This window comes from Schistocerca serialis, chromosome 11, assembly GCF_023864345.2.
Source record: "Schistocerca serialis cubense isolate TAMUIC-IGC-003099 chromosome 11, iqSchSeri2.2, whole genome shotgun sequence".
NCBI lineage: Eukaryota > Metazoa > Arthropoda > Insecta > Orthoptera > Acrididae > Schistocerca > Schistocerca serialis.
In genome coordinates, this window is record NC_064648.1 from 101,533,195 (window position 1) to 101,594,142 (window position 60,948).

The following is a 60,948-nucleotide window of genomic DNA, read 5'->3' on the forward strand; positions in this document are numbered from 1 at the left end:
GAAAGAGATATACATTTTTCCAAAAATATGAGGGACCGTACTGGGTACAAACGGCGATCCATCCTAAGATGTTATTTTTAGTAGATCCCATAACTGGATTAGAGAAGGGGAAATACAATGTAAAAGATGTAAAATTGTATATCCCCCAGGGTCATTAACATTCTGAGTTAACGAGCAGAGTAATGACAATCGGATCCCAAGTTGTATTTGGTGTTTCTTCCAAAATAGTTTTCCTGTACCGAATTCCTAGAACTATCCTGTAATACTATTGCTTAGAAAACTGGATACGACTATAAAATAGAGAACTTAAGAGAATCAAAGAAAAAAAGTGATATCTAGATGAAATAAACTGAATAGAGTATTATATTTGTGGAAAATATAATATGATGTGACTAGCTGAACAATTGTTATACCATAGTGTATAGATTTTCTATTTTGTATAGAGTATTTTATACCTTTTATGAGATGTGATATAGATGGGAGGGTTTGTATAAATTTTGAAAGGGTGGGTATTGTAGCTAAAAGCATGATTTACAAGAACAGATACATCATAATTAACACAAAACACACATCACACCTTTCAAACAAGCCTCATAAACAAGTGCGCCTGATTTTTTATCATTTGCCATATCCATAGGTTTGCTAGGATTTCCTTCGGGGATCTCAAAGGATGAAAGTGGGACAAGTCCATTCTGTAGGGGACAATTTAACATCAGACCTCCTCCAGCATCCCAATCAAGTACCTAAGAGGTAGGGATCCTAGGAAAGAGGGTTTGGAAGGGTTTCCTGTCTTTGGGGCTATCTTCTTTCTCTTCTTCGATCATAGTATCCACATCTATTTTTTTCTTTTCTTACTTCTCATTTGAGGACCTGTCTATTTTTTCCCTCTATCATATTCACAAACTTCTATCGCTGAAGTCCTTCCTTATTTCTGTGTTACTAGAAACCTAAATTTTATCTTTAGACAAGAAGGCCGAAAATCAGACTACACAAACACATATCCAAATAGACACAAATATACACTTCTACACAAACATTAATTTACATAAGACGAAGTTCATCATGATATGAGAACCGCCAGGTGTTGTAGGGGAAAATATGTGTACACATGGAAATATACATACATATATAGAAAGCTATGACGGTTCTACATTGAATGTACATAGGAAGAGGTACACATAAACAAAGAACAGTGACAGTTCTAAACAGAGATTAGAATAGGCACAATGAACTCATGTGCAAAGAAAGACAAAAGCATATAAGTTTATGGAACAAAAATACTACATAATGAACAACTATAAAGTAGTAATGAGTAATGAAAGAGGCATGAGCAAAGAAAGAAAACGAAAGTAGGAGAGGAATTAGTCATGTTGATCATTAAGAAACATCAGTGTAATAAATACTCTGATAAATTGAAGGATGGTGGGATGTAAATAGTATATGTAGACATAGTATCTACTGAAAATATAGAATTTAATAAGTAGAGATGGACTCTAGGGAGTAAATGATATATTAAACAATGAATGTGAAGTTTAAGATAGATTTATATCATCACCAGAAGATACTTAATTATGGTATACATAGAAATGTATACTAGGGTAATGAACCATGTGGCCTACTCAGAAAGGATAAGGGGGGCATACCCAGCATTCACTAAATATAAAGGGCAGGCATACCTACATGGAGATAGGACGATCTGTGGCCTAAAAAATAAGGATGTTTTGTAAGGGGCGTACCTACCAGAATGGAAAGAGTAAGATCTCTCATAAGGTCAACCCACAAGCAAGGAATAGGTGTTGATCCTAGAAGAAGGGGACAGTATCGTGACAAAAGTCACAAATTTTATAAGGATTATCCTGGGAAGTGTGAATTCTATGAACGACTAGCATTATGATGTTTTGTGGAAATAAATGAGTGCCACAACAACACTTTCATTGAGTTCCTCCAACCTACAAATAATGAAAATAGTACATACTAGGAAAAAGGTAGTACAAAAGATAAGAATAGAAAATAGATTACTCATGTGTCATAAACACATGAAGTTTACAATTGGCAAAAAAAGAAAAAAAGGAAATAAAGGAAAGAAAAAGAGTACTCAAAATTCCTAAATATTAGTAAAGCTGGCTAAAACCACGAGTGAATGCTCATGTCTTAATAACAAAGTAAAATAAAAAAAGGGTAAGAGAAACAATAAGTGAAAGATTGTTCAAGAGAGGACAGAGAATTGTTATTGAAAGGAAAGATATGTATATAAACATATGTAATAAATGTATACTGTTAAGATATGAAATGTTATTATGTTATGAGTGATATTATTTGCATAATGATTATGTATAAAATATCACGTGTTCGATCTGAGGGGGGGGAATGGATATGTAGTGATTCAAGAATTTGTGTGTAAATTCTAGAACCGTTCAGCCTTCTACGATCTCGAACACACAATATTCTCGATACAAGTGTGGGATGGTAGAATCCTGCCAACTGCGCATCACATGTTTGTGTGTACAGGTTTAAAATCAATCACAGGAAGAAAGTAGATGTGGCGGACAAATGGCGCCGGCAAGTACCTGTCTGGCAATCCACAGATGTTTTAGGGGGTGTGTAAGGAAGAACCATGGAGTTTATATGCAGCTCTGTGCTTATTGGGCCATTGACTATTGTTATTAAAACAAAGACAGTTGAAAAAGCACTCCTGAAAACTCTTGACATAACCTTGCTATAGGCAAGACTTATTTTCTAATTTATGTTAAGAACAGTTATGGTATCAAAGCCAACTTTCTTTTGACTGTAATTTAATTTGTTTCTGATGTTTGACTGTATGAGGGACTTATTGGAAGTTATATATTTATGTTGAAAGTGAGAGTAATCGTTAACTGACAAAAAGCAAAGTTTGTATGTCTACTTATTTCATAAGTAGAAAGAGTCTAAAAATTCCTATACCTAGTGTTATTCGACGGAGAAGAAGTCAAGAGTGTTTTCAGCAGCTGGCTATCCAGTAAAGAAGAGTGGCTGCAAAATCCAAGTAAATCACCTCGTAAAGAAGTGGAAGGTGGTTTGGGCGAATAAACCGAAATAACCCAGATTCACACTCACACTTTAAGTTGGAAACGTTAGAAGTTACAGATGTCAACAAATGGCCTATAAGGGGAACACATTTCTTCAAGATATAGTCAGGGATATTGTCAGTACCGAAGGAGAATTAGGGCTTCAGTTCTTTGATTATAGCAAGTATTTCCTTTTCATTGATGGGGTATAGAAAAATAGATTTATTATTTATAGACATCTATATTGATTTCTGGGAGTACACTGTAAATTTTGATTTATAAGATGTTCAGCCATCTGTGTAAACTAAGTTTAAATTTATTTGCAGTTTTTGTAGGTTCAGTTCTCATAGCTGACATTTCTATTAGGCAGTTTACTTCTTTACAATATTCCATATGGCTTTCATCTTATTGATGCAATTTTTATGTATGTGACATTTGCCTTTATTTTTGCTTGTTTGATAACGTTTTTGAAGATCTTTTTATAGGTTTTTTTAATAAGTATCAAATACTGGTGACATGAGCTGTTTGGGCAATCTGTGTAGTAAACTTAGGATACCAGAATCCCAGAAGTGATCCATTTATTTTTTGTTTTCCTTGTGTATATTTTTCTCTGTGTTGGAGGGAAGCACAGTTCAAAATAGTAGGAAAAATTACTCATAAAGTTATTAAATTTTCCATCTGTGTGTTAACAGTTATAAATCTCTTTCCTGTTTCCTTTGCTCAAGAAACAGAGAAAGTGATTTATATTTTCATTACTGTATTTTGTACTGGTGGTAGTTAGGCAGTATTTTAAATTGCGGCTCAGTTTCCATACTGTTTCTACAGTAGATTTCATATTAAATGTTTGCAAGAGATTCAGTAACTCATTCTTTTCTTTGGTGTCCTCTGGAATGACAAAGTTAAAATCATCACATGTTTCTTTGTGTTAGCCTGTTACGTGAATATTCCAAACTTTTTAGGAAAGTATTCATGTCACCAGTTGAAGCTCTGTGTAAACAAATAATGGCTAGTTCAGTGTCCACTATCTCAACTCCTGGTAGCTCTACATCTTTTTCCTTCATTATTTCAAAGTGCCAAGAGGCCCAAGAGCAAATGAGGGATCTGACTCTCCCTTTCAAGATATGTGAATTAAACAAGGCTACTACAGAGAGCAAAAGTGGTATACCAAGGATCTGGCGAAAATGGAGGGTGATAGCTCTTCGAAACCTGGAAAGGAAGCAAATCATCCCAAGAATTTCAGACCAGTTAGCCTTTTGAGCCACTTTCATAAACTGTTCAAACGTATGATTCTGAATAGAATCCTGCCAGTAACAGAACCTCTTCTCATACCCAAACAAGCAGGATTTCGACCCAACAGAAGCTACCGAGGGGAACTTTTGAATCTCACGCAGTTTATAGAGGATGGCTTTGAGACCCGACAAGTAATGGGTGTGGTCTTCATGGATCTCACAGCAGCATATGATACTGTGCATCATTGGTTACTCCATGCAAAATTATCAATATGATCAAGAACGCCCACCTAGTTAGACTAATCAACACCCTCCTCCTAAACCACAGATTTTTTGTTGAATTTCAAGGACAATGCAGTCGCTGGAGAGTGCAGAAAAATGGTCTACTTCAGGGATGCGTCTTGGCTCCACATCTCTTCAACATTTATACCAATGACCGGCCATTGACCCCGGGCATGAGGAGATTCTTATATGCTGATGACCCATCCCTTGCTACGCAGAGCTCATGCTTTGAAACAGTGGAAAGAAACCTGACAACTGCACTTAGAACACTGTCAAGTTACTACAATTGGAATAAACTCAGACTAAACCCTTCGAAGGCACAAGTGTGTGCCTTTCACCTAAGGAGCAAGGAAGCTAATCATGAACTACATATTGAATGGTCAGGCATCCAATTACAGCATCATCACGCCCATAAATACTTGGGACTCACTCTCAATAGAACTCTGACATTCAAAACACACTCGAACACAAAAACGAAAATCTCCACTTGAAACAATCTAATTCGCAAACTAGCAGGGACACAGTGGGGCTCACGTCCACAACCTGTTCACTCTTCTGCAATGGCACTGCGCTTTTCTACTGCCGAATATGCTTCCCCAGTCTGGTGCAGGTCATCTCATACCAGACAAGTAGACACTGCTCTCAACAGACTCTACTACCTGGTTGGCATAGTGTCACCATGGGTACATAGAGCAGTGGCTGCCAACAAGGGGAGACTGGAAGTGGAACACGACAGCACCCATCCACTGCACAGACATAATCCATCAGAGCAGCAGCTGAGCTCGTGAAAGAGCTTCCTGAGTACATCTGAGAAGCTCACTGTTTCACCAGAGAAGGCAAGGCTGGAGTTATGGAAGAAGTCGACAACTCACCTGCACAGATGGATGCCAGAAGCTGAAGAAATACCACCTGGACACAGTGAAAGCTGGCAGGTGTGGAAATCTTTAAACAGATTACGATCAGGAGTCTGACGATCCAGAGACAAACTGAAGAGATGGGGGCTTCCTAACAGAAGACACGTCCTGTGGTTGTGGACAAGGACAATCCACAAGCCACAAATTTTTATGTTTCTGACTTGAGAATGAATAATTTTCAACAGGAAATTTTATATTTACAAAGTTTACATTATTTTTTATGATTACACAACTGCCACCATGTTTAAGAATTTTCCTATAGAAATAACCACCTAGCACAAAGTTAGGTAGGGACACAATATGTAACTTGTCCTCATCACGCGAATGTTCTGTGAGACACAATAATGAGGCAATTTTTAATTAGTTTTCTAAGCTGATTTGGATTTCACCTATTTTACTAGTTAGTGACTGCATATTTTGATGAAAAAGAGCCAAGTTCATATTTTTCCATTTTACCTGTGAGTTTAGAAAGAAGATGTTACTGTGACTTATCTGTGAGTTGGCAGGCTGATTTTTCAATTTTTTTTTTTTCCTGGTGTAGTCCAACAGCTCAAAAATTACCGTTCGGGTGGACATAGATTTTTTTAAAGCCATGTTTTTGAATGCTGATAGGTGTCTGATTATTTGTGAAATTTATGTGTCCGTCATAAAAAAGTTTTTCAGTGGTTTTTGAAAATATGCTTAATATGGACAAAGGTTAATAATTGGATTCTAAATCAGGGGAACAATTCTTTAAAAATTGTGAGACTTTAGCTATTTTGAGAGCATCTGGAAAGATACAAATTTTTAATGGATGGTAGAAGATAGTTGATAATGGCTTTACTATGAGGGGAGCACACCCTTTTAATATGAAGTCAGGTACTTCAACATAGCCACTAGAGATTTTTTTGCTCCATGATTATGTCATGTTCACAATTTCATTGTCGTGTGTTTCATAAACGAACATTGAAGTGTTAGTGTTTGACATGTTGGTGGAACTTGTAGATGGTATCTTGCAGTTAGCCTGAATGAGCTAGTGAAGTGAAATATTCATTGACGCTGTTCACAACTGTGTGTGGATATGTGACCTTAGAATCATTAAGTGATATAAAAATATTCTCTTTTTTAGATGTTGAACTACAAGTTTCTGTTTTAATAATTTCCCCCATAGCTTTCATTTTGTTTGCTGAGGTGCTTATTAAACTGTCATCCCATAAAAGTTTTGCCTGTCTAATAACTCCAAAATAGGTTTTTTTTTGTAGGTCTTAGAATTGTTAGAAAAATCTTGAGTGGCTTTGTATTTTTTGCATGAGTATTGTAAAAATCTGTTCCTCTCACTAGAAACTTTGTTTGACTTTGCATTTTTACTGCTTGAAATTTTGGTTCCAAGAGGAAATGCTGTATTAATAAAGGAAGGTGTTATTAAATCTTTAGAACATAATATCAACAGCAGTTTGCACTTAAACACTTTTCCAATTTTCCTTAGCTAACAGGAAATTAAAAATCCTAATATTGTACTCAGAAAGGTTCTTCTTTGAATTACTTTTTTGTGTCTGATTTTACTTTTTTCCCCCATATCAGTGCTCAGTAGCAGAGCATAATCGTCACTGTGTCCCATTTTCATTACTCCACCAGTGAATATGAAGCTAGTACCAGTTATGAAGAGTTGGTCAATTATTGAATCTGTGTGCTCAGTTGATCTTGTTGGAGAGTGTATTATGGGGATCATATTGAAAATTTTGCTCAAGTATATAAAAGTGTGTGTAGAATTCTGTTTTTTGAAAAATCAATGTTATAATGTTATTTTAATAATTAATAATTGGACACTATTCAGTAGAACTTCTAATTTGGTCATGAAGAGGGGTATATTACTACTTTGTGCTCTATATACATTTATAATAATATAGTTTAGTTCAGGTAGCTTAATCATAGAAAGATTGAAGCCCTTATCTACTGATAGTGCAAGATGTTTATTTAGATGTACCTCACAGAATGTTATCTGGTTTTTAACAAAGATAGCAGTACCAAGGTATGTGATGAATTGCCTAAAATAGTGGCTTGTTATCAAGTACCTTGGAATAGAGGCAGACTGAATTTCTTCTTTACACAGCCAATGTTCAGTAATATATATTACATTGTGATTTATTTGAGACTTATTTTTAAGTTGGCGAGACTGATGTCAATACTCATTAATTGTACAAAATGTGTCAGACCTATGTTCTGTTTAAGTTTGGAAGTGTGAAGTAAATAAATGTGTTACACAAAGCTTATCATTAAATTTATTCATTGACGAAAAAGACAACACTGAAACCTGAAGAAAAGTCAAGAATCTCCACCTCTAGTAGTTCTAGTAGATGGCAATTTGTTTTGTTGTAGTCCATGTTGTTTTCTAGCTCGATGTATATGTTATTAAATTATAAACTATATACATATTGTAAATAAATTACTGTGGCACACTTCATAGTATTCTTAAAATGAATGAGCTATATATTTGATGTTTTTATTTACAGTGTAAAGATTATAATTAAAGAAAGATACAAAGTTATCATTCATTAAATATTGACCAAGAATGTAAGCAGAGCAAAGATGATGCATGGGATGTGCAAAATGTAACATGTTAATAACAGAAAAATGTTTGAAATCTGAGAGTAAACTCATTATTAAAAAAACACTAGGACAAATTGGTTTTTGTAGGCATTTTTAAACTGTCAGTGGAAGTTATTGATGAAATACTTTAAAACTGACTGTTTGCACTTTATAAAGTAGACTTACATGAACACACATTTATATATACAGATATTTGATTATCATTACAGTTTATAAGTTAGTTGCAGGAAATACAAAATTAAAAAGGTGAAGAGTGGGATAGAGCAACATATTTGTTCATCACGAGAGTTTATATTTATAAAATTATATACTGGTATCTTAAACTGCAGTGGTGTGACTGTTAGGGATTCAGTTTGTGTTTGGTTTCAGTGAACAGTCCAATGAAATTATTTAGAACATGTTTATTGGCTAACTCCAGCTGCTCATTTAGAATGTATTGAGGTAAGCTGAGGGTGTGAATATATATTTCTAGTTCGTTGAAGAGGTCCATTTTCTTGCCTTTGTTAATGGTATGCAATAACTATAAGTTGTCATTAATATAAGAAACGGGGTGTCCATATTGGGTCATGTGAGTAGCTATTATAGATTTATTTAAGTTTTTTTAGCTTAAAGGCATACTTTTGTTCATGAAGTACTGATGCTTTTGCCATTCTATCCAAGACAAAAGCTTGGATAACTGTCACACATAATCTTGTAAATTGCTGATTTTTCTAGGCGTGATTTTGAAGCCAAGTATAACGTTATGTTGTTCAGTGTTATTGGTGCAGAAAGATATTTGAACTACTGTCCTTCAGAGAAATTGGCAATTTGGTATGAGATTGTGCCTGGGAAAGGATTGCACGTACATCATTCGTTTCCTGCTACTGGTTGTAAATTTACTGCACGTGATTTACTATCTTTAATTTTATAGCACAGGCACTCAACTGCTTGTGACTAACAACAATTATTTTTAGCTATAGTTCTGATAATATTAATCTCACTCTTGGCAGATGAACTGAGGGGAATTTTATTTATATGGTTAACATTGATCTGAAATAATCCATTTTGTGCTCTGTAGGGTGGCATGAAGAATTATGTATAATTCCATCTGTGGTGTATGGTTTTCTATTAATTTCAAAGGCATGCTTTTGAAGGCCAGTTCAAACTGTCCATCATGGTGCCATCATGTCACAGCACCATTACGTCAAGGTGCATTCCATCACATCATGGCACGTCAAGTCAATTCAAGTAACGTGATCTCACCTCACACTGCTGTCCTCAGCTGTTCTTTTCACGAGAACTGCGATTTTCACAAGATGATTTTCAACTGTTTTTATGCGTGAAGTGCTCATATGCAATACAGTTGCTTATACAGGGTGTACATAAAGTCCGGGAACACTTTCAATTATTTATTGCACAAGAACCAAACATTAGCAGATATCATACTTGTGTCATTTTGAAGAGAAACCCTGAAAGTTGTTTCCCCCCCCCCCCCCCCCCCACCTATGTATACCGCCACAGCGTAGTTTGGTAATTTGCTGATAGTCAGAGCTAGTCGCAAACATGGTGAGTTCAGGTGCAGAGCGAGCTGTTTCATGAAATGGCCTTCCTGATCACCAGATCTCACTCCGTGTGATTCTTTTCTGTGGGAACACATTAAAGATCTGGTGTATGTACCGCCTCTACCCTGTGATGCAGCACAGTTCTGGGAGAGAATACGGGAAGCGACTGCCACTGTCGACGATGCCATGCTGAGACAGGTACAGCAAGGATTCGATTACCGTATTGACGCCTGCCAGGTCACTTGTGGTTTGCATATCGAATGTTTGTAAAAAAAAGACTTTCAGAGTTTCTCTTCAAAATGCAGTATGTATGACATTTGTATAATGTTTAGTTCTTGTGCAATAAATAATTGAAAGTGTTCCTGCACTTTATGTACACCCTGTATATGTCGAAGCTGGAGTCTGCATTTGTATAAAAATGACATTTATTGGACTGAAATGGTTTGCAGCTTGCAGGAATAGCTTGTATATATTAGAGGAGAGAGACAGAAGTGCAAAACAAAACAAAGAAATGCATGGGTCCAAAGAAATAATGTTATGTGGTACAGAAGAGGAATTTCACATGGTGTACAATGAGCTTGAGGAAGAGGAATGAGCTTGAGGAAAGTTGAAGCATCAGTTTATTCCTTTGTTTCTTCAAATTGCACCCCAATTACCAAAAGGAACACAGTCTTATGGGCTGCCATCACCTCCCATGAAAATTTGGTTTGTTTTAAAGTTAACTTTAGTTTGAGCCCAGTCCAATTTTTGTGCAATAGTCATATCTTCCTCAATAGCTTTCCCTTCAAGATGTATAGGTTTATTTACATGTTGTATTTGGCTTTATTAGTTCAAGTCAAATATTGACTATTGATGCTTGCAAAACTTGTTTCACACACAATTCAAAGAGCTACTTAACAATAAACAGGCCTGCCAGAAATACACATTTAAACAAACAACTTGACATGTCTGAAGGTTTATTGCATTTATTTATGTAACACTACATATGCCTGACAACACACAAATAAATCCCACTAACTAATCAATTTGATTCTTCCAATAGTACTTTTTTCACTTCAAGTTGCAGCCATGTTGCAATCTATGTCATTGTAAGGTATTAAATATGGTGATAACAAACAACAAATAGCTGGTATCAGCCACAATAAACCAAAATATGGAGACCTGTGCATGGCCGTGTATCAGAGGGAAATGAGCTCTTGGGTCATGTGATCGGCAATGGACAGATGACATCAGTCATCAAAACTTCCCTCAAGAGAAACATTGATAGTGCTGTGACTTGACCTGATGTGACAGGTTGGCCAGTGCCGATGCTGCCATTTGAAATGCGTTGCAGACTGTTTTGATGAGATGGGCAGTATGAATTGCCCCATCGATTCAACATTTTTTCCTTGGTCTTACTAAAACTAATTTTACTGGCTTTAATAATAAGTTTACTCAGAGTTCAAACATTTTTCTGTTATTAAGATGTTACATTTTGCACAGCCCACACATGGTCTACGTTCTGTTTATATCCTTTGTCATATTTAATGAATTAAATCTTTGCTTAATGATAATCTTTGCTCTTAAACAAAAACAACAAGTGTATAGCACATTCATTTTAAGAATATTATGAAGTGTGCCACGGTAATTTATTTACAATGTGTGTGTTGGGACTTCAGAAACATCTACATCGACCTAGAAAACAACATGGACAACAATAAAACAAATCGCTATCTGCTGGGACTTACGTAAGTGAACACAACTATTTTGCATCATAAATAAAAAATGCAAGCACTTTAACATATTTTTATTAATGATAAAACTTAAGAAGTGCCACTGAATACTCAAATATCCATGTACAGAGTGGAGCAGACAACATGCTCTTGGCCAAAACATCTTTATAATGAAAAAATCAGCCATCTGAAGATAGGCATTGTTGCCCGAAACCAGCTATGGCACTAAAATAAAAACATTTAATATGTATTTGTGGCCAGTTGCATCATTCACTAACTTCTGTACAAATGGTGTATGCTGTTAATTGAAAGGTACTTTATGTCAGACCCCACAATACAAAGAAATGTATTTTTACTAATAATAAAACATGAAAAATTCCCAAAGTACTTAAATACTGGCACAGGTAACAACCAATTCACTTACTCTACAATAGCATTTGTTTAAACGGTACATTTTAAGAGTTTTCTTGACTGATATCATATTTTGAATTTCTCTAATTTGCTCAGGAAATTTTGTGTACTTCTTTATATTTGCTTGCAATGGTTCATTTCACCTCATTTTTGTGTGAATATTTTGAATGTAGTTGCAGATTTGCCTAGGGTTCTATGGGTGAAGATCCTGGTATGTATCAACGGTCTCATCTGTTTCTTCATAATTTTATTCCCAAACAAAGTAACCTTCAAGAAACGGGAAAGCAGTCCAGGACAGTAAAGCCACAAGTAGGTGACAAAGTATTCGACATCTTGTCTCATCACAGAGCAGAAGTTTGCTCACCCTGTAAAGCAGATAGCCAGTGATCTGTGGCAGCTCTGATGACAAGGTACATTGCTAAAACAGGCACAAATGTTCCTGAGTATACTGTTAAGTGCACATTGTTGAAAACAGGGCTGCACAGCAGTCCTACTTGTTGCCATGCCGCCGACCCAATGTCATTGTCAGTTATGATACAGTGGCCTTAGGATCATTAAGACTGGACCATGGGTCACCAGAAGCGGGTCACTTTGTCAGGTGACTTGCATTTCTTATTACAACAGGCCAATATTCATTTCTCGATACACTGTCATCCAGGAAAATGGCTGCTTGAAACATAGGTCACACCACTGATGCAGGCTGTTAGGGTGGTATTATATTATGAAGGAATTTACCTGGGCTTCCATGAGACCTGTGTTAGAAATCGAAGGCACCATCAAAGCTGTGGGTCACGTGAACATTATAGCAAACCATCTGCACCTGATTTGTCTCCCTCGGTGGTGATGAAGTCTCCTAGCAGAATAACTGTCCATTTCACAAGGCAAGAATAATGGTAATGTGGTTTAAGGAGTGCGTTAGTGAACTCACACTGATGTCACGGAGACCAAACTGACCTCCTTTGAACTCAATGTAACACGTCTCAAAAGCATCCAGTTGCAAGCTCCACACCTACAAACCACTGGCCCATAATTCATGTGAATTGCAAGACTTCTACATAGACCTCTGGTGCCACACACTTCCAGTCATCCACTAATGACTTGTCAAATATATGCCATGCAGAATCACAGCATTCCAACAGGCTATTAAGCAGATAGCCATAATTTTTTGGCTCATCAGTGTGGTGTAAGAAGTTAGTATGGCTTGCAGGACTTTCTGGAAGATGTATGTACAGTGGTCCCAATGATCCTTTTTGTGTTAAGTGTACTTGTAGAAGAGTTTTCCTGAAAAATAACTGCTGTCCATTGTACAGCAGAATGAAATTTTCAAGCAGCCTGAGTGCTTATAAACACAACTGCTTCTAACCACGGCTCAGAAAAACTTCACAATACAATTTCTGCTTCCCCTCTAGCTAGGTTGCCTTCTCCAGAATTAGATATTTCCAAGTGATATTTACACTGTGGAAAATTTATGATAAAATAAATCATATACAAAAATAAGGAGATATTGGTTTCCAGGTGATAATGTTCAGAGAAGTATGCAGGATTAAAATGCAGGCCACCAAGTGTGGAGAGGAAAAGGTGCTTGACCTGATCCCACTGTTGGAATTACCTCTGAATAGACAGACACACTGAGAGCTCTACTCAGCCCAACAATGTGCACTCCTGATATTAAAGCTCCTCCAAGAGCAACTGTCAAACTTTTACAATATGCAAACAATACATAATCCTCTCATGGCTACACTTCTCCTTGATTGTGGCCATGAACTATGTCTCATCATTATATCTACATCTACATCTACATCCATACTCCGCAAGCCACCTGACGGTGCGTGGCAGAGGGTACCTTGAGTACCTCTATCGGTTCTCCCTTCTATTCCAGTCTCGTATTTTTCGTGGAAAGAAAGATTGTCGGTATGCCTCTGTGGGGCTCTAATCTCTCTGATTTTATCCTCATGGTCTCTTCGCGAGATATACGTAGGATGGAGCAATATACTGCTTCACTCCTCGGTGAAGGTGTGTTCTCGAAACTTCAACAAAAGCCCGTACCAAGCCACTGAGCGTCTCTCTTGCAGAGTCTTCCACTGGAGTTAATATATCATCCCCATAATGCAATCATGGTTACTACATGATCCTGTAATGAAGCACGCTGCTCTCCATTGGATCTTCTCTATCTCTTCTATCAACCCTATCTAGTATGGATCCCACAAAGGTGAGCAGTATTCAAGCAGTGGGCAAATAAGTGTACTGTAACCTACTTCCTTTGTTTTTGGACTGCATTTCCTTAGGATTCTTCCAATGAATCTCAGTCTGGCATCTGCTTTAGCGACGATTAATTTTATATGGACATTCCATTTTAAATCACTCCTAATGATTTTATGGAATATGGAATACAGGGTATTTGTATTAACTTGAGACAACTAAATATCTCAAAAAGACACGTCATATGAAAAAAATGTTCTAGGAGAAAAGTTAATATTAGTAAAGGGGACATATGACTGTGGTACAACTGGCCACCTCTTAACCATACCTGCTTCAAATGAGGTCCTCCATTTTTTGCACATTCAATTCTAAATCAACAAATATCAAGTGCACCTGTTTTTTGGAATTAAGAAACAATGCATTTGATTTTACATTTCATTTATGATGTAAATGTAAACCTTTATGTTCTACAAATTGATATTTATGGTCAGAATTTACTTTAATATTGCAAATTTGATTATACAGTACAGATAATATGGCTAGACATTGACATTTTTGGCAAATAAGTTACTTGTATGGTAATGTAGTTTTCTGTACTCTAAGGGGTTGACTGTGGTGAGGCCTCAAATCACTGAAATGTCTGACTTCAGTAGCCGCCCTTGAATCCTGCCACTGATGTAACTGATTTCAGTGTGTGTTTCTATCCAACAGCTGTAACTCTTGTGCTGGCTGCTATGCTGTTACTGGTGGAATGTAAAGTACAACCATTGTACTAAGATAAAATCGCAATGAAGTGACAGTGACAGGTGCATATGCAATGGATATTCACCGAAACCAAGCATGCTGATGGTGATAGGCAAGGGGACTCATCAAAATCAAGAACACCAGTGGTGAGATACAAGGAGGGGGGGGGGGGGGGGGGGGGGGGGGAACAACGATATCGAGCATCCCGATGGGAACAGAAAACTATGACATCAGCATCATTTTTCCTGGATCATGCTAACCGTAGTTTCTAGCCAGATATTGAAATGGCTAATCACGTTGTACTGTACAATCACGTTTGCAACACTAAACTAAGTTTCGGACATAACTATCAGCCATTAGAACACAAAGGTTTAGATTTACTTCATAAATGAAATGTAGAAACAAATGTCTCGTTTCTTAATTACAAAAACAGGTACACTTGATGTTTGTCAATTACAGCACCATCTACCACAAATGAAAAATAATTGAGTAAATCATATGTATTTTTTAGCATAAAATCTGAATATACAGTAAAAGGGAGGGGGTTTCTATTTGAAGATATGAAGTTGAACCCTACCCCACCCCTGCAGGAGGGATGGTTAGGAGGTGGCCTGTTGAGCACGGATAGATATCACCTTTACTAACACTAACTTGTCACCTAGAACTTTTTTTTTTTTTTTTTACGATGTGTTGTTTTCAAGATATTTAGTTGGCTCGTTAAAACAAACATACTGTACTTGGTGGATGGCTGATAAAAAATGGTCTAGCAGTACCAGCTCACAAATCCCAAGTAGTGTTGTTTACTCACAAACATGCTTAGCAGCTTATTCATAGATCTATTACAAAATTAATAGCACTAAACTAAAGTGAGCATAGGTCAGGGCAGTCAACCACATCCACCTCAGATGATGTGTGCCCTGTTGAAGGTTGATTTGAGCCAACCCTGGCATTCATGTGAGGCAGATCATCCATGAACTCAACTTCTACATTGGCAGTCTACTGGCTATTGTGCACAGCACAATACACTAGTACAAGTCTTGTTCTAATTGGTTACTGCAGCAACTCTCAGACAGGAATAAAGCCAGGTGAATGAGCCTATTTCTCCAGCATTTGATGCAGTACCTAGTGGGGATGTTACATTCCTGCTCTGTATCACCACATAGTGTGAAACAAGAGTGCATCACATGACATCTATTACCTAAGAATGTCACTAGGATACGTGTCATCTCCCCTGTTCCTGTCCTCTTCCCCTTCTCCGCCATAACTACTTCAAAACATGATATCCACAAACAAAGTTACAATTTACAGCCATAGTCTTATGAGACATGTAGGAAGTACTGTTGGCTGATTTCATCTGCTGTGCAGGAAAGGAGAATGTTGTCACTTATTGTGTCACACTGGATTGATTGCAGAAGTCAGTTCAGAGAAAATGGCCAAAACTCCCTTTAAAACATGGGCGGGCAGGAATCCTGCACGTGTGCGGTGCACTTGCGCGCGTGCAGTTAACAGGTGTTCTGCGTGCACACACGGGCAAGCTGGCCACCCGCTTATCTCCCCTCCCCACCATACCTTCTGTCCACTCCTTCCTGTGTAATGCGTTTTGTTTTTCTAGTTTGCTTTATTGAGTGATGGAATAAGGTTAGCAGGAGTGCTTGAAATAAATCATGGTTCGAAAGAGTACCTATTAACTACGATACGTTTTATTTAACTATCACAGGTGGAGTTTACAATACGTTTAATATCTGGAACAAAATTTCTACATACAGACAAACGCAAACAGTTAAGTAAATTTTCATCACATGTTTGCTCTTAACCGAGGCTTATTAGTTCAGCAAATGGTTTTCCAGCTCTCACTATATTAAGCACAATTTTATAGCTTGCACGTACCGCTGGGCTATTATTGTTGTCGTCCTGAAAAATTGAAAACAGTGCTCCATAAAATGTTAAATCAGTTAGATGAGAGACATGACAAAAGAAAGTCGCAGATCTCTCGTGACAACGGCAACTAGGACAGATGCATCTAATATCGTCAGGTCGCTCTTCTTAAGCTCAGTCAATTTCCCCATCCGCTCAGAATCCGACAATAAATTGTACTCGTCCTTGTGAAATTTATTATAATGGCCTTCAATACTAAACTTCCGCTGACCAGCGAGAATACTGCCACATATTACACATTTCGAATTTTCACGTTTTTGCACAAAGAAAAAAATGATTCTCCCATTCCTTTTTAAAAGATAGCAAATCTCCACGTCGCCGTTTCATTGACTCACTCTGCATTTTCCGGTTCTTGAAATACAACGTTCACTACGTAGTGGTCGCTTTGCATCAACGTCCGCGGCTTAGCCTGGCACTACACTGCCGCAACCTGCCGGCTGTCGCCACTGCCCCATTCAATGATTGCACGTGAGCAGCACACACGCAGCGCTGTGCGCTCACGAGCCACGTGCAATGTTTGCCTGCTCCAGCTTTAAAAGGTATTGTGGCATTTCACAACAACACCCAATGACATACGGCCTCGGATACAGGTGATTTGATCTGCCATTTCTGGTGGACTGTGTTGGAACATCCTCCACACAGTCTGGACCTCACATTGTGGTATTTTCTTCTTTTCAGATTATTTAAGAAGCATGTGGTCAGTCACCACTTCACGACTGGTGGCGGCATTCCAGCGGCTGAAGTGAAGTGGTTCCAGGACTTGGGCTCCCAATTTCTTTTGTACCGTTTGGCTTACCAGTGGAACAGACACTTAGATAACTGTGGATAAGTTAAGTGTACCAGTGTATTAGTAACTTTGTGTATCTCTTTCATGTCCAGAATAAAAATTTTCTCATGAAAGACATTTAGTTTACCTTTTGAATAGCCCGCATCAACTGAATTCTTCTGTCAAACGTATTCTGCTATAATCACATTCTCCTCATTACCTGGTATTGTTGTTTGCACAGAATTCAATGACCTCATAAGAGCTGTTTTTCCTGACTGCTGGTCTGCTTTAGAGATAGTGCATTGCATCTCGCCACAGTACTGTCATGTGCAGCTTGAGTGAATTTTTCAACTCAGAATGAATGTTGGTGATACTTATTTGGTTTTGGACAAGAGCAAAGACAGAGATGTTTGTTACAGTAGCAGTAATGGATTATGAACAAAGTGATCAAGAAAAAAAATACACACACACACACACACACACACACACACACACACACACACACACACTAGTGAAAGTGCTTCATTGGTGAAACTACCTATGAATGCTTGAAAAGCTTGCAGTTCATGGGACAGTAACAAAAATCAGACAGCAAAGTTGCAATTCACTATTTCTAGGAAACCCGTTATGCTATTGACATGTGACAACTGAGGAAATTATTGAAGATGAGGGACTAAATGACATCATTGTGTCACAAACTGCATTACTTACACCAGAAGAGTTACACTGAGAGGGCCTAGAGGAAGTAAGTGAGCCACTGAGAAAGAAGAAAAAGTGTTAAAATAGCACATAATGAATTTTTGGTTGCTCCAAACATGTAAAAGTGCAGTGTGGACCCAGAAATGGTGTGATTTCTTTGGCGTCTATGTGGTATCAAATATAAAAATGTGTAAAAGCAATTCAGAATTCAGGAACTCTTGTTCCAGCCAGATATTAGTCATTTGAATTGTTTATATGTATCTTTCCAGCCTGCTGAATTAACATGGTCATTACCCTCCACCTCCACTACATTGGCTACAGAACATAATGCGATGCAGTTGTTTTTTGTTGAAATTTGTATTTGCAGGTACAGTTTTTTGTTTACCATTGGTGACTAACCTTCCCTTGTGATAAATACTCCAGTCTGACTTTAAGATTTCGTTGCTATTCACTTACAGTTTCAACCAGCTTTCTGTTCGTAATACTATCTGGGCATTATAACCTTCAAAAAGCGATACTAATTCTGGGATGTTACCACGGATGATCCTGTGATTTACTTATATCATATTAACCTTTTATATTTCAGATCTGTGGGGATGAGTATTCTTTGACAATAGTGTGGCTAATGTACTCATATCTTCTATTTCAGCAGTCAGTTCATCTCTGATTCCTAGTGGGGCGGGGGGGTTCCTCTAACGTAAAAAACCCCATGTGCAAGCCACGTGAACTTTATTACCCTAATAGCCACTTCCTGTGTCGAATGCAAGAGGGGGCTAAGAAATTTGCATCTGAAACCATTACAGAAGCGTCTGAGCATTTGGTTTAGACCTTCCACTCTGCTGCAAACCAGAGGACTGCAATCGACTCTCAGTATGATGCTACAAATAATCAGCTTCACCTGCATCACACGTCTTCGCTCAATCAGCCATCCTCCTGTAGGAACTGAAAATGGCTTCACAATACAAGCAGCAAGTATCATTTGTAATGATGTTGGGCTTTTTGCAGCAGGTTGCACCCAGTGCACTCAACAGCTGCCGGCAGGGCCTCCTCCACATCTCTAATGAGACCCCTCCATGACAAACATATCGAGTACATTCAGGCTTTCTTTCCCAACTTGCCTACTATTTTCCTGATGGACTCCATTACCAACCTAACGTTGGAGCCCCTAATGATGAGCATACTTGCCCTCTTCACTTGTGTAGACTGGGTAGGAAAATTGACTGGCTCAACAGGAAGAGTGTCCCCCACCCAGATACGCACGAACCTACCACCATCCGCGACTCTCTCGAGTGAAGAGAGACTGGTCAGATGTTGGCTATTGTAGGTCGCGGCGATATTCGGCTTTAAGCAACATTTTCCTTATTGCAGAGTGTTGCGGAACATGTTTGTAGTTTCCGCTGTCCAATGCAGGTCACAGGATTCTGCGAGAAACATTTTCCTATATGCATCAAAACATAAAAAATGAAAGTGGTGTTTTTTATGATTTGGCAACTACACATTATAGAGTGATACGAGAACTACCTTCTGACACCTCTTCATATTGAACGAGAAGTACGTGCTATTGAAATACAATGAGAGAGGGGCGGAGGGAGGGGGGGGGAGAGAGAGGTAGGGGGGAGAGAGAGGTAGGGGGGAGAAAGGGGGCGGAGAAAGACAGAGGGAGGGGGAGGGGAGAGAGAGGGAGGGAGGGAGGGAGGGAGGGAGAGGGGAGGGATGGTGGGAGGGAGGGAGGGGAGGGATGGTGGGAGGGAGAGGGGAGGGAGGGATGGTGGGAGGGGGAGAGGGAGGGAGGGAGAGAGGGAGCGAGGGAGGGAGAGAGGGAGCGAGGGAGGGAGAGAGGGAGCGAGGGAGGGAGAGAGGGAGCGAGGGAGGGAGAGAGGGAGCGAGGGAGGGAGCGAGGGAGCGAGGGAGGGAGCGAGGGAGCGAGGGAGCGAGGGAGCGAGGGAGCGAGGGAGCGAGGGAGCGAGGGAGCGAGGGAGCGAGGGAGCGAGGGAGCGAGGGAGCGAGGGAGCGAGGGAGCGAGGGAGCGAGGGAGCGAGGGAGCGAGGGAGCGAGGGAGCGAGGGAGCGAGGGAGCGAGGGAGCGAGGGAGCGAGGGAGGGAGGGGGAATGACCACCCAAACTGTCTGACCCTGACAAGTGAATAGTAAAATGTTGGTAAGGTATTAGGGCTTAAAATTTCAGAAGACATTAGGTGGCCAAAATAAAACTAGACCACAAAATGCTTTGAGGCTAAATCTAAATACTTAGCCCTTGTTAATAATTGGTACTGCACATCAGAGAATATACTGGAAATTTTTATTTGTGTAATGTGAATTTAATTCAACTTCTCAACAAATACCTCAGGAAATTTTTATTTTAGCAATCTTAGTCTTGCCCCACCTGTTTTACTTCTTTTCCAGAGTGTGCTACTATAGTAAAGTGAATATACCATCACAGTCTTATATGTTCGTAGTATGAGTGCCTCACCACATGGTGTTTTACCAGTGTTCATCCTCAGAAATCATCTCTCACATTATACACACTCAAAAAATATTAGTTTTGTCTGGACCTCTTATAGTCTTAAAGCAAAAAATACATATACAGTTTAGTTCCACAAAAGTCACAATTTTTGTATACTTAAATAGTACTTTCTGTGACAGTAGATAAACTATAGTAAGCTTTATAATTCCAGCAATGATTCATTCTGTTAGTTGTTCAGGCCAATTGCTGTCACACACAATTTGTCCCCATCAAATTTCGTTAACAGTGAAACATCACGTACACGTGATGGCATTTGTTTATACGTCTGAAGTCGGTTAACAGCAGACATGTTACAGGTAAAATAGATGGCACAAAGATCCAGTTGATTTTGGATGGTGTGTGAATTCATTTTGATGAAGCTGAGAGGCTGCACCTACTTATTCAGGACAACCTTCACATCGCAAGAGATTTTGCAAAATGTGTTAATCAGTAGTGTTTAAGATATGTGGACTCTACAGAGCATAAACTCAACTTATGAGATTGATTGTGAGGAGAAGTTTGGGAGTGGTATCTCATGATCTTTTTATTTCAAAAAGAAAAAATTCTGCTATTACGACAATTTTCACCGGGCTGAAAAAGTTGTAATTAAATCTACCACATTTGTCTGAAAACAATTTCCATTGTGCATGAGCACATGCAATGGGCCATAGTGTGGGACTATCTGGGGAATGGGCGTAGCATACTCAGCTAGATGCCAACAAAATTAAATAATGCACTTATCCTGTTTTTGCACAGTTATTCATTACTATTGGCACTATGATATTACTTTTTAATTCATGAAATGAATATAAGATTTGCACTTCTCACACATGAAGTACTTATAAATGTTCACTGACCAGAGATTTCCTGACTGTTAACACAACTCTTCATTTTTAACAAGAAAATGCTATAATTCTTCACTTGTCTTGTGGGGATTTACTCTCCTCCATCATTTCGTTGTGTGGAAGCATAATTTAAGTTTGAGATGTAGCCTGCTTACTGAATAATTACCAATCTAACTTTAGTCACTGTGTTTTATTCAGTACAAATATTTGAAATGTATTATTTCCATGTCTACTGAAACAGAAGTGTGCCATCCTCAGTAGGAGAGCAACTGCATTGTTCAATGACCAAATTATTTGACCTCTATGTTGGTCTTTTGATAATCATTATCGAGATTATATATAAAGCGGTGGGAAATGGAAACAGTAATCTATAAAAAAAAAAGTATGATATAATGAAAATTTCTTACAGGAGATATTCAGAAAAGATGTAAAAATGGCAAATACTTACATCACTGTTGGGATGCGCTTTCTTGGCATTACTAAATACACAAATCTTTTCAATTATTCATATCTTCCAATGTCACTTAATTGGAGGATTTTTCTTTTATGTATGGTCACATGTTGAGACAAGTGCCAGATACATCCTGAAGTGTGGGAATGTGCTGTCAGTCCATCCACTGAATCTACATAAATCTTGGCACAGTCATCACTGACAGAGGTGTTAGTCCCTTCTTTCCCTACAGCACAAGAAAGTAGAGACATTCTAAACTGTGGTACTTGCCAAACAAAACTGAAACACCCTTGCATTTTCCTCTCCAAAGCATTAATCCAAGTTTATACCAGATATCAATATCAGTTTGTTAAGATTCAAATGAAATGTGTGTGCTTTGGAAATGGACCTGTCTGTGCTAATGATATGATGACATTCAAAACTTGCAGCACTCTTACAGAAAAGCCTTACACCATACCAGGTCAACTGATATTTAGAGTCCTATGTACGTACATCAGCAATAAAATTTTTCGTGTGCATCTGCATCTGAATGCTCACTCCATAGACATGTGACTATATCTGTACACAGTAGCCTCCCTCCCTCCAGTGCTCAATGCACATCCCCCTGTGCTGTCTTAACCCGTATCACAAAACATGATTTGTTACCACTCTATTCATTACCCATATGTTGCAGAAAAACACGGAACAATAGCAGCGGCGTGATACAGTCACTAACACACAGCAACTGTGAAAAATAAATTCACTAATATACCATTCTACACAACACCTTCCAATTGCAAATGCAAAAGTCCAACTCAGGAGTGTACACATAAAAAGGCTGTCTAAAAGACGACACAGCAAAATTTCCTACTACCAACTGCTCAAATACATCAGTGTGACAGAATGCAACAGAGCCAAATTGCAGGACCAACGCCAACAGACAAACTGGCCAAATGTGCATAGTAACTGTTTTCAGCAAAATTAGTTACTACTTCCTCCACATATGGAGAGTGCTGCTCGTCTCCAGCTGTGTACTGAACTGATGGATATATTTCACGACCTGTTCCTCCTTTTATACTGAAGCCATTTGACAGTGGAATCTGAAAATTATGCTATGATGAGGCCAAGTTGTAGCATAATTTTCAGGTTTCACTAAGAAATGGCTTTGATATAGAAGGCGCAGCAGTTTTTGGTGTGAAAGTACTTTTAAGTAACTAAAGCGGTTATTCATCGAAATAAATTACACTGTGGATTACGCATTTGGAGGCAGCATGTTTATCGGCGAATGAGTTCACAGTAAATGTATATCCGGTTAGTGCAGTAAATTTTGCTTAATGATTCACATTTGCACCAACTGGACTTCCAATTACTTTAACATACGCTCCTCAAGATGTATCACATTGAATTCACATGGCGCTACAAAATAACTGATGTTCGTTGATTTGGAAAAAAGTAACGTGAATTTATCATGCTTTTAACTATATGCAACATATTGACATGTAAGTATTTATGACAATTTAAGTAACACCTGCTTGAAAGCAGTAACTGAAGCAGGAAGGTATAAAAATTTATTAGCAGTTTTTTGTGGAATAAAGAAATAAAAATAAAAGATATCGATCACATTTATTAAGTGCTCAATAGTGGTCTTGCATCTTCAGGTGTCTTCCCTGTGTCATCACATCAGTGCCTCTGCTGCATATACACGTTCCCGTCTTGCAACCAGATGGAGTGGTGTCTCAAGTTCACATGGATCATTTAGTGTTAACACTATACCACAGGCAAAAGACTTATGACATAGATCCAGGCAACAGGAATACTCAATGGCATTCTCACATGTTCAGCAACGAGTCTCACTTTTGTTTGTGCCAGTCCGATCAACATCAGTCTATCTGTAGGTTACCCAGTGAAAGGTCACAGGGAAGCAGCAACTCCGGAGACCTATTCTCCTCCAACTCCTGGCATGTAACTGATCTCGAGAGTCTAAGTGCTTGCCAATATGTGGAAACAACTGTAAATACTTTTGTCATACTATTCCTGAATACGGCAGTAATAGCACATTCCAGCAATATACTGAAGACATCACACTACAGTTCATACTACAAACACCTTAACGAATGTATGGATCCATGACTGGCCGGTCCCATCTACTGATTTGTCCTCAATAGCACATACCTGTGCTTCAATCGGAACACATTTTCATACCAGGTTCCAACCAGCGAACTCCGTCAACTGAAATATCCTGTGTTTCAGATATGGCGACAAATCTCTCTCTCTCTCTCTCTCCTCTCTCTCTCTCTCTCTCTCTCTCTCGCTGTGTGTGTGTGTGTGTGTGTGGTGTGTGTGTGTGTGTGTGTGTGTGTGTGTGAGAGAGAGAGAGAGACAGAGAGAGAGAGAGAGAGAGAGAGAGAGAGAGAGAGAGAGAGAGAGAGAGAGAGAGAGAGGTGGGAGGTGGGGGGGGTTGCTGCGGCTCTACACTTATGAGAACTTTGGTTGACATTACCCTCCTCCTCCTCCTCCTCCTCCTCCTCCTCCCCCCCCTCCCCAGCCCCCTTCCAATATAGCCAGTCACACCCTGACTTTTAATGTACCACAGAAGCTACGATTTTAATACAAATGTGGACTTAGGGCTGTCAGCATTTCTCTTAGCACTACGATTGCCAGCAGTGAGTAAATGCTGTGGAGTGTTGTCTGTTTAGGTTCTTTCTGCCTTCTGAATGAAATGATCTTTGGATTCCAGCTACATCAAATGTTTAAAATGCCATAAGCTTAACAAGTCATCGCCAAACCTAGCTACTATCTGTGACATCACTGGTGCTCATGTTATGGCCATATGAGCATTCAACTGGATGCTCAATGTGCTCACTTCGAACTACTGGTCACCGAGTTCCATGCCACACTCAGCTGTAGGCTGCCATCTCTATTAAGGATCTTGCCATTTTATTTAGATGGCTTCTTTCATTACAGTGTCCGAGAAGCTGATGAGCCATGGCAGGTTTTGTCAACTGCTAGTTGCTTCCTAAACAAAAGTGGATGCTCCTTCCTGCATTGTCAATCATAAGACTGACTGCACTCTCAGGGTATTTTGAATACCCCCAGGTATTCTGAGAACTCCATTTGGTCTCCGCCATAGCTAGATTTTCGAGGGATGCCTAAAGACTGATTTTTTTATGTCTCTTCAGCAGGTCCCTTTATCTTACTTGACAGGGACACAGAAGGGCAAAAAAAGGTAATATTTGATGACTGCTGTAGCTGTTGGTCCTGAAGATCTTTCATAAGTGGTTGATGTCGCACGGCAGGTTATTGGCACCTGATATCCTTCTTGCATGACGTACCAATGTTTGTAACATAGCGTGCTTTTGTGCTGGACGATAATGGCTGATGACATGCAATTACAGATTGGTGTGTGTAGGTTTTCTGTAAACACTGGGGCCAAGGCATCTGTTGTGTTAACATTAAACAAGGATGTCGACGAAAGGCAAAGAATTCCATTTTTCTACTCAGGGTCGCTACAAGTTTTCCTGATTTTGAGACAAGTTTTGGCATTTTTCCCTGACAAATTTCGAGATCTAAAGGGTATGAAAGACATAAGTTGGCAAAAAAATGTAAGGTCTTCCATATTTTGTAATGAACTGCTTTTAGATGGAGAAAGCAAGTCAAATAGTATATATGTTCCATTTAGACCACTGATACTTTACTTCAATAAAACAAAACATATTTGGTGATAAAGTGTGCATTTCATTGGCGTGGCAAGACAGATTTCAAGTACCTACACTGATTTCCGAAATAACCTCCGGGGAGAGAAAAATAAGGCCTCTTGAAAGAAGGTTGGTAGGGAAGAGTTGTGGAAACCAACACTATAGGTGACCACCAACGAAATGATGGTTCTACAATGTTTATTATAGTTTTACAGGTACTGTGTGATTTTTCTTTCAAGAAATACATGAGCACATAGTGTAGAAACTGCCACAATTTTCTTCTTCTGATCACCCATACTTTCTAATATGTAAACCACATTTGAAGTGACAAAATGTACTAGAATAAATGAAATATCTATAAAACACTGCACTAAACAATGTACTTGCAGTGAGAGAGTCGCAATTCCTATGTCTGTCGTCAACAGCCTCTGGCCTGCCGAGGAACCACCGCAGTCCTGGTCCGTGGATAAATCACAAAAATCTGCCACATTACACCACACACAAACAAACAGGCCGGACCTGCAGGCAGATTGGTGGGACTAAATTAGATGGACAGGGGGCTGCACGTTAGCGGGAAACGATGCGCTTCAGATTGGCAGACCCGATCCATTTGAGATGCCTACAGAAATGGCCTGCAGTTTTGGCCCATCACTGAAGTCCACTCATGTGGCCAGGTATTCAAGTGTCAGGAGACACCACGTTGCGCAAATAATACCGCAGTGACCAATCCATGCAACAGATAACTTGCACGAATACTCTGAGAATCAATACTAATGAGGATAAGTAGCAACTCACTGTAAAGATGATCGCTGAGCCACAGACAGGCACATAGGAAAGAAAATCACACTCTCACAACTAAATTTTTGGCCAAAAATTTAGCCATTATCAGAAAACCAGAGCACACACACATTCACACAATCACTCAAATGCAACTCGTGCACATCTCCAGCCACTGTGCCAACAGTCTCTGAGAATCACATCCAAACAAAGCACTCATCACGCCTCCATGCCTCTAGTCAGCTGCTACTAGGCTAGTGGCCTGAAGTGGTGGCAGCACTGACTGCATGCTGAGGGGAGTGGTAGGAAGGGGAGAACCAGTAAAAATGAGGGAGTAGGGAAACAGCACATATACTGAGGTGCACCCAGCCAGCGACGATGCACGACATATCAGTAAACAAACCATATCATCTACCGAGATCGAAGCGAGATTTTTTTTCCAATTCCCCCCCCCCCCCTTCAAATTTCCCTGACATCTGAAATTCCCTGATTTCCAGAACTTTTGGCAACCCTGCTACTTCTACAGTGAACTTTATGTTACTGATAATGCTGTTGAGATGTTGCAAGAATACAGTTTTTCATATCCATGGGGTGAAATGACAAACGTGTCACAGTGTCTAAAACTACTGGGCTTTATTGGGGCAGTATCGTCATATAGCAGGTTTGCAACAGCTGGACTTACCATCACATCATCCATCTGATAGTAATATTGGCTGTTGTACAGAAAATAAGACATCTTAAGAGTGTGGCTAAATATATACACAATTTCAAAGCACAGGTTTACTAGGACCAAGGCGTCTTTCATAGGCACTTTAATTAACAGCACCCCAACATCTCTATTGACTATTAAGTAACCCTTACTAACCGGATGATGATTAATTCCACTGACAAAATTGGCTCGGTTCCTAATATGATGTGCACAGTGACCCCACATGTGGAGCAAGGAGACTGCCTGTGTATGAAGCCCACCTATCCTGTAATGCCCACAGTTAGTAATCCATACCCTTCTGTTTCATAAAATGACTGCGTTTGTGACAGAATAATGGTGTGGCATGGTGCTCGCACTAATGCAACTTCCCAAAGCCCTGCAGCAGCTTCGGAGCAGCAGTTGAAAATGGAGGCTTGCATTCTTTCTCCCACAACTTGTTTATTGTGATTGGCAATGAAGTTTTTGAATGCATAGAACATAGCGCTAACAAACTCATCAGATGTGCCAGGCTGATGGGCCTAATTTCATAAGCAAGCAGATTGTTCATCATCGAGCAGATACTTTTCAATAAATTGCCAAAATACTCATGATGTAGGGTGCAGCAACCTTGTGTAGATTATATGGGAACAGATTACGGAGAATCATTCCTTCACCATCACAGAACTCAGCAGTCAGTTTACACAAATGTGCTGTTCCTTGTTGCACGAAACTGCCATGAAGTATCTGTTATTCCAGGTGTTGCGCAGGCTCTAGAACATAAACCAAAACATGTGCAGGCAGCTTTGACTTTTACACATCTGTACCATGATGATGGTGAGTAGTTTCTGGACTGGATCTTTCTAGACTGCATCATCTCAGGCAATTAAATGTGAGTTGCATAGACTACCCCAGAAACCAAGCAGCAGTCAATGCATTGGCATCATGCTCACCCACACAGGCCAAAGAACAGAGCTCCTCCCGACATCTAGATGGCATGTGTTCGATCACAGTTCTACAGCCTAGACCTCACTCCCGGTGATTTCCACCTGTTTTGGAGCCTCAAGATATTCCTGTCTGGTCAGGGTCAACATTTTAAGACTGACAGAGGCAGAGGTGGTTGTCACAGTGGGTCCAGTCCCTTGTGGCACACTGTTTTGACACGGAGATACAAAAGATGGTGCCTCAGCATGAGAAATTTCTTCAGCTCAACACTTCCTGTCCCTGTTTCAATGAATCTTTCAACTGAATTTTGCTTAGTTTCTGTTCGCGACTCCAGGCAAACGTTTTACGGATGTTTATGTCAACAAACAAATCATGGATATGTTGAGGAATAAGGGTGTCCCATCCTTGTGGATCTTGGCACAGCACAAACACACGGTCATCTTGAACCTCAGGGAGAAGATTCTAGACCATAGTTTCTTCCAGCAATAAGTACTTCAGAACGTGTCTTCTTTACAATTCTTGACACTGGGTCATATAGGAGCTTTCAGTAAATAACTCGGTCCAGCACTGCGCATACCTCTATTGTAGTCGCACGCTCTGTAATATCCTCCGCAGTGGTCTGTCAGCAGGAAAAATGAAAATGCACTCATCTTAGTTTAGCTGTGGCCACACTTTGTGCTGGTGGCTTTGTGAATATACAGGTTTTTGCACAATCTATTTCATCCACCATAACACTGGGTCATTTGTGGACTGTTTTTCCAATTTCACTAATTACTTCACTAACAGGGAAGTCCCAAGGTAAAGGTGCGAAGTTGTGCCATTGCTGCTGCTAAAGCCAGCCAAACTTCTCTTTCTGAGTCTCTGTGATGACATTTGTTACAAAACTACAGCCATATCAACCCATGAACTAAGCTATTTATGAGAGTTCAGGAACAACAGCTACAGCACTCAGAGAAACAAAGTTATTTGAAGTAAAAATCACAAGAGCATTGATAATGATGAGGAGGAGGAAAGACAAAGCCCCCTGCTGAAGAGACATAAAATCAAATTACCTTAAGATCTAAGCCAAAAACCACAGTTATTTCCCAGGTCACAACATTTTGTAGACCCCAGGTATTCTGATGCATGTGGACAATGCATACAGTGCAACAATGAAAGTTTCTATTGACTGCACTACTGCAATGAATTCCCTTTAATCGAGCATGTCCTGGGAAATGGCCGTCAGCTCAAATTTGACAAAATCTCTGTCATGGTTTGCACTAACAACTTTAGAAAGAGTGTAATTAAAGAAACCAGCAACATAAAAATCACTGTCAAGATCCTAAACAGAGACTGCAGCCTATAGCTGAGTGTAGCATGGGATCCAGTGATCTCTAGTTTGAAGCACACACACTGAATGTCAAGTCAACATATGCCTACACATCAGCAGTAGTGCTGCTTGACAGTGGCCAATGAATACTTTGGCATGGAATATTAGCCTTTTCATGTGGCTGGATGTCTGAGAACATCAAATATGTTACCACAGCGAGATCTGCACTCTCATGTTTTTGCCTGCATTTTGAGTCAGTGTTTGACTTTTTTTCCTAAGTGGAAGGGTCTTTCCATTGCTGTCTTGCCACACTCAGCTTGCCGTGGTCTACCAGTGCCAACTGTAGACTCAGGAACCTTGTCAGGTTTGTTACTGTCAGCATGTGCTGTCACCCTGTGAGTGGTGCCTCTACCTGCCAGCGCACAGGCAAGCGGCTGGGAAGTGTCACACGTGAAGTTAGCTAGCAATCTATAGAATATTTTCCATTTTTGAGACTTTTCTCGCTACTATATTCTCTGAAAGTTAGTCAAGATATCTAGAAATTGATACACGTCAAAATATAAAAGCCTTTAGTGAAATGTTCTGGGGGGGGGGGGGGGGGGGGTGACTTCTATGAATCCCTCCAAAACCCCCATTTGGGCCAACACTTAAGTGGAAAATGTAACTGCCTTAGATAGCTTTTAATACACCACTCAATCAGAATGTGTAATGAATAACCTGACAGTCCCATTTTTTGAAGGTCTAGTTTGTCTGTAGACAATTTTGGCACTAATGCCTAATTCTCAGGAGACAAATGACACCTCTGGTTAGGAAAGTGTGGATTATGCCTCATTTTTTAATCAATCATAACCACTCAAACTAATAAGTCTGATAAAAATGCAAATGTGTGGGGCAGTTTATTGTTTATGCAAAGTAAATTTTATATTTGTCAAATATCTTAACATTAATATAAAATGCAAAACTAATTTCATATTATAGTTGATGTTAAATCATTGACAATATTACATAAGAAAATTAAAGGAAAATAATATATTAATCATACAAAAACAGATTACATATTTGTATCAGAGCTGTCAAATTTGTACAAGAATTCAGTATTAACAGATTGTAATTACAATATTAAATAGGTTGTCATAAGATGTCTCTTATAAAACATAAAATTATCTGTAATTACATTTTCAACAAGGTGAGATGGTATTAATAGATGAAAGATTATAAATGTGATCACAGCTGCAACAGCATACCTCAATAGTATTCCAGTCTTTGCATCTGTAGATGTTTTAATTTTTATTCAGAATCAGTGCTATTATGGGCTCTTGGAAAGCATTTGAAAAGCCTTAATAAAATTTCCAGGAGATGTGAGAAGTGTGTTGGCGCATTTAGTCATGCGCAAAGTTCTCAGGTCCCAATCATCCTGACTTAGCCGAGTACACGGTGTATTTTTTGTTGTTTATAAAAGAAGACTGCAGAAAATTAATGGACTACACAATCAGAGTTAAAGCCAGATAATGTTCTAAAAATGTATTTAGGGCATTTTTCAAAGTACAGGTTGAAATGAAGGACACTCACGTACTGTCCAGCTGCTCATTGCTGTGAAGTGACACTTCAATGAACATGTTACACTACATATACTGAACGCACAGTCGGCACTGCTCACTGTTCAGACACTGTGTGCTAAAGAACTGTTCACTGTAACGTGCAGAAGAGATTTAGATATCTTGTTTGATGAAACGAAAAGCAAGAATTCTGATTCACATAATTTAAAATACTGAGTAAATGTCAATTCTTTGAATTACTTCAGCAATTATGTAGACTCAATAGCAAGGCAGGTACAGTTACATTACATATTGACAATGTACTAAGACTATGTACTAACTTATTGTCCTTCATCACACGGGGCCCTGTACGAAAATCAGGCATATCTGAAGGAGTCAGTATCACATGTGAAAGGTCAATGAAAATCAAACAAAACACAGTAAAATGACTTGCAGGGATAACAGAAGATACAGCTTTGTGCACAGATTCCACAAGCAGTTATCTTGTGAACTCAGCTTGCTCTGTCAGACCACAGAATCCAGAGGGCAGAGGACAACAGTGTAAGTCATGTTTTCCTTAACTCCTGGAAGAGATTCGTTACAGTTTCACACTGTTTCTTATGAAATATCAGAGCTTCTGTGACAGGACTCAGGAGTTCCTACCACATATAATCCTTAAAGGGACAAAAACGTCAGGAGAAAAACTAGTACATTACTCTCAGATTATATCCTAGGCCTCTTACTGATTATGGCACATATAAATGATACAGCACATAACATTGTAAGCCCCTTGGGGTTATTCACAGAGGATGCATACAGAAGAATTGAAAAAGAGAAAAATCTGTAATAAACCTAAAATACCTAGGTATGCCTGTCCTAAGCAAACTTAAGTGGCACACAAAAGCTGACTTTCCCATGCACCATTTGTCATTGGAAAACAAAAGAAGGACATCGATACTGGAACAGAGATACCTCCTCCACTGAGCATATATGTAGGTATAAGCATGTGAAAATTGAGGTATGTAGAGTCACATCAAGTGAGCATGTGGGAAATCATAATAACAACAACAACAACAACAACAACAACAGGTCGACAGCAGTAATAGGTACCAGGTTCAGAATGCTTTCAGGACTTTAGCAACGCAATTCGTTCCTTTTGATAGCAATACTCTCACAAACGTATCTCTTGTATTGCTGAACATATTTCTTCTACTACTACGATATACACGTCCTGAGTCAGGGTGTGGTGTGCAGTAGGGCCAAGGCCACTGTGGAGGGGGAGGGGAGACACTAGTGAGCCAAGACATTGTGAGCCTCTGCTTAACAGAGGGGATGCAGTCCAGCAGCAGCTTAAGTGAAGCATAAACTATGAAAGTCCTTGGCAGCTCATGAGAGGTATCAGATGTTTATGCACAGGTCACGCGATTCCCATATAGTACAGATCAGTGATTTGTGGGTGTGGACCTGGCATCCAATACTACCCCCCCCCCCCCCCCCCCCACACACACACACACACACACACACACACACACACACACACACACACACACACACACACATTTTCCATCAATTTCTAGTCATTCAAATTTGGTGACCAAGACACAATGTGTATTCATTAACATTCCACAGTATCATGATTCTGGCCTTGGCACATGGGTAGTTTTCCTGCTGGAATATTTCATCACTATTACGGAAGACATTGAGCATGAAGGGATAAAGATGCCCAATCGTCCACAGCTGTCGTGGTGCCACTGGCCCCAAGGAAGGCCAGGTGAATATTCTCAAATCCACAAATGTGCATCCGTGAAGCAGTGCATGTTTTGAGGAGCCATTCGTATGAATGATGGCGTATATGGACAGGAATACTGACCTGGGATAAAAAGAAATGCAATTCATCTGGCCAGGCAACATGTTCCCACTAATCCAAAATCCTATATACATGAGACAGTGCCCACTGAAATCTTAATTGACCAAGTCGACAACAGAATGCTTAGAGGAGGTCTGCTGTGAAGTCCCACATTCAAAAATGTGAACTTAATGGTGTGCTGGAAAACAATTTTACCTGCATCAGAAGTGCAGTCTCATTAGATATGCCGTAGGCTGCCACCTGTCCTGCTTTACAGAGCAACAAGCATCCAATCTCCACATTCTCTGACGAGAGATGGATGTTCAGCACCTCATCACTTTACTATTCTTCAACCACTTTACGTATATTCTCATAACAGTAATGTGATAAGCTGACTGGGTTCACCATTTTCCAGATGTTTGTTCTTAGGCACCACACCAAATAAGGTGCCGTTTGTGACAGTTGTTTATACCAGCAGATTTCCCCCGTTTGCAGCCCGTTATCATCCCTAAAATGATCGTGTTTGTACCTGCTCCACTTACATATTTTTCTCATCATGTCACATGCCTGCAATGCCCGCCGCCCCGCCCCCCCCCCCCTCCCCCCACCAACACAAACACAAACACAAACACAGTGTTACCCCAAACTGTTCCCTAATGCCAGTGTGGATTGTGAGCTTGGCAGTTCCATTGCCAGCTGCTTGTAGATGTCCACTGCAGGCTCTTCTATGTACTGCAACATTTCCACCCAGTCGTCACTGGCCTACTATGAACCGCATGCCAGCACCCCTCAGTCCTGGGCAGTGGGCAGTGATGCAGCACGGCCAGGGCTGCAGAGGCAGCAGCATTCTCCACACTCAGGTCCTGCACCATCTTCTCCTGACATGCCTTTTTAAGCAGTGGCAGGCCGTACTTGTTGGCAGCAGCCAGCAACTCCGCCACCACATTTACCAGCTCTGGTGCCGAGTCTGTATATTTGAAATACAACGTCTGAAATGTGCAGTGTAAAGAACCTTCAACTGGTTTTCCTTTTTTATTTTTCATATATGCATGACGATTTCACCACCTCTATAAATGCATTAGTCAACTTCTTAATTGGTTACAATATTTTAGACGCACCATTACAATCACAATCTTCTCAATCACGTAATGTGTGATGAATTTATTTTTGCATAAGCCTCATTAGGTTGAGCAGATGATCACTGATTTCTTGTGCCAGAAACTACACAAAATGTAGAAGTCAAAATTAAATTTTCAGAACTAACCATCCATACAATTATCTAGCATACTTTTTGCCAATTGCGAGGTAGTGATTAGTTTCTTCTGAAACTGATTTCAGAAGTTATTAACTAAATGTTATACTATTTCTGGACATCGCCAATTCTTATACGGTGCTATGTTTCTGAAATCTCTCTTCATAGTATTGTAGCATGAAGTGTCCCACGTATAAGTTTTTTATTCTCATGCTTTGTACTCTTATGGAAAATACTCTAAATTCTACCCTTTGTTTACTAATTTATAAATTACAGTTGTATGCAAATTCTGCAACACACACTTGGGAATGAACTTAAGACATGAAAAGGTGGTTCCTTTTTTTGCAGCAAAACACAAGAATCATTTTGTACAAAGATTTATTAGACCCAAAAAAACAATACAATCATTTTCTACAAAGATTTATTAGCCCTAAATAATAGTGTGACAAAGATAATTTAAGAACCTAAATATTTTAGACATTACCATTCATCTATAACTATTGAAACACATGAATTTTTTAATTATCACCAAAGGGTGCAGTTGTAAAAAAGAAAACGATTAAGAACTGCTTCTATATTCCTGACAGGTTTCTTAGATGTATAGATACTATGTCAGATGTACTGGTGAACTACTACCGAAGAGAGTAATTTTGTGTTGCATGTATGAATACTGTGATAGAGTAATCATCAGGAAGAATTATCTGGCATCACAGTACACATTTTGAGTTAATAAACTGCCAAGAAGCTGTAATTATTTTACTTCACCATTTTCCATTAACGCCAAATCCCCATCTACTCCAAGAACTGTCTCTGGGACTTTTTAAGTTCACATTGTCACCCAAGCATGATGCAGGGAATGGCAAGGAAAGAAACTGTTTCACACTTATTGTAAGAGAACTTCTCATATGGCTCTTACCTCTATCTAGTAGATGCACACTTCTCGCATGGCGATTTGCAACATGTCAGTAAGAAGCCCAGTGTTTGCCGCCATGTTACGAAATGACATGCAAGAAACGCAACATGGCGACAAACACTGGGCTCATCACTGCCTAGATCTGGCTGTGTGCTGGCAGCTCCAGGCAGACAACCAGTCACGTCTGAACCAGCTGAAGATTTTAGCAGTGCACGCAGTAGTTCATGAAACCGCATCCCTCAGCCTTTGACTCTGCAATTACAATCACTCCTGAAACATAAATAATGCAACAACTGTGGCATCAATCATACAGGATAGGAAGTAGCTTATCTATTCTTCCATCAATGCATATACATCTGACACATAAGTGAAACATTTCTGTAATTAACGATATTGCAGTGTGGACTAGTGACTTTGAATTAACTTTCTCCCTTGTAGAGGAATTGTAATAGTAGTAGTAGTAGTAGTAGTAGTAGTAGTAGTAGAGGGTTTTTTTGGGCCCATGACAGCAAGGTCTTCAGCACCCGCTAGTAACATAGTGAGACAGGTGTCAAGAAAAACACTCAGAACACTAATATAAAACAGAACATAAAACACAGGTAACAAGCTTTGAAAAATATGTGCCTACCCACACCAAAGCTGGGATGAAGCAGGGCGTCAGCAGTAAAACATGGACAACACAGGAAGAAAGTGGTAGAGGGAGCTAAAACAATGTAGCAGATGGAAGTGGCTGGCTGACCACAAGGAAAAAAGGGAGGATTCAGCCACTCTGCAATACACTAAAACCTCCAGCCTAAAAGTTCAGGCCAGGGTCCAGACACATCACAAAACTTTAAACCCCCAGACACACACGTCTCATCGTTAGCTAAAACACAAGGCAGATCCCCATAAACTTGCGCTTCTGCCCTTGCATCACGGTATAAAACGCAGTCTGTTAAAATGTGCTGGACAGAGATGTGCACACCACAAGCATCACAAAACGGAGGATCTTCCCACCGTAATAAAAAGCCATGTGTGTGAGGACAGTGCCTGATCCGAAGACGCATGAGGGTCACTTCTTCCCGCCTGAGCGACCGGCAGGAGGAACGCCACAGACGAGTTGTTGACTTCACCGACCGCAGTTTATTGGCCGTCACTGCCAGCCATTCTTCCTCCCACAACTCCGTGCACTTCCTGTGGAGTGCAGAGATGACAAACTGCAAGGGAATAGGACACTGGACCACAGCCTGCTCTCTGCAGGCCTCCTCGGCAGCCCGATCGGCCTGTTCATTGCCCCATATGCCGACATGACCAGGCACCCAGCAGAAGGATGCCTCCTTACCCTGCCGCTGGAGCAAGTACAGTTGGTCATATATCAGCTGGACCATCTCCTCAGTTAGGTACAGATTCTGCAGTGATTGTAAGGACTAAGAGAATCGGAGCAGAGAAGAAAGCGATTGCCCCGAATGCGATTCATCTGCTCCAGTGCCTCCAGGATCGCGCGGAGCTCCTCTGCGAAAACGGTATATTCATCAGGGAGGCGAAGCCGGGTAACAACATGATCAGGGAACACCACAGAACAGCCAAGGAAAATCTTCTGTTTGGATCCATCAGTGTAAACGACGGTGAAACCGTGATGCACATCTAAAATGTTAAAAAACAGAGATTGGAATCTAAAATCTGGTGTGCTATCTTTCTTAAAAGTAGTCAAATCTAAAATAAGTTTGCGTCTCCGGAGGAGCCAAGGTGGAAGTCTGCTCTAACCGCGACATAAAACACAAAGACCAGCCACAGACATCGCAGCGAGGCAATCCTGTGCATGAATCCCATAGGGCTGCGTCGCACTTTGCCGGTGATGAAATAGCCGTGACAGGAGAAGGCTGAGCAATGGTATGGTATGCAGGTGTGTATGGTGTGGACAAAGTTTTATAGGCCTGGCGCACTGTAAGTAGCCATCGCCGCAGATGAAGTGGCGGTTCACCAGCCTCCGCACAGAGGCTTGGTATGGGGCTAGTTTGGAATGCCCCAGTACAGGATTTAACAGGAAGTGTGTCAGTACACGTTAATGACGAATGGATGACAACATATTGATGTTCGGGTCTGGCCATGAAGCATGCACGGATTGCCGAAACTATTAAGACCACTGCTCACCACAATCAGGAAATCCAAGTTTGAGTCCTTCCTGTGATTCTGTAATTTAGACTAAGGGCAAATCTTAAGTAAAGGTTCTGAAGTAGAGCCAACACATAAGATAGAGCAAAATATGAAATCAGATCTGATATCTAGGCATAGCAAAAGTTGTCCTTCCCATGCACCGTAAGTTGTTGAAAGACTAAGGAAGGACATGGCAACGGGCCAAAGACAGACACCACCCATTGGTCTGTGCTTAGCAGAGTATATATGTGAATGTACGAGGGTGTGCTGGAAAGTAATGCCTCCGAGTGTTTTTTTTTTACATGAAAACTTGTAAAGCTTCTTAAATAAAACAAAGGATATTAACATTCTACACTCCTGGAAATGGAAAAAAGAACACATTGACACCGGTGCGTCAGACCCACCATACTTGCTCCGGACACTGCGAGAGGGCTGTACAAGCAATGATCACACGCACGGCACAGCGGACACACCAGGAACCGCGGTGTTGGCCATCGAATGGCGCTAGCTGCGCAGCATTTATGCACCGCCGCCGTCAGTGTCAGCCAGTTTGCCGTGGCATACGGAGCTCCATCGCAGCCTTTAACACTGGTAGCATGCCGCGACAGCGTGGACGTGAACCGTATGTGCAGTTGACGGACTTTGAGCGAGGGCGTATAGTGGGCATGCGGGAGGCCGGGTGGACGTACCGCCGAATTGCTCAACACGTGGGGCGTGAGGTCTCCACAGTACATCGATGTTGTCGCCAGTGGTCGGCGGAAGGTGCACGTGCTCGTCGACCTGGGACCGGACCGCAGCGACGCACGGATGCATGCCAAGACCGTAGGATCCTACGCAGTGCTGTAGGGGACCGCACCGCCACTTCCCAGCAAGCTCCTGGGGTATCGGCGAGGACCATTCGCAACCGTCTCCATGATGCTGGGCTACGGTCCCGCACACCGTTAGGCCGTCTTCCGCTCATGCCCCAACATCGTGCAGCCCGCCTCCAGTGGAGTCGCGACAGGCGTGAATGGAGGGACGAATGGAGACGTGTCGTCTTCAGCGATGAGAGTCGCTTCTGCCTTGGTGCCAATGATGGTCGTATGCGTGTTTGGCGCCGTGCAGGTGAGCGCCACAATCAGGACTGCATACGACCGAGGCACACAGGGCCAACACCCGGCATCATGGTGTGGGGAGCGATCTCCTACACTGGCCGTACACCACTGGTGATCGTCGAGGGGACACTGAATAGTGCATGGTACATCCAAACCGTCATCGAACCCATCGTTCTACCATTCCTAGACCGGCAAGGGAACTTGCTGTTCCAACAGGACAATGCACGTCCGCATGTATCCCGTGCCACCCAACGTGCTCTAGAAGGTGTAAGTCAACTACCCTGGCCAGCAAGATCTCCGGATCTGTCCCCCATTGAGCATGTTTGGGACTGGATGAAGCGTCGTCTCACGCGGACTGCACGTCCAGCACGAACGCTGGTCCAACTGAGGCGCCAGGTGGAAATGGCATGGCAAGCCGTTCCACAGGACTACATCCAGCATCTCTACGATCGTCTCCATGGGAGAATAGCAGCCTGCATTGCTGCGAAAGGTGGATATACACTGTACTAGTGCCGACATTGTGCATGCTCTGTTGCCTGTGTCTATGTGCCTGTGGTTCTGTCAGTGTGATCATGTGATGCATCTGACCCCAGGATTGTGTCAATAAAGTTTCCCCTTCCTGGGACAATGAATTCACGGTGTTCTTATTTCAATTTCCAGGAGTGTATATCTTTATTCTTCATGCCTATATATTTATTTCTTAACACAGTCACCCTGGAAACTAACACTTCCCCCAATGAGAGACCAGTTTGTTGATACTGTCACCAGAATTTGGACTTGGTCAACAGAGCCACAGCCTTCACCTCCACTTGCACTGCTTCATCACTATTAAAGAAGTCTTCAACGGTGTTCTTTAAGTTTCAGAAACATGAAAATCTGTACTGAAGATGACTGATGACAGTGAATCCCAAGTGTCAGGATTGTTTTAGATGTTGCAGCACTCGCATGCTACAATTCTGTGTCCGACAGAAGCAGAAGGCTGCAAATATGTTGACATGAAGAATGAATATGTAGAATGTTAACAACATTTGTTTTATTTAAAGAGCTTTAAGAGTTTTCATATAAAATCTGGAGGCATTACTTTTTAGCATGCCCTGTTAGATTTCAGTTTGTGAAAACTTAGGCTTGAGGGGGGGAGGGGTCAAATCAAATGACCAGGTGGCTCTAAGAACATCAATAATGCTTAACTTTCGTTTGAGGATCTTTGCAATTCAATGTTTCTTTTTGATAGTGCCAAATTCACTGTGAGTGTATCTGTCTCCTGTTCAAATACATGTCAAATGTAAATAGATAAGTGATAATATGACTGTTCCTGCATATTCATAGAAAGTAAATAATCATTGCACCCACAGAGATTTTCATTACTCCTTATTCGGTACTTGCTAACAAGTAACAGCTTCCTACAAAGTTCTGTGAGATTTGACTTTTCTATTTGGTAGCAACAAATATTAAAAGGAAGATGCCACAGTTTGTCAAAAATTACAGATGATTTGTTGGTGGATGGTTTTGTATAGTCCCACTATTCACTTTAGATCAAATTCTTACCCTCAGCAGAAATTTTCCCTCTTATTTCAAACCATGGGAATGAGAAAATCAGAAACTGTGCGCGCTCAGATACGTTATCTATCGTGATAAAATACAAAATGTGCACCAATATACATCAAGTGCTATTTCAAATATAGAATTTATTTTCTTCAGTCCAAAGACAGGTAAGATGGATCTCACCACATTTGCCTATGGTGTGTATGCTGCCTCATCTCTGCTAGCTAGTGCAAATTTCAGCCATTTGAACCTGCTTACTGTACTCCAGCCTTGGCCTGCCTCGAACTTTAAGCCCCCATACTTTCCCCCTTTACCAAACTGATAATTACTTGATGCCTCAAAATGTATACTGCCACGTGATTTCTTTTAGTTGAAACGTTCCTTTTGTCCATACTCGAAACTTCCAGGACACTGTGCAAAATCACTCTTAGTCGCAGCCTGAATCCAAATTCTCCTGAGCAAAATGCAGTAAGTGAAAGCAGCAAAGCGATATACGGCCCCCACAGATTTAACTGAATATATTTTGTCTACACTGTTACTTTACCGAAGCAGTATCAACTACATTCACCAGCCCCTCTTTAACCCACGAGACAAGGTTATACTACATAACTCTGAAGTCAAAGTTACCTAGTACTTTCAATATAGAGTCTGAAATTCTACCACCAGACTGGATTATGCCTTCACTGCTAACTGTTCAATGAGCATAAGAATGAAATGGGTACACAGTTGAAAGTCAACAGGGTGAAGGCCACTCAAAAAATGTCACACACAGAATTGCACTGACAGAAATAATAATAATAATAATAATAAGCAAGACAGCAAGAAACAAGACAAAAGCTATAAATACTTATGCTATACCAATATTGACCTACTCATTTGGAGTAGTGAAATGGAGTAACACAGACCTAGAAGCACTCAATACACTTACACAATCACAATGCCACAAATATAGAATACATCACATACATTCAGCAACTGAAAGATTCACATTAAGCAGAAAGGAAGGAGCAAGGGGATTTATCGACATAAAAAACCTACATTATGGACAGGTAGACAATTTAAGAAAGTTCTTTATAGAACGAGCAGAAACTAGCAAAATACACAAAGCAATCACTCACAAATACATCGGCTACACCACTGCAATTTCATAACCACTTCTACAACCCTTTAGATAACATAACATCAACAGATACGAAGAAAGTAAATTGGAAAAAGAAAACACTACATGGCAAGCACCCGTATCATCTAACAGAGCCACACATCGATCAAGACGCATCCAACATAAACTAACACAACAACACGTTCCCACATACAAGTATGCACCACAAAATGTACTGGAGAACAATGAATACAGATTATACTGGAACAGAACCATTATAACAGATAAAACAACACCACATAACAAACCTGACATCATACTCACCAATAAAAAGAAGAAATTAACACAACTAATTGAAATATCCATACCCAATACAACAAATATACAAAAGAAAACAGGAGAAAAAATTGACAAATACATCCAACTGGCTGAGGAAGTCAAGGACAGGTGGCATCAGGATAAAGTTGACATTATACCAATTATAGTATCAACTACAGGAGTCATACCACACAATATCCACCAGAACATCAATGCAATACAGCTACATCCAAACTTACATATACAACTACAGAAATCTGTAATTGTTGGCACTTGTTCAATTACCCGAAAGTTCCTAAATGCAATGTAACATATACCGTACAGTTAAAAGGAAGTCACGCTTGATCAAGGTCCGCGTCACCTTCCATTTTTAACCAGACATAACATCTGAGACAAGAAAGAAATAATAATAATAATAATAATAATAATAATAGGAATTGGCAAAAAGCATAATTCTGACATAGATTTTGCATAGACATGAATATAAGAAATCAAATTATGATTTGCTGCATGGCAGCCTTATGCGAAACGAAGTACATCACAATGAGTGTGGAATACTTAAAGAAATGAAAAAATTGAAAAATGTGTGTATGTACATGGAGAAATTGTGATGTTTGTGCGGGAAAAAGTTCGATTGAGGGATTATTATTATTATTATTATTATTATTATTATTATTATCATCATCATCTTCACTTTCTCAGACGTTAAATCCGGTTAAAAATGGAGTGACACAGACCTTGATCAAGCATCACTTCCTTTTAACTGTATGGTATGTGTTATATTGCATTTAGGAACTTTCGGGTAATTGAACATGTATCATTAATTACGGATTTCTGTAGTTGTATATATATATGTTTGGATGTAGCTGTATTGCATTGATGTACTGGTGGATATTGTGTGGTATGACTCCTGTAGTTGATAATATAATTGGTATGATGTCAACTTTATCCTGATGCCACATGTCTGACTTCCTCAGCCAGTTGGATGTATTTTTCAATTTTTTCTCCTGTTTTCTTTTGTATATTTGTTGTATTGGGTATGGATATTTCGATTAGTTGTGTTAATTTCTTCTTTTCATTGGTGAGTATGATGTCAGGTTTGTTATGTGGCGTTGTTTTATCTGTTATAATGGTTCTGTTCCAGTATAATTTGTATTCATCATTCTCCAGTACATTTAGTGGTGTATACTTGTATGTAGGAACGTGTTGTTTTAAAAGTTTATGTTGTAAGGCAAGCTGTTGATGTATTATTTTTGCGACATTGTCATGTCTTCTGGGGTATTCTGTATTTGCTAGTCTTGTACATCCGCTTGTGATGTGATCTACTGTTTCTATTTGTTGTTTACAAAGTCTGCATTTATCCGTTGTGGTATTGGGATCTTTAATAATATGCTTGCTGCAATACCTGGTGTTTATTGTTTGATCCTGTATTGCAATCATGAATCCTTCCGTCTCACTGTATATATTGCCTTTTCTTAGCCATGTGTTGGATGCGTCTTGATCGATGTGTGGCTGTTTTAGATGATACGGGTGCTTGCCATGAAGTGTTTTCTTTTTCCAATTTACTTTCTTCGTATCTGTTGATGTTATGTGATCTATAGGGTTGTAGAAGTGGTTATGAAATTGCAGTGGTGTAGCCGATGTATTTATATGAGTGATTGCCTTGTGTATTTTGCTAGTTTCTGCTCGTTCTAGAAAGAATTTTCTTAAGTTGTCTACCTGTCCATAATGTAGGTTTTTTATGTCGATAAATCCCCTTCCTCCTTCCTTTCTGCTTAATGTGAATCTTTCTGTTGCTGAATGTATGTGATGTATTCTATATTTGTGGCATTGTGATCGTGTAAGTGTATTGAGTGCTTCTAGGTCTGTGTTACTCCATTTCACTACTCCAAATGAGTAGGTCAATATTGGTATGGCATAAGTATTTATAGCTTTTGTCTTGTTTCTTGCTGTCAATTCTATTTTCAGTATTTTTGTTAGTCTTTGTCTATATTTTTCTTTTAGTTCTTCTTTAATATTTGTATTATCTATTCCTATTTTTTGTCTGTATCCTAGATATTTATAGGCATCTGTTTTTTCCATCGCTTCTATGCAGTCGCTGTGGTCATCCAATATGTAATCTTCTTGTTTAGTGTGTTTTCCCTTGACTATGCTATTTTTCTTACATTTGTCTGTTCCAAAAGCCATATTATTATTATTATTATTATTATTATTATTATTATTATTATTATTATTATTTCTCTTTCCTGTCTCAGACATTGTTATTATTATGAATAAATAGAGGGGTTATTATTAATATAATTTTCAGTCTTTCATACTGTGCCTCTTGGTTGACTTCTGGAATACACCTTGAGCACACCACTTCTGCCACGGAGAGCATACCACTTGTCAACAACAAAAGGGCTGCTCATGAACTCCTTGATTACACGAGCTGCCAACCGCTGCACAAAACTGTTTGAAACATGGGCCTTTCAACAAATTTGAGAACAGGAGCAGAAAGTAAGCTATGTTACTTAGCCTTCTGCTCCTCCTGCTCATTGTGCTCCTGTAAGGTGCTGCCTCCCAGCAGGGCATTAAGAACTCTTTTCTGCAGAGGCCATCCCTTTAAACCAGCCTAGTTAGCTCCAAACATCACTGATTTAGCAGGATTATCGACAATCCTGCCCTCCTCCAAACTGAACAGAAATTCCTACCATAAACTGACAAGACGATTTACAATACCACAAAAAGACCAGGGCATCTGTGTGGCTGGGAAATAATTTGTTCATAGTTTTGCCATAAATTTCTTTCCTGAATTTAATTCAGTTACTCTTCAGAAACTGAATAACTACCCATTTAATTTTCTGCATTTGTGGTACAAACTGTTAACAATGTTTCACTTCTAGACAAGGTTGCAGTTAAGACAAATACCACTAGGAATGAGTCGTGTGCAACCGTGCTGGTGCCTGTGGGTGTCAAAGACAAGACACTCAAAAACACAAATGCACAGGCAGAGGCACTGACATGTACATTCACGTGGACTGACACCAACCGTTACGCCAAGTTGTTTTTCTGATGATCCTGTGTGTGGTGGGCATAGTTGAGGCTGTGGTAGAGATTTGCAAACAATTCTTGAGCCACTGCTTTGTCTCTCAGCATTCTCACTCACCCTCCACTGGCCCATTACAAAGTGTACAGTAGCGCCCGTCCGTTGCTGGGCAGTGGTACAGCAGAACCCAGGCAGGATTCTCCGCTCTCAGGTCCTGTGTCATATTCACCTCACGCTTCTCTTTAAGCAGTTGCAGGTTTCATACTGTTTGGTGGCAGCCAGCAACTCTGCCACCACACTTTCCAGTTGGGAAGTTGAGTTCATGTGGATGACCCACACTGCCTAAAATGGGGGATATAAACACCCCTCAATCGACCTTTTTTTTCTGTACAAACACCAAGATTTCTCCACCCACACACACACACACACACACACACACACACACACACACACACACACACACACACACACACACACACACACACACACTTTTTCAATTTTTTTGATTTCTTTAAGTATTCCACACTCATAACTACAAACTTGTTGATCTTGTAAATTGTGATGAACTTAGTTTCACATAACGATAACTGCCAGGCAGCAGCTCATAATTTGATTTCTTATACTGATCATTATGCAAAATCTATAGGTCAGAATTAAATCTTCGGGACAAACAATCTATCCAGTTTTGTAGTACGCTTTTTGCCAATTCCAAGAAAGTAATTTGTTTCAAAGTTCCACATTATGAAACACCAAGAATTCAAAACCGAATGTTCAGAACTATCTAAACAGTTCTGTAAACTGTTCTTTTGCCAATTCTGGAAAAGTAATTAATTTCTATCAAAATTATACATTTAGATGTTATTAGTTCAATGATATACGATTTCTGGATATCACCCATTCTTAAACCATGTCATGCTTCCAAAATCACTCCCCATGATATTGTAGCCCAATGTTTTCCAAGTACAGTAAGTTTTCTTCCTGTTTTTCATGCAACCATATTACAATGACGGTGTGTTAACTTTTACACTTTGTTGAACAATTCTTAAGTGGTAGCTATATAGAAATTTGTAGAAACAAACTTGCGGGTAAACATAAGAGATAAACAATGTGTTGCCTTTTATATAGCAAAAGACAAAACAAAGTTTTGTATATGGATTTATTAGCTCTAAAACCCAGTCCAATTGACTATAATATTTACTTTTCCTTTTCTATGAATTACCATTTAGCTGTAATCCATGAAAACCATGAAGTTTTTAATAATCACAAAAGTGTGCTATTACAAATACCTAGTCGAGAACTGACAATTGTTTACACACGGTTTTAGATGTGTACAGACAATGTCACATGTATTGCTGAACTACCACTGAACAGTGTAACGTAGTGTTTCATACATGAATATTGCGTTACAAAGATAAAGTGCAGCAAGTTTTTATTGCTACATCTACTTTGTTTCATTATCAGGAAGTTGTATCTGGTATAGTCATAGTGTATATTTTGAGTGAAGAAACAACAAAGAAAGAAACTACTTTACTTCAAAGTTTTCAGTTAACACCAACACAGTAACATAGCGTACATGCTGTAATTTTGGACTATTCAGTCGACAATATCCCTGAACTATGGTGCAGGATACAGTAAGTAAAGGAATTGTATCATGCTTGCTATGAGGAAGCTTCTCATATAATTGTTACCTCTGTATAGCTGCTGTCTGCTGCACATCAATTTGCTAAGTGTCAGCTGGAAGCCCTGTCTTTGCCACCATGTTGCAAAATGAAAAGTGAGAAATGCAACACAGTAACAGAGACTGCACTTCTTGCTCCCAGGATCTGACTGTGTCCTTGCAGCTAGAAACCACTGACCACCAGAGTTACATCTGCACCATCTTAAGTTTCCCACAGTGCATGCAGGCCATTTCTGAACTTCCTCCTTCAGTCTTTGCCTCTGCCATTATAGTCACTTCTGAAACATATATAGCACAACTTCAGTTGAATCAATCACGCAGCACAAAAAGTATTTTATTCGCTCTTGCATCAATGTATACGAGTGGGTATTTAAAAAAACACTGCCATGGGCCAAGCCTGCATAGTACGCATTTCTGCCACTAGGCATGTACAGCACAACTCATTCCCAGTTCAGTGCTGTATGCGTTGTAGATCTGACTTGTTCTGCTCATCTGCAGTGATTGTTTTTGCTAGTGCTACTTTTTTCTTGTTTTTTTTATCATGGCAAGTTTAAGTGAACAGTGTGCAGCTGGGAAATTTTGTTTTCTACTTGGTAAAAATAACAAATCTTGTTCTGGATGTCCATCTAATGTGCTTTGTTTTAGGATGCAAAAACAACTAGGCATTACTCACCCATGTCAGAACCATAGAACACAAAGACAAAGAAAGGAGTTAAAAACGACTACACATTAACCCCAATCGACAGAAGGAAAGACAGCTAAAAACAGGGATGTGGAGAGAGGTCTATAAAATATGCCATAGAGAAACAGAGGTCCTAAACTGAAGATTAAATGTCCAGCACCATATTGCTACAGTGGATAAAAAGTAAAACACGGTGGACAGCCCATGCATCATTCGCTAAAATGACCAGTAACTCAGACAGCAAACATAAATAAGAATGTCAGTGGTTAAAAAAGGGCATCCCGTCAGGAAATGGCCAACTGTCAAAGGTTGAGGGCAATGAGCACAAAGTGGAGGAGGCGCATCAGTTAACAAATGGTGACGACTAAAAAGACAGTGCCCAGTACACAACCCGGCGAGACGGCTGAGAGGAGGTCGTCCAAGCTGTTGGGAGAGACTTAATTCCCCGCAGCTTGTTCACATGAAGGGAGGATCAGTTCACCACCTCCTGACAGACAGCAACACAGAGATCAGAGGAAATGGAAGAACTAGCGGGCCAAGGTACGAGTACTGCAGCCTTGGCAGCAATGTCAATGGCCTCGTTTCCTGTCAGACCAACGTGACCAAGAAACCACATAAACGTCACAGTGGCTCCATCAAGAGTGAGCAAGTGACAGCTTTCCTGGACCTGCTGCACTAAGGGGTGGACGGTGAACAACACACGGATGCTTTGAAATGCACTGAGAAAGTTTGAGCAGATGATGCAAGGGAACAGCCTGTGTCGCCGGATGTACTGCATGGAAGCCGATACTGGAAAAACGTTTGTGCCAACAACGAAGGCACATCCAACACCCAAGTCAGTGTGATTGCTATCAGTGTCAACAAACATACTATCACAAAGTGTCAACACTATTGTTCTTAGGACCTTTGGACTCGCTTGATGAAACTAACACCGTCGTGCCATATTAATCGTGGGCTCTCATCAGATTGAAAGAGGAAGTCCCTGTGGAAAATAACGCCCTGGGTCATATTTAAGGATTGGTAAGGAGTAATGCTCACTGGGATGTCTCTTACGTGCCTACAAGTGGAAAGAGAAGGTGACTGACTGGCAGAAGATGTTTTGATTAGGAGGGAACCAAGTTCCATCTTACTAAAAGGAGTCAACTTCACCAAACTTATCTTCATTGTGTTCTACAAAAAAAAGAGCTATTTGGTAGTCGCAAAAGTCTCTGTTTCTGTCCTGGAATAAACCAAGAATGGGGAAAGGGTTTCACTCCAAGCCAGTGGCCTAGGAGGGGAAGGCTGAGGAAGCAAAAGGGAGCAGAGAGAGAATCATTCCTATCACAAGAGATGGCCACAGCAGAGCAGCCAGAAGCTTGGAGCTCAGTATGCTTTATGTGCAGAGCATCTGCCCTGGTACCACCCATTCTGATCTGGGGCTCACTCCGTGGGTGTCACCCAGCTGCATCAAGTGGCACCTGGCACAGCAGTGTCCCAAACAGATGATCAACCACTCCTAGGCACACGCAAGGCAGTGACAGCTCAGGTACCAGAAGTGTGATCCCTATGGGGGACATAACAGTCCCATCATAGGGACTGGATACCACGTTTGTGACCTAGCAGAGGGGCAGGAGTGGGGGCTACAGCAGGGTGGGACGTGGGGATGGAGGGGGAGGAGAGGAACCCATGTTGGGGATGGAAGGGAGGGAGTCTTTCCCCAATGTCTCACACTATGAAAACAATTTAGAAAGGGAGATCAAACCCACAGGAACCACAAAAAGCTGGGAAAAAAGTTAGTGTGTGGGAACATGAGTCAAGATTGTAAAGAAACATCAGAACCTCAGGAATATCCATGTCAACGTAAATGGATACGCCAAGGGAGAAAGATGAGCATAGGCATGGGGAAGGGCTGGGGGGAGGCCAGAAGGGTATGAGTTAGAATGGGAAGGGGTGGATATGGGGAAGGGAATGCAGCCCAGGTAAGAAGAGATGCTGCAATAGCTCGTAGGCCTGCATGTGCCACACATGTACCTGCAAAAGAGCTGCAGGCCCCCTGGGGGGCTAGGGCAAGATGAAAGCCATCTATCTTGTGACATCTTTATCAGTAATATGCCATATAGGGACTATACATGAATCCAACAAAAACTGAATAGCTGATAGTGCATAGTGACAGTGGATCTGATGCACACATCAACGATAGTAGTTATGAGACAAGAAAAATTACTTAAATATCTAGGGGTATTATTGGCAGAAGTGGACTGGTCAGCTCAAATGTAAAATACAGAATACAACAAAGCAGGAAAATAACACTGTATATGAATCCTTATGAAAGCGTGCCAGAATATCAAGAATCTAGATAACACCAATGATGATAAACAGATGAGGAGGCAAAATGTACAACTTATATGTACTGTCAATTGACGAGAAGAATCCATACAACAGGAATGTGACTACGAGTCAACATGTAATCTACAGTAACAGCTGTTAGAAAAACATCATTGATCTAAATGCTTCAACACTGCATGACTATTTTTACACAGAAGTGACTATTATATTAATTCATCACTCATTTTCAGCATACTGACACTTCTGAAATAACAAGTCAAATTCTCTATTTATGTAGTCATGTTCTCAATAGCTGCTGTGTAAATACACTTAAGTGCAAAGCCTGGGACTTAACTATCTGTCACTGCCAAGTATCACAGCTCAATGAAACTTGAACCATACATGGAAAGCACTGCTACAATATACTACAGAAGGCAGCTGAAAGAAATATGCAAAATAGACCTGACATTTTCACTCAATGACAATAATTACACTTAAGTCACAAAGTCAGCAAGGATGTCTTGTGGTAGGGCATTCAGTTACCCACCAGTGCCCTCGACACCTGCTGGATCGTAGTGGACGCATGGGGACATGCTGCAATACATCTCCCTAATGCATCCTACACATGCTCAATGAGATTTAAGTCAGGGGAGTGGGCAGGTCAGTGCATTCGCTTCATTTCACTAGTTCCAGGAGTTCCTCCACCTGTACTCTTTGAGGCTGTCATGCAGTGTCATTAACAGAAATTACATCAGAGCTGAATGCACCCTTGAAATGACACTCATAACGAAGGAGTACAGTGTCACACAAACATTGAGTGTACCATATACCATGCAATATTATGCCTCCTTACACCATAACACTTGGACCACCCAAATGATCGAGTTTGATAATGCTGAATGTACCCTCATATGGCAAGAAGAGGTGGGGGACCATACAATAAACCCAGGAACATCAGAAAACAATCGTTCTGGTGGTCCAAATGTTACGATGTGGGGGAGCATAATGTTACATGGCCATATTGACCTACAAATCTGAACACTGTACAGTCACCTGTCAATGATATTATGACACTTTGCTAATCTCACGTTCATCTTTTCAGGGCATAATGCATGACCAACTGAAAAGCACTGGTAGAGGAGTGATTGGAACAAGAGAATATTCGACAAATGGAGTGTGCCATCTGTTAACTACACAAAATACAAACCAACTAAAGTTTTATTAAGTTTGGCCACATAGGTGGCTTTCAATGATTATGTATCTAAACAACTCTTGAAAGCCATAAAATTTTCAGTCAGTGACTAACATGCCACATGATGTGAGAGTTAAATATGGCATTTAAAAAGTGTCTCAGGATAAATTTCAAAGTTTGACTAATGTTGAAGTCTTCAGAACTGTTACTCAGCCATTCTAGAACATTCCATTATTTTTTAAGACTCATCTTCTCCTAGGTTTTAGCTCGTATCAAATTTTAATATAGTCACTATTAAAGGAATTGTCTGAAAAAATCCCATCTATCTCGACTGACCAATAACATCATCAATGTGTCAAACAAACCAAAACCACATAATCAACAGACTTTAAATAAATGTCATAACAAATAGTACAGTTATTCTCATGGCTTCCTGTTTGATGACTATACCAATTCACAATCAAAATTATAACCATTCAAATTAACCTTGACCTCAGGCTATGCTATGTATCACTGGATCATCACATGTTGGCATGTTGTTGGGCCCATCTGTACCGCACCGCATGGTGCCATGGTTTAAAAGATGGACCTCGCCACGGACGTCCGGAGTGAAGTTACGCATCATGCAGCCTACTGTGCACAGTTTGAGTTTTAACATGAGGACCTGTGCCTACACAAAAAGCATTATCCAACATGGAAGTGTTGCTGTCAGGGTTCCTCCGAGCCATAATCCATAGGTAAAGGTCATCCATTGTAGTAGTAGCTCTTGGGCAGGCTGAGCGAGGCATGTCATCGGAAGTTCCTGTCTCTCACTACCTACTCCATGTGCGAGCAACATCGCTTTGGTTTACTCTGAGACGGCTGGACACTTCCCTTGTTGAGACCTCTTCCTGGCACAAAGTAACAATGCAGACTTGATCGAACCGTGGTATTGGCCGTCTTGGCACGGTTGAACTACGGACAACACGAGCCGTGTACCTCCTTCCTGGTGGAGTGACTGGAACTGATCAGCTGTCGGACCTCATCAGTCTAATAAGCACTGTTCATGCATGGTTGTTTACACCTTTGGGCATTTTAGTGACATCTCTGAAAAGTCAAAGGGACTGTGTCTGTGATACAATATCCACAGTCAACATCTATCTTCAGGAGTTCTGGGAACCAGGGTGATGCAAAACTTTTGATGTGTGTATCTCTTAATGACATTTGAAGTGCAACTTTAGTGCTCTAAGTCCTACTGAAATTTTGTTTACATATTCAAAGGGAACTGGGGATTACGAGACACTGGGATGCCACCTGTCTGCTTTGACCAATGATGTCACATCTTGCGGAAAACCTCATTTCGAGCACATCCATCATGACGACCAAAACATCAATAACATCCACAAAAATACAAGTACACATAAACTGAAACACTGACCAAACCAAATAAAATTAGTGGAACAACTGCTGGAAATGGTGGGTTCCGGCTGGGGCTGAACTAAAAATTTAACAATAAAAGAAACACCATTCCAGACGCAACACACTGGAGAAACACCTGACAAATTTCAAACAAATCACACAAAATTATCACAGTACCCTAATCTACAGTTAACCCATACAGCTCAACCCTGGACCACGAGACCAACGACACACACCCCCAAAATACAAAAGCCAGTATCCCTATCTCCAATTCACCTACATAGTTCAAATACATAGGATAAAATGGCAGAACATACGAAAAAATAGTTTTTCATGAAAATCTAAAGTATATCTGCAAGCTGCTAGCATAAATGTTACTATGAAACTAACTTCACAGACCAGAAAACACAGTAAGTGTCTCCAACACATTTTCAAAATAACTATTTTAAATTACTGATAAATCAATGCGCAACCGGCATCTGTTCCACTTTTAAATTTAATGACACTGCTAATATTCACTTGAATGTCATCTTTATTCTTTCGTTGTACATATAAGGTGACATTTAAAGTACTGGAATACATTCAAACAACTGAGTGGCACAGCAAGATTTCTGCACATTTGATAAACATTAAATTTAAACTTTTCATCTTATGTGGTGTTTAACTCAAAACATTATTATGAAATGTTATAATCAACATTTACAGATTACTTGATTTCTTTTATTAGACAATTATCCATGCTTCCAGCAACATGACTATGTTTATTCGCAAAGCATTCTGCCCACAGAAATTAATGAAACAACACTAAGAAATACAAAGAGGCCTCTTACCATGAAGCCTGGCTCAGTAGTTGCCTTGTCTGTTTCCTTTTTGTCCAGATAGTTTCCTTGCGAACCAATGCTGAAAAAATAAGCAATCAGATGAAAACAGTTTCCACTGTTACCTTGAGATTCAGTTCAGTGGTAATATTTTCAATTTATTAAGGGGACACGTAAATGAGCCACCATGTACGCAATAAATCTCACATTCACTGTGAAAGAGAGTACAATGAGATGAAATGATTTACAAGTTTTCAAGGTGGAGAAAGAGAGATTAAAGTGGGGACTGTAGTATTCCACTATATAAATGCTTGTGGATCTACACTACGTGATCAAAACTATCCAGACACCTGGCCGAAAATGACTTACAAGTTCGTGGAACCCTCCATCGGTAATGCTGCCATATGACATACCCACACCCTGTCATCAGATGGCCAAATTGTGTACCATGATTCGTCACTCAACAACATTTTTCCACTGTTCTATCATCCAATGTTTAAGCTCCTCATACCAAGCGAGGCACCATTTGGCATTTACCGGCGTGACGTGCAGCTTATGAGCAGCCACTCAACCATGAAATCCAAGTTTTCTCACCTCCCACCTAACTGTCATAGTACTTGCAGTGGATCCTGATGCAGTTTGGAATTCCTGTGTGATGGTCTGGATAGTTGTCTGCCTATTACACATTACGACCCTCTTCAACTGTCGGCGGTCTCTGTGAGTCAACAGAAAAGGTCAGCCAGTACGCTTTTGTGCTGTACGTATCCCTTCACTTTCCACTTCACTATCACATCAGAAACGGTGAACCTAGGGATGTTTAGGAGTAGGAGTGTGGAAATCTCACGTACAGACATATGACACAAGTGACACCCAATCACCTAACCACGTTCGAAATCTGTAATTCTGCAGAGTGCCCCATTCTGCTCCCATGATGTCTAATGACTACTGAGGTTGCTGATATGGGGTACCTGGCTGTAGGTGGCAGCACAATCTACATAATATGAAAAACACGTTTTTGGGGGTGTCCGGATACTTTTGGTCATATAGTGTATTCTGAAAGTGTCTTGACGTACAGTATAATTCAAGAGGATTATAACTATGTTCCTATCAATATAGGTAAGAATAGAACAGAATTTTTACTGGTCTTATACGCACATGTTGCATTGGAAATACTTAACTTCTACACCTAGTTTCAATCTCTGTTTTTAGTCCATGGCCCACAACTTGATACGCATTTTTAAATTCAGTTGTTACTTTAAGGCGTTTTTCATGCATCTTTATCTGTGGTTTTATACCCAATTCAGAGTAATCCCCGATATGCAGGAATGATTATCGACAGACTAAGGAGAATCGCATACTGCAGCCTATATATTTCTCTGTGAAGAAGACATTCTTGACTATCAGTAATACTGGTTCGTTTTATCTAACAAACTGCTGTAGGGAGATTCCATGGCGACTGTTACGTTTTGAAATCTGTGTGGTGTTATGTTGACCTTTTATCAATCTATAAACCTATATTTTCTTTTGCAAATCATTATTATATATTATGTTATTCAGGCAAAGATCTCTAATTAATATCTGAGCAGGGAAGAGAATTAAAGAACAAGAATGTAATTTATATTGTGACTAAAGTTACAAATTTGGGACATCCTATTGTGAATGTTCATTTTAGATCAAAAGTATCCTCAAACTATTAAGAGCCTGGAATTGGTTTTCATCAGACAAAATGCGTATTAGATTGGCATTCAAATGACAGACAGATTTTTAAAAATATTCATACCATGTAAAATACTGTAATACTCTGAAAAGAGCATGTGACTCAATATTGCGTGACTCATGTTACTTGCTACTTATTGTTGGAAAAACATTTTCTTGCAAGCAGAGAAACGGAAGTATGATGTTATTTACCAAATAAGATGAACTTAACATTAACATTTCACTTTTTAACCATTGGGAAAATACAGTGTAAATTCAATGAGAAGCCAGAGGACTGAAAATATCACTTGTATTGACATCAGATGGATTAATTTCCTTTATAATTTTGTCCTCTGTAAACAGAATTTCATCACATTTTGCCGGTCATTTCCAATAGTGACCAGCATGTTCCATTGCACTGATTAGTAAAAATTTCCAAAAACTGCATGTACTTCTCCAGCATATAATTTACCATCATATTCGACTTTGTACCTGTCTCCAATTTTCACACTTCCTACAGTTCTTTCAGTTCTGCACCAGGGAAATTCTTCAAAGACAGCAGATATGTTTATAGTAGGCCTACTCCTTTCTTGTACTGAAAGCAATGAATGATTTTTATGTTTCGTACTGATGAGGCTGAAGAAAATATTTGAGCCTGATTAAGTATCATCAGTGGACATATGACAAACCTGCATAGTTTTGGTAGCCTACATGCAGCTGCCTAAGCAAAAGTTAATGCATCATCTACTATGAATTTTCACTTTTTTACTGCATTCCACACTTGCCTTTTCACAAGTGCACCAATTCCACCTACAGCTACTTTACCGTAGGATGTAGCAATAAAGTTCCATTAGATTTCCACTTTGAGGAATGACTGATGTTGACATGCAGTGGCTGTAATATATTTGTTTTTAAATTGCAGGGCAGATCCATCGACTACATTGAAACTACCTTCAAATTTTCAGGAATAGTTGACAGTACCTTGCTAATGTATTCACAGTACCCTTGGAATGTGTTAAGCTGTCTGAAACAACTGTGTGATGAGAACCTGAATGCCACAGTAGCACAGTGAAATTACTAACATGTGCTTCTGCTCAACATGCGCTTTACACCTAATCTCGATAAACAGAAATGTAATTTTCGGCAGACCCAATATGCGGCAATAGAAACTCCTTAGAATCTTGGTTCAGAACCATTTCCTTTTGTAGATAAGATGCAGACAGGCTCTTTTTGTATATCGAACAAGATACTGAGGAATTACGAAAATTTTCTGTTTCGCTATATCAGCTGTAGAGTCTTCTTTGAATTTAATAATTTTAGAATTGTTTTCTTCCATCTTCCAAATATAGCCTGATAAATTCACAATTTCCAGTTCAATTTTATAGGCTACTTTAAAACTTTACCATTTTGACAATTTACATTCAATCTGCCAACAAAACTGGCTCATAATGGCCAACACAAATATGTTGCAGTAAGCTGGAGTATTATGTTTCCTATGAAGGCTGCCGATAGCATTATGAAATTTTAGTGATATTTGCACAAACATACATCATGAGGTAGTCTGCTGCTTACTTAAACAGGTGGTGGCCATACCTCTGCAAACTTAAGATTTCCCAATTTGAATGTCAGGGTGTTCCTGTTTGAATACCTCATATGTTTACATAATGGACATGACTAAGTGACGAACGTAAACTGTCTTTTCCTCATTATTTTCTCTGATCACTATTGTGTCCTTCCTGCTTGGTGATTGGCAACTGTCGTCACAACAGTAGAAACCAGGTACCAAGCACCTAGTTTAAGAACTATGGTCTCTATCTTGTGGACTTCTGCCACAACTGGACCTTTCAGACTATCTGATGAATTTCCACACAAGTCACTGAACAGATCAACAACTACTACAATTTTACACCATGGTGACGATGGCAAGCAACAATCAGCTTGAGTCACGGGTTTACATAGCACACTTATACAACGAAAAACCAGCTTTACTATGTTGCTGATTTTGCATCTTACATTACACTATGTTTTCTAACTCTCTCCCTAGTTTTAGCTCTTCTTTCTTCTGATAAGTCATTGTTTATGTGGACTCAAATGCGGAAACTTTAATGCTTCTGTTGACTTTTTCTAGCTTCTTCCAGATGCTCTAACTTTTCCTACCTCTTTTTCTATCTTTCTACTGCTGTTAAGGGCATCCTTTTCTTTTAACATTAACAGGGTGTATATGTGGACAAGAAAAAAAAATCCCGGATTTTTCCCGGTTAAAATTACACTTTCTCCCGGGTGAAAATACACTTCTTCCCTGTCAAGTGACAGTATACTTTTCCTCGGAACTGTGAAACTTATCAATCATTTGAATGGTTATAGTAAAAAACACGTTTTGGAAAGATCTTTGATGTGCAGCAACATGTACGCTGCATACTTTCGTATTACTAATGTGTAAATTTAAATTCCACCAAACACCTCATGTTACTTTCTGAAGCATTGAAATCAAGATTGTAATGCGCTTTTGTAGCCAGTCATAGCTCGTCACGTGATCTCGCCAGCCGATGACAGTGGATCTTCTAGCATAGGATACGTGACGTAGTCAGCCAATAGCAATATCAGTGTTAAGTAGCTCGTACACACAAATAGCTAAAGGTAATGGTTTAAATTAACATACACAGCGTTACTACAAGAAAAGAAAAGCTTTCACGTACAACATTGGTCTCTGAAATTAATAAGCTGCAAGAGAAGCTAAGCTTTCAAATATAATATTGATTTTTTTGCACGTGTTACACTGTAAGGTACAACACACAAATATGTCAGTAAACTTTTGAATAAAGACATAAATGTCTGATCTTCTGAGCTCGAAATTTTTCTAAATGTACATCCTCAAAGACTATTTTTAAATGAGAGTCAAACGCTCTGTGATTTAAGAAATTCATCGTACATTCTCGCACATAATTCATCTTGCATAAAAGGAAATTTACTTTGAAAGTAACACTTTTCAAACAATTCGAAATATTTTCCCGTGACCTGTTACAAATAGGTTCTTTTCAGTAGTTGCCAGAGAGCGCCAGAAACAGGTGTCATCGCACTTGTGCAGCTACGATGATGCAGGAAGCGCTTATATTCGTAGGTGTAAAACATTAAAAGATCTTACACTGTGTCATAAAAGAAACAAGACATCAGAGGATACTCCAAGGACATCGGAATTTCGTGAACCATACTACAATGCGTAATTCGGCTTAAAGTACACATTCGTATGTCCAGATTCGGACGTAAATTTTCTTGAGTACCGGTACTGTATTATCTCATGTTTGGTTCTTTTTTTATGGCATAATGCCATACGTGCTAGAAGATGAAAACATGCACTTTTGAAATGCAGTGAACAGTTGCAACTAGCCCATAGTATGGAATTAAACACTTTGTTTCAGATAAATTGACTACCCCATCGGGAAAGATTAATAAAAGCCAAATTTCTTTAGCAAACCGACAAAAATAACTTCTTTGTTCTGCAAGGCGATTAATGCCTGACTGTCAGAAAGCTGGAGATAAAACCTGAAACTAATAACATATTTTAGCCTTGCGTAATTATGCGAACGTATTTTAATTCATTTGATAGCTCACGGCCATGGATATTCGTTTTGTTTTCGTTTAATGTGAGAGCAAAAAATGAAGAGGAAACGGCAAAATCACTAAACGTAAATACGGGTCAAGTGGAGACTCCCCACTAGAACTCAGACTGCTCCGTGAATCAGCCCCGGATCTCAGATATTTCCGAACCGGGGCAATATTGGATAGTGGCGCCCAACCACACGTCTCTAGCGAGAAGCGGGAAAAGGTACTTCTCATACGTGACTCAACTGCGCACGGACAAGGGCCGGCCCGCCCGCAACTCCTCACACGAATCTTAACAGTTGTGACGTCACGCTCATCGGAGACAATTTGTTGCTAGGAAGCATTGCATAGTCTTCCCAAAGCCTTTGACACACTTTGCAGTTGGCAAACTGCTTGTATGAGCACTCTTATTGCTGTATATGGCGTATTTCTTTTGTGACTTAAGTTTTATTTTCGTTTTTTTTTCTCCCGTTCATGTTTTGTTGCTGCAGTGTTATACTGCAGAAGCGGGATACAGTAATATCCTTTATTAAAGTATCGGTTCTTACCCGTCAAAATTACCAAAAATATAACTGAAAACTAAATCAATGAAAAATTCCCGGAATTCCCAAAAATTCCCGAGTTTGTCCCGATTTTCTCCCGGATGAAAAAATTCCCGGGTTTTTCCCGGATCTCCCGGTTGTCCCGGGTCGTATACACTCTGACTAAAAAAATATAACACTCAGATTACCTGACAAAAGTTACAGTTAATCTTATGTTTTTACAATATTGGTTCAATCCGGGAAATTTTTACAAGTGATATTATTCATACTTCACACAAATAAGTAAATTACTGAACAAGATTAAGTTAGGTCAACCATTCCTCTTAATACAGAAACTTAATTGCAATAAAGTGAATCATGTTACATGAAAGTTAATGCTGTTGAATTATGTTATTTATCGTAACCTGTAATTTACCTACTTCAATTTTATACTGTTAATGCACTACATTACGGTATGTAACAGTAATATAAATTCTTACTTGCCAATTAACTGAAATCAAGGTCCAAAAGCTCCAATAATTCACACTGCCATCACATGAAAACGTGTGCCCATATTAAAGTGGCTACAAATTATGGAGCGAAAGCAATAATGAGTAACATTGTCGCCATACAGGAAAAAGGTCCAGCCTTTTCAAACAGTATATAAGAAGTACCAAATATTAAACTTTCAAAAATCTTAAGTGTGCCCTACTTTATATGGAACATCCTTGTAGTTAAATGAGTAACTGTGCTCATGATGAATGTTGTGTTGATGTGTCATTCCTTTGAAATTTACATTTTGCAACTTTTCCTATCAAAATAACAGCTTTTTACATCTTTGCAGAAAGCTGTGCCACCATTCTTTTACATTAAACTCTCACATTACTACAAACTGAAGTTGGTGCACAATTTACAAAACGTTAACTCATACAGAAGACCGATCTACACGAATACTCAAAGCAACACTTACACCCCAAAAAAATGCAACAGAATGAATACATCCTACAGAACTTTCTTTCATACCAACATAAATCCCCGAGGTGGTTTAACTGTAGGCACTTATCAAAAGCATTGACAATACGATAAACTGCTGACACAACGATCTGCAGGAGTTATACATAAGTTAAAAGCAGCCGTTTTCTTGTTTTTGGCTGTTCCTTCGCACAATTTATTACATAACGAGGGGTATGCAAATCAGTATAACCATTATATAGTGCATGTACGAACTTCAAGAAGAGTCATATTTCGTCAATCACGAAGCATTTCTAACATTCCCTTTTGCTTTGTCTCGAGATCACATACATCAAACTACCCCGATAATACCACACACCACATGACAATATCAACCGTCTCTTACAAATTCTAGAGACATACATGCAGCGATTTTATCTGGCAGGCCGAGAATTTGAGAACTGGTGAACCCATAGTATGGTCCCTTTACTCCCCAAACCAACCGTTAAACAGACAAAAATCCAGCGTGAGGCTACAGGTTCATGCCGACTTGGCGTCCCTCTCAATTTATTAACAGTATAGTTACATAACGTGCTCTAAAATAGATGTCTATCTATTAATTACCTCCAAATCATAATTCGAAAACTTACTGAAAATAACGTGTTTAACCTGTGAGAAAAATAACCTGGAACATTACACAAATTCACACGCTAATCCGAATAATCAAACGCCAACGGTGATACAACAGCCAATTCAACATAGAACATAATCACTGTCTAATATGCGAGGAAGTAAGGTTAAATTTACACAACAGTGCTACGAACAGGTACCATGCCACCATGAGAACATATTGCAAACTGTTTCACACAGTATCAACTAAAATAATACCAAAATTCGATATTAATTTAGTTCCAAAATAAATGTTCGTCTTTCCTTCGTTCAAAGTTGTTATCTTTAGTGGTTTATTCATTACCTGGGGAACATAATGTACGAATTTCCACAAACGCAGTCAGCAATTCCACGTAACGGCCAACTACACTCGCAGATAATCAACGTGGAAGAAAGAACAGGGCGGGTAACTTGCCAGAAGGAAAAGATGAAACTTCGTAATATTTGGCAAGACGGTTTTGAAATAATATGAACAACTACGGACACACAAATGAAAGAAAAATAGCATTACGTAACCAACAGTATATTAAGTAATATTCATAGAAATATACAATTACTACAATTACAAAATCTGTGACGATAGAAAGTAAAGGCCATTACCACCAGTAACAGCGAAAGTGCGAAACCAGTAGCACTGTGCGAAATACTGGAAGTGACGTAGTCCACAGAAGATCCCATATCCAAGTTGAAGGCGTTCTGAGTATTATCTTTGAGGACGAAAGGTTAAGCCCGGTCCACACGCAACGATCTGTCTGCGCAGACATCGGCGCAGATGTCTGTACATGCAAAAGATCGCTGCAAATGTGGTGTGTTCACACGACACAAACCCCAATCTACTACTCGCCCGCCATCTGTCGGTGTAGAAAAGAAATATCAGTGGCAAGCGACTACGCTCCCCGAAAACGTCAAAATTTAATTCAGTTATTTTGAAAAATAGAAATGGAGGAAGTTCTGTTGTGGTCTGTGTTCGCAACTTGTGTTGCAAAAAACATTCAGACCAACCGCAGGAAACAGAGAAAGCGGTCAAAATGGTGCAGACAGTGGCTGCTAAAGCGAAAGCAGTTTTGTCACGTAAATTTACTGCGAGAGTTGCAGGGCGAACCTGTTTTGTTTTACATAACCTCGTGTTCCATTTCCTCGCACATTGGCACTCCAATTTCATCTTCAATTGTACTTCTGCTTGGTCTTGGCGTTTCTTGATCACTAAGAAAGCCAAGCAGATCAAAATACCATACCGTTGGCTGGTATACTTGATCTACTCCTTCACCAGATCTTCTAGATTTCTGAACTTTGGATAACTCTTTTCGGTAAACAGTTCGCTGACAGACTAATTTACTTGACTTGCCTTCATGAACTCATCTTTCAGGAAAGCGTAAATAGCTTCACATGTGTTGGGTATTATTTCACTCAATGCTTGTTTCGATATTGCAG

General features: G+C 39.8%; 1 long non-coding RNA gene across 1 annotated transcript; it reads right to left on the reverse strand.

The window, feature by feature from the left end:
* Positions 1–34,277: 34,277 nt before the first annotated feature.
* Positions 34,278–59,923, reverse strand: LOC126426939 (uncharacterized). Its single transcript, XR_007576463.1, has 4 exons — positions 59,822–59,923; positions 52,094–52,163; positions 45,698–45,965; positions 34,278–35,065 (listed from the first exon to the last, which is right to left on the reverse strand). It is a non-coding gene; the product is annotated as an uncharacterized LOC126426939 (long non-coding RNA).
* Between the last annotated feature and the right edge of the window lie 1,025 nt (positions 59,924–60,948).